At 42.9% G+C, this 70,415-nt stretch overlaps 1 long non-coding RNA gene across 1 annotated transcript; it reads left to right on the top strand.

Moving 5' to 3' along the window:
- Positions 1–9,706: 9,706 nt before the first annotated feature.
- LOC311241860 lies at positions 9,707–50,882 on the top strand. Its single transcript, XR_014620582.1, has 4 exons — positions 9,707–9,816; positions 12,649–12,741; positions 39,784–39,899; positions 50,689–50,882. It is a non-coding gene; the product is annotated as an uncharacterized lncRNA (long non-coding RNA).
- Positions 50,883–70,415: the final 19,533 nt, after the last annotated feature.

Here is a 70,415-nt window from a genome sequence, read left to right as displayed (position 1 = left end):
TCATTGAAATCTACCGGACACTGAGGCCGGCAACAATTTTTTCTAACTGAAACCCTGGTGTATATACATTAAAATTGCGATAATCGATTCTAACATTTTCAAATCGATGCAGTTGAATTTTCCCCTTAGGATCGATGCATTGCGATGCATTGTTACACCCCTACACCAAAGTCACTGGCCCACTGTGTATGTGTGTACAGCTAACTTGGCTAGCGTTATCAACAGCAGAGGTGGGCAATAGGGTCCAGCTGCAGCGCCGGACGGCCGGAGTGCAAGCGGTGTGACGTAATTGGCAGAATCGACTGTCAATCAATGGTCTACCTGAGACGCAAACTCATAAACAATGTTTCTGTACTGGAGGTGTACAGTATTTCAATAGGCAACCCTGAAAGGATTATTTTTCTAGAAGAGCAACACTAGCCAAAACATAGGCATTGTTTGTATGCATAAAAGGGGTAAAAGCTAAAGTTAAGTGACTGTTACTTTTGTAGCAGTAGTTTGATTTGATAGTTTATTTGATAGGGACAGCACATGTTAATGAACATCAAGTACAAAATACAAAATGTAAACATGCAGGGTTGTAGCAAGAGCTAATTTACACCAGGAGACAGCAAAACTCTTTCAATAAATAAATAGCCTGCTTAGGGTAAAAGCTTGGTGACAATCAATGATAAAAACAACAATAAAAACAAGAAACGAGTTACATAAACTAAATCAGATTAAAAATTATCACAGTTCTGGTTTGCCTTAAGATGCAGTTTAAGATGGGTCTTGACCATGGAGTATGTGGGGCACTCTCTAATCACAACTGGTAGGCTATTCCAGTAGTTACCACCTTTAACAGAGAACACAGTTTTAGCAAAGGTAGTATACCGAAAGGGCACCTTACAGTCCCCTCTACTGATGGCCCTGGTGGTAATGCCAGTGTCTCCTTTTTGTTCAGTTTCACTGCCTTTCTTATTAGGCCTAGTTGTTGGCTACAACTTTGCCACAGTAGGCATTAATCACTTAATAGTTCAAATGTCTGTGTCCCATTCCCGTTTGCACATGCAGATACACACACACGCACACAGTGGGCCAGTGACTTTGGTGGTATGTGCTATTGCACAGATGTGTGTCCCGTTCCCGTTTGCACATGCAAACAAATATATGCAGTACAAATATACATTTATTTTTGAAAAAAAAAAAAACTGTTACTTGAAATATTTTCACTGTGCTATATATTGTGCGTGTGAACGTTGACATGAAAATAATGATTTTTTTGTATCTCACTTGAATCGATACTCGGTAGTACCGACGTGCAGGGCACGAAATTAACTTTTTGACTCACCGGCCAGTGGCGGGTAGATGGGAAGAATCTACCCGCCAAGCATATTTCTTACCTGCCAAATCTTTTTTGATTAAAAAAAAATATATATATATATTTTATATATATATTTTTTTAATAAAATATATATTATATAATCATACTTGTAGTTGTATTATCTGCGAGCCATCGCCACCACGCAATAAGTCAAAATGCTTGCTATCTGCAAACAGCTCCACTGTCTGTGTGTATACTCGAGTAGCCTCCAGCTCCAGCAAGGATTCTCCGGCGCTGCAGCTGGACCCTATACTCTGCTTTGGTCAAATCACATTCAGCATGCCCTCATGCGATGGAAGCCAGGGGCTCGAATACGCATCGAATCAATGTTATAAGACATTGATATCAGGAGCTATCTGTAGCTACTGCTAGCCGGCTAGATAACGTTAAGACAACGCCTCAGTGAACTATTTAGTTTACTGGGACATTTCGTAGTGAGCTAACGTGAGCTACCTAGCCAACGGAGGTATCATGCACTACTAGACTATTGCTGGAGCATTTGTTGATATCAGGAGCTAACAGTAGCTAGCCGGCTAGATAACGTTAGACAATGCCTCATGTATTAAACTAAAAGTGAATAGTTGACTGGGTCATTTTGTAACAGTAGCTAACGTTAGCTCACAGAGGTCCCACTAGACGAGCAGTCAGCAGACTGCCCGATGCAATAGGAGCCTCTGTGTTTACACGGGTTTGGGAGGGGCAGGAGGAGGAGGAGGAGCAGTGCGCTGCAGGTCTGTGTGCTTGAGACAGAAGTCAGCGAGTGAGAACTCTGTGATAAATGACTGGTCGCTCCAATATGCCAACCGCCTCGCCGATTTCCCTCGGGGAACCGGCTTCCGTAACGGCTCCCACACCACCTCCAGACAAAGGAGCGCCGCCATCGGCCTATCAATCCGTGGCACGCCCTCCTTCATACTGTCGACCAAACCCGCCACCCGCGTGACTTGCACGTAGGCAGGAGTAAGGCCTATGATGTGGGAGACCACCTGGCCCTGACGGACATAGGCCGCCATTGAGGGGAAAAATGGGTAGACAACGTCCACCCCTCTCACCGGGCGACGTTGCCATAGATGACCTATGAGATCATCAGGGACAGGAACAGGCAGTGGCAGCGGCACGCCGTTTGTGACTGCCGCCGCCGCCATGAGCTCGGGAAACAAAGCATGCAGTTCCCCCTGCAGACTTTCCTCCTCCGAGCCCGCATCCCTCACATACAGCAGGCTACTACTGGTCAAGGAGCCACACTCTGATGTGGCTGATAGCAGGGCATCCCGCCGACCAGTCAGAGGTTCTACCCCAACGTCTTCGAACAAGGCGCCCCAAGGAGACATCTCATCCCCCTCCAGTGTTACCTGGACGGGCGGGAGACATGTCTCCACCGGGCCTTCAAATAAGAACCCGTCCGCCTCTTATCATGTAGTCCTCTGTCTCCATCGGGCATGTAGAGACCGACGCATCCTCACCTGGCTCCAGCAACTCACCAAAACCGGGCCGTTCGCCTCTGCAAGCCACCATCTTGCGACGGGAGCGAGCTGACGCAAAAAGTTTGCGTCTCAAATCCCCCGCAACCAAGGGAACCGGCCGCCCAACAGCGGACGATTCCCCGGAAGCAGAGGAACCAGAGCCGGAAGCAGGCCATCGCACAGGCGACGGCCCCGGTGCACCAGCTCCTTGGAGAGGCAAACTACCCATCGGACGCCTACCGGGCGTGGCTGCCCGACCACGAGAGAGGTCTCAGCCCCGCTCCAAGACGCACGACGGAGGCGGAAATGGAGAACCGCTGGTGAAGAGTAGCGTTGCGAGCGCGACTCCCCGAAGTAGACATTATGACTTAGTTTTTTTCTATCGAAATATATGAGCGAAGAAAAAAACAAGCAACAATGTAAACACGTCTCAACTTTCTTCAGCTAACAACCTCGTCAAGTGTGGGATCTACCGAAGGCACTTCCTTGTGAAAGTGAAGGAGGCGAGTAGGTGACCACACACCTGCTTATGAAGGTAAGCGGATGGGGGTGTGGCCAGACGAATGTTGGGATGTAAAGGTACATGGTGGAATTTTTTATTCAGTGCTCGTGCACGAAGTGAAGTACAGTGCAGATGATGCTGAGCGAAAGCCATAATGAAATAGAACAATAAATAACGCTATTAGGAATACATTTGCCTCCTGCGTGAACTGTGCATAGCTGAATAGACTATTTTAACGTCGGTCATATGGTGGTACTTGCTACGTTCTCAGGTGGTACTTGGTGTAAAAAGGTTGAGAACCACTTGTCTAGAGAGAATGATTTATGACATGATGTCATTTGCGCCTCCAGAACAGTTTCTTCCCCTCTGCAGTGAGCCTCATCAAAAAGGCTCGGGACCCTCACTGACACCCCCACTGTGTTACATTAACTCATTCAGCGCCGGAGTGATATGCCCGATATAGGTCTAGAACGCCACCGCTTTAATCAATGGGGGGACTGCGAGATTTGCGAGTGCTTAAAATATATCTTAAATTATAGCTATGGGTCTAATACACCCGTCGATTATCAGTGAGTTGCTTCCAGTCAACATGTACAAAACGGATTGTTTTTCATCTGTACATTTCCGTTTTATACCGTTTTGAATATGAATATAGTTTTGGTGATTCTGAGTAATTCCAGGAAAAGACGCGATAATAGCCCTTTAGTTGATTACACTAAACACGTTGTCATTTTCCACCTGATTATCGAAACGTCCTGAAATCAACGCTAGATCATCATTATTATCCTTCCTCGTCCAAGAATGAAAAGAGCCCTGGACCGCGGGGCTCCCCCAGTCGCCTCCTGCACTCAACGGCACACAGCCACACACACACACACACACAGAGACAGCGTCGATCGGGGTAGAAATAAATATCAGATCAACGATCAAATTAATGTGTTCTTACCTTGTATCTGATGTAATGCAAAAGAAATAATCCAATTATCTGATGGCCATTCCAAATACTGCTTGTGGAGGTCCGTACCACATTACCGATCATTACCAGTGATGCCACTAACGCGTTACTAAGTAACGCGTTATTGTAATCTGATTACTTTCCCCCGAAAATAGTAATCTAACGCGTTAATCTTTACAAGCCAGTAATCTGATTGCAGTTACTTGTTCAAGTGGCTGTGCGTTACTATTTCGTTACTATCTCATCATAATGCAGGCGGAATGCAGTATTTTCTTTCGTTTTCGACAGTCAAATATACGTTTGGAAAGCTTTTCCTTGTATTGGGGAGTGACGTCACAGCACGCAAACTCGCGTGTTGAGCCATGCTGGTGGGCGCGGCTGTTATTGTTATTATCAGGCTGACCTGCGAGCTACAGTAGCAGGGAGACGCTCGCGCTCGTAACGCTTCCTTGCACTGGAAGTTCACTAGTCTACTTAACGTTTGTGTAAACTAAGCCGGGTGAAAAAAACATTCACTTTGCGGAGGAAACAAAATACTGTCTACCGCATATGGAATATACAGAACAGCACGACCATCGACTTCTACAGGACTCGGAGTCGGAGCTGCACCAACCAAACAGTATGTTCCACCTTTGAGTTAAACATCTTTTGCTTGCACTATTCATGAACATGGAACACCATACTGCAGTATGTAGGTTGTCAGTAGCACACTGACAACACTGCAGTATATATATTCCCTCCCCGCCGTGTGTATATTTCCCTCCCACCCACCCACCCCCTCCTAATGTACAGTCCCCTCCCCATCATATGTATATACTCTGTCAGGATCTAGGGGTAACAGTACTGTATATTTGAATACCGCTTATGTCACAAATGTATCAGTACTAAATACCTATATGTCCCTATGCCATAAATGTCATGTATGTTGTGTATGTCATAAATGTCTATATGAATTGAAAATGGGGGACCCTGATGGAAACAAGACAAACGTCTTTCTCAGGTCTGCATCCCCTTAACAATTGTATGTATTGAGCCGTACTGTATTGTACCCATTCTGCAATCTGTTAAATAAAGTTTTCATTCATTCATTCACACAATAATAAATAATAATAACGTAGAACCATATCTGAATGGGGCAGGCCTCAAAGGTAGGCTACATATCAGCCTACATGTGGTGTTATTGACCATTTATCTTTTGTGAAATCTATAGATCTATAGATAGGCCTACCTGCCCTATTAGTACATTTTACTCAAACTGAGTACATTTTACTCAATTTTTTTTGTCATTATGTTGTGGCAGCAGCAGGGGGGACGACTTCGTAACCTAGTTACTTTCAAAGTAACTAAGTTACTCTGATAATCAAGTAATCAGTAAAGTAACTAAGATTACTTTTTAAAGGAGTAATCAGTAATCAGTAATCAGATTACTTTTACAAGTAATCTGTGGCATCACTGATCATTACACAATGACGGGTGGGCGCGGTTACTGTTCCATGCCATCGTTGTTGACGCCTACTTCGCCTGAGTATTTAAACCTGCCCGCACGGCTTGGATCGTCCCAGAAAAGAAACGACACCATTCCCAGTGGAGTGCAATACCAGCTGGAAGTAGGCGGCAGTTGCCCTTTTGCGAGCTCAGACCCATTCCCAACGATAACATCAGGCTGGATGGATGAAAATGAATGGATATCGCTAATAAAAGAAATGACTATTAAAACCCGACTATACTTGTGATTGGTGCTCAAGCGATGGCGAGTTAACCCGACTATCATCGTGACTGGCGCTGAATGAGTTAACACACCCCTACTGAACTATATACTTGTTTATACAATCAAAACATACTTGTTCATAATTTTTGCACATAACTGCCCAATTCCACAGCCCTGCTAAATATCCCATCCCACTGTATTGTTATTTATATTCTAATTAGTGTATATACTTGACCACATCTTGCACAGTTGTACAGCCCTGGCCTATTTTATATATTTTTTTACTTTCAGTTTCTTGATTTACAAACAAACATCCACATACAACAATACAATTGGCGGTCAAAATGATAAAAGACAGTACAATACAATTCACCAGATAAGAACTAAAAGATATAGCTGATAGTAGAAAATAATATCAAAATCAAATGAAGAGTTGACCTAAAATAAATTAACTAAAGGGAAAAGGGAAAACAAAAAAACAAAAACAAAGAAAAGAGATAAAAGAATAAAGTGACATGGGTTCTTTGGTACCTTCTTAGTTTATTTTCATTTCGATTTCTATTTCTCTTGTCTCCTTTTCACTCTCCTGTGATGTCGTTTCTTTTCTTCCTATACTCTTCCCACTTCTCCCATTTTGATTCAAACTTCTCGTCTTGTACATAGCTGTCAACATTGGCATTTGAAAAAACAGGACATCTCGCCCCTCCCCCCGGCCCCGCCCCCTCCCAATGTAGTCTCCTCCCCCTCGTAAATTAAATTAATCAGATACCTGGTTGAAAGTGAAACGCTGTGAACATCCCTGCATTAAATGAATGGAAGTGTAAGACAAATTCAGTATAAATTCACTTTATGTAGTAGTATAGCATTAACATGTTCATATTTATTGAAATCTTACAATGCATACATAAATGTTATTATGATGAATTGAAAATGGGGGAAGAAGTCCTTCTCTGGTCTGCATCCCCTTAACAATTGTGTATTGCGCCATACTGTATTGTACTAGGGATGCCCCGATCACGTTTTTTGCCACCGATACCGATCACCGATCGTCTTGAGCCATATCGGCCGATACCGATCCGATATCGATCGTTTTTGATAAAAGAAAATATATTTTATATAATATATTTTTTTAATAAAATATATATATTATATAATTATACTTGTGGTTGTATTGTCTGCGAGACATCGCCACCACGCAACAAGTCAAAATGCTCGCTATCTGCAAACAGCTCCACTGTCTGTGTGTATACTCTGCTTTGGTCAAATCACATTCAGCGTGGGGCCTGAGAGTGCTGGGGCTGACGTTCTGCAGATGGATACTATTGAGTCAGAGCGATAGTTCAACAGGGTCTGAAACGTGTTATGAAGCATGATAGCTAATTAGCCAATGTTCAGCTGCAAAAACGAATAATGTCAATTATGTTATAAGACATTGATATCAGGGGCGGCTACGTTTCAGTTGTGAAAAAAGAAATCCAAACTTCAAATAACCACATGCCCACTGCGCGAAGCCTCCTAAATAACTTTTTCCAGTTCGCACATATCTATTATCTATGACTAATTCTATCTATTTTTAGGGGCAAATGCGAGTGAAATAGTCGCGCTGTGGTTACATGACGTCATTGCTATTTTAGAGCTGCCCTACCGGTTACACGGTATAGTCAAAATCCATACCGTAGAGCAAATTCATACCGTTTATACCGTTTATACCGTCCACCCCTAATACCTCGTGTATCTCTGTGCTCCATTCTTCAGTTTGCGCCACTCTTGTCTGTAGCTCGGCTACTCCCCTACCCTGTTCCGCCATCTTATCGTCCACCATTTTGAGTTCTTTATTTATTTCGCCTCTGAAATCTTCCTGTTCCTTCCTCAATTCCTCCCGTAGTTTCTCAATATCCCTCCTTATCGTGTCCGTGTTCGATTGTATGGTCGTCAATATTCCGGCCTGCATCGTGTCCGCGTTCATTTGTATGGTCGCCAATATTCCTGCCTGCATGGCTACGGCCCATCCTGGCATTTCCGTGTCTACCTCGGCCGGTCCTCCCCCCTTTTCCGCCTGCTTTTCTCCGGCCTCGTTTCGGGGATTCTGTTCCATCAAACTCGCCTCTTCTCGTGAGTCCTCTATTTTTCTTTCTTTCACAATTGTTATTTCTTCCTTACTTCTCGTTTGCATCTTCATTTTTAAAAACTTTTCGGGTCTTTATTTATCTGTTTTTCGCTCTTTTGACCAGGAGCACCATGTTACCCGTCTGCTCTCATACCGGAAGTCACTTTTTTCGTTTTCAGATCATGTTATTTCACTTTTGATTTGCGACCGGGAGCTTTTTGCAATGGCTGTTCACTCAGACATTTCAAACCCGAAGTCGCTATCAGCAAAGTTGATTTTTACAAGTAGATTTTTATTTCTACTTGTAATTATATATATATATATTTGTTTTTTGTTTTTTTGTATTTATGTGCAACTTTTGTATTCCCTTGCTGCAGCTTGTCTTGAGCAGGTCTCATTTGAAAAAGAGAATTTTAATCTCAATGTGACTTTCCTAGTTAAATAAATAAAAATAAATAATTATACTATTATTGTGCTTATATTTAATTTAGTTTATATCCCATTTTATTTTATTCCACTTTATTTTACAGCTGTACAGCCCTGGCATATTTTATATTTTAGCTTCTATCTTAATTTAGTTCATATTTCATTTTATTTTATTCCACCTTTATTTTATTATCTGTCCGTCATTGTCTGTCCGTTAACACATTGGGCGCCATGGGTTATATCCATCAATATACCCAGTCTGCCACTGTTGAAAGCCTATGGAGATGTTTACCTTCTTTGCAGGGCTATCACTTTTTAAATTGTATTGCTATATTGACATTACTATTGCCCATTCAACATCGATTATTTATTGTTCAGGATGTGGGAACGTTATATTTTTTCATTCGTCGTTTATAATTCCTTGATCGTCAGTAACGGCTTTATTTAGTATGGGTTGATATATTGATCAGATGGTTTGCAGTGAAATGAATAAACAATCGGGCTGAAAATAACGTTATTGTCCTCTTACCGTTCGCCGATGAGACTGGAGGAGAAAGATCCCAATTATTTGACACCGATCTCCTACATCCATTTCCGGTTTGTATGGCGCAATAAACGCCGAAATCATATCGATTATTAAGTTTAGAAAGCGATCCAAATGCACTATAGTGTTTGTCTGGAGTCCCGTAACAAGATGTTACTGCCGGAGGGATTTCCCCGACACACCGATCGGCACTTCCGGTTTTGGCGAGAGTATAACTCGCCCGACCATCCACCAGGCGGTGGTATTGAGGCATTGCAATCTCATACAAGGTCCCGCTGGAGTCCGGAAGTTGGCTGGATGAATTATGAATGCCATGGCGAAAAAATTAAATATTGATCCCAAAAACGGCGTAAGTCGTTCTTGGCGTTCAACGCATGGCGGGCAAAAACGGCGTAACTCGTTCTTGGCGCAGAACTTGTTAATGTTGCACCGAAAACAACCAAATCAAATTCCTTGTTTGTGAAAACTACTTGGGCAATAAAGACTTCTGATTATATCTCGAATCGCGCGCCAAATTCCCTGAAATCTACCCAAGCGAGGCTTCCAACGCCACTACGTCATCAATACAAGCCTTGATACGCTCGCCACATACATTTTCCTGGATTACTCGACAGACACTTTGTGTGTTTACAGTGTGAAGTCTTTCTGTTGCAGAACTCGACTGGACCAAGACTTTCTACTAAAAACTTCTGGATCAAAACGTTCTTCTTGTGAGAACAAACATCAGATTGTGGACACCACAACATCTGTAAGTACAATTGTGTTTTTGTGGGGGAAATGATTGTAACAATGACCCGCTGGTAGCCGTGAAATAATGATTAGTTGAATCAAGGATATAAGCTGATAGACCACTGCACTTCGGCATTACATGGAGCTTGTGGGAGAGCGCGGGGGACAAAATTAATGAATGTTGATTAGAGCCTTGACTTAAGTGGTTGTAGCTACGGCTGTGTGGGTGCTGGAGACATGATCCAATAAACCTTTTATACGGAGAGACCAACCAAGTTGATCGGCACTTTCCCGGCGGAGCTATAGTCACTTTCCTGCACCTCCCCCTCCCCCAATGTAGGTGCAGGAAGTGACTAGTTCTGACATATAAATTAGTATTGTTACATGTCTCCAGCACCCCCACAGCCGTAGCTACAACCACTTAGTCAAGGCTCTAATCAACATTCATTCATTTTATCCCCCCTGCGCTCTCCCATGAGACACCCAGGGTAAATTTGTTAAAAAAATCAAATAAAAAAAACTGCTCATGTCTTAGCTGAGAGGGAATTCTAAAAAAAAATCCACTTTGTGACACGTTTTTGCTATTTGGTATGGTGTTATGTAATGGGTATGGGCATATGGTTTTACAAAATCACTGCATGCAAGTTGGGGTAGCCGCCTGGTGGCCGGTATGCATAAAATCCAATATGGCCGCCATCTGAAAGAGATAATGTCATATCTAAGCTCCTGTTAGTACTAGATCCTTGTATAATATAACTTTTTCTATTTTCTTTGGTTTGAGGAATCCATTTCCAAAGTAATTTTTCTATTTCAAGGTAACTTTTAGCAAGAAATAGGCCATAACTATGGAACTAAGTCACATAGAAAGATGATCTAGGGCTCTAGACCTATGTTTTCAATGCCAGGGAATTCATTAATCAGTTTATTGCACATCTCACTGTCACTCTTACTGTCAAAAATCAAATATGGTGGTCAAAATGACCATAACTCCACAACTAAGCCACATAGAAAGATAATCTTCAGCTCCACCCCATGTATAAATCATCCATTATCAAAACAGTCTCAGTTAGTTACAGACTGAGGCCCCTCCAGCACCAGTCTCAGTTAGTTGGTACAGACTGAGGCCCCTCCAGCACCAGTCTCAGTTAGTTGGTACAGACTGAGGCCCCTTCAGCACCAGTCTCACAGTTAGTTGGTATAGACTGAGGCCCCTCCAGCACCAGTCTCTCAGTTAGTTCCTGTGCCTCAAGCAACAAGCCGCCACTACCAAGCCAGCAACCATCAGAATCAGAAAGGTGTTTATTGTCAAGTAGTTTTCACATACAAGGAATTTGCGTTGGTCGTTTTCGGTGCGACACTAACGGACAGACAATAACAGACGGGATAATAAAATAAAAAGGTGGAGTAAAATAAAATGAAATATGAACTAAGTTAAGATAGAGGTACAATATAATATAATTCTGAAATAAAGAAATGTTAACTTGTGGGGGGGAGTAGAAGGGTTTACAATTCATGAAAAAGGTTTCCAGGTCAGGAGAACAGTGTTGTAGGATCATGGTCAAATTGTTACACCAGCCACGGTTAAAAACAGGACCCCGGCCTGATTCGGACTATATCCTGTACCTACACTCCTTTACCATCACTTATTTAAGTAATTTTATGAAACTGGATAATTCCTGGTAGGCTATGTTTTAAAATGTCTTACACCTTTTGCATGATGATGGTATAAAAAGCTGAAAAGACGCATATGTTGCAGCTTTTATTTTGAAAGATTCTGATAGAAAGTCACATTGTTGTTGTCGCTAGCTTGACACAGGTCTTTGTTACGAAGCTTGCGTTACTATCTTTTGGAAGATTCAAGCACTTTGATTCCAGCTTTCAATCAAAATTGATGAAGTAAGTGATGATGGACATTACCATTGAGCATTAATTCACAATACGTAAATTAACACTTGTGTCTGTGATCAGTACATAGAACTATCCTACATGTCTGTGATCAATACATATAACTATCCTACATGTCTGTGATCAATACATAAAACTATCCTACATGTATGTGATCAATACATAGAACTATCCTACATGTCTGGTCAGTACATACATACATGTATAACTATCCTACATGTCTGTGATCAATACATAGAACTATCCTACATGTCTGATCAGTACATTTTGGGAGGGTCATCAAAGAGAAGTCTCTGTCCTTGCCCCACAACTGTGGAACGAACTTCCCACCCCAGTTAGGACAGCCGAAACCCGTCCAATCTTTCGCCGTCGACTAAAGACGTACTTCTTCAATCATTATCTAAAAATAATAATAATAATAAATAAAAACTAACTAACCTTACTGTCATGCACTTGTCCTAATATACTAACCAACACTATAGCACTCAGCACTTTGATGAACATTGTTACTCAGCTGATAGAGTTGTACCCTTCCTGCTGTCTTGTTGTACAAAACTTGTAAGTCACTTTGGATAAAAGCGTCAGCTAAATGACTAAATGTAAATGTACATACTTTATGTTGTATGGTTTGGAGCGCTAGGAGGCTACCTTACGCTCTAGCCTAAAGCTAACATTTCCTTTTTCCGTTTCAAACCTTTATTTCAACTTGTTAGGAAGTGGAGGTTTCCCTCATTTAGAGTAGATTAGCTGTCATTATACAGCACAAGTACAATACAACAAAAATAAGTTTGGCAGATGTAGGCCATTGTCGGTACATTATGAACCATGACATGAAGGTATCTTTTTTCTCTTAACCTTCTGTAAGTTAGCCTTTAGTTTTTTTGGCAAATAATCCACTGTGTCCACCATGATTAATTCTTTTTGGCATCTTTGTGTCAACGTCTAGAGAAAACCCTAATGGATTGTCCAGACGTCCACACGCTTCCGATCACCCGTGGCAACAAGGATGGTCTGCTGGACATAGACAAGCTTGCTAGAGGTGATCATTTTACCACTTAATTTACATTTCTTACATTCTTTAAAGTAATTTTGTTCTTAATTTATATCATTCCTAAACACCTCATGGATGTCAATCAATCTACATTTTATTATGGAGTCAGGGTCCATATAAAAGACAATACATAGAATAAATTACATATAAAAGCACCATAAAAAATTTGTTAAAAGATAAGAAAATAAAATCCAGAGTCTTACATAAAGACAACTGTCTCAGTGTTTCCATTGCTGGGATTGAAGGACAAAACCAAGATGATCTCATTTATAGTAATTTACCTGGCAAATTACTGGTGGGGCAGAGCAGCAGGCGCAGCGGACGGCTAATCTCCCTGCACTCACGGACTGAGCGGCATAGGAGGTCCTTTGTCCCCACTGCCATCAGACTGTACAGCGTAATATAGTGCGGGGGACCTTGACCTCTGACCCACACACCTGTTTTTACACCTGTTTTTACACCTGTTTTTATACACTGTTTTCATACACCTGTTTTTACACACTTGTTTTATACACCTGCTTTTATCTCATCACGCTCTTATTGATATTGATAGATATGATTTAATTGAATTTTATCATGTGCTTATTTTTTATTCATGATGCAGACATAATGTGAAACAACTGAATGAGAACTGTCAATGTCTGTATACTGTGAGCTGCGAGATACCCTGAATTTCCCCAAGGGGATTAATAAAGTATCTTATCATCATCATCATCTATCATCAAATACATTTCTACATAAGATTTCTTAAGACGGCTTGGGATGGAAGTCCTGCAGCCACAAACATCTTACTTGCACTACACAATCTAGCCCTCGTAAGTAATATTATCATGACATCATTATAAGCTTTCTGTAAGCTTGCTTTTTGTAGTTTGAGTGCAGTATAGAGTGGTGTACAATATTCTCTGAACAGATATATCTTCACTACATCTGTACACATAGTAAACTAACTGAGAGAACTGAGACATCTTCACTACATCTGTACACATAGTAAACTAACCGTTAGAACAGAGACATCTTCACTACATCTGTACACATAGTCAACTAACTGAGAGAACAGAGACATCTTCACTACATCTGTACACATAGTAAACTGAGAACCGAGACATCTTCACTACATCTCTGTACACATAGTAAACTAACTGAGAGAACAAAGACATCTGTACACATAGTAAACTAACTAAGAGAACAGAGACATCTTCACTACATCTGTACACATACTGTAATCTTACTGAGGGAACATAGAATCAGTATTTCCCTCAACATAGATATAGTATTTTCCCCAACATAGATATTATATTTTCCCCAACATAGATATAGTATTTTCCCCAACATGGATATAGTATTTTCCCCAACATATAGTATTTTCCTCAACATAGATTTAGTATTTTATTTTCCTCAACATAGATATAGTATTTTCCTCAACATAGATTTCCAAGATGTTAGAAGACAAAGGGCGGAGTCCACAGAGAATGGATTGCGCGAAGCAAATTGCATCCGTGGAGCCTGCTCTGCGTCTGCGAGCTATCCACGAAAGCACATTGCTCGATGAGATACCAGCGCAGACACGCCCAATATGTGTGGCTCGCGAGCAGTCTGTACTCTGCACCCCTGACACCGCTCTTGGGAGAAATGTCTGTGTCAAAATGTAGCGCACTGTCAAGTTTAGCGCGCTGTCCAAAAAAAGAAAATAAACGAGAAATCAAGATGGAAAGCAGTAAAAAGAAACCTGCATTTAAAACCAACAACGGCAAATGACACATGCCGTTCCTTCGAATGTGGAGAGATCTAATTCTGTATTTTAATCTGTATTTAACCTTTATCTATTCGGTGAAGACCAGTTATTCTAATTAAAGAATTTACATTATCTATCTGTCCCACCAAAATCTTACTGTTGTCCTGCTTTTGCACTCTATACATTACGAAGTAAACGAAATACAATACAAAATGAACGGAATACTAAAGAAAATAGATCTTATGAGTTATGAACAGTATCTAATAGGGGTGTAAAGGTACACGTATCTGTACCGAACTGTTTCAGTGTGTACCGTACCGTACCGAACGGCTGTGTACCGAACGAATACAACGGTATGTTAACCACTAACGACCGCCCACCGGGGGCTGTTTTTTTCCGCAATCTAATATAATAATAATTTTTTTTTTTTTTAATGTATAAGTCGATTATTCATTTCAATATAGAATATTCGTTGACAGCCCTACAAGTACAATTCGTTACTGCACACTACATCACCCCTGAGTGGAACATGGAAAGCCAAACTTTCCCCCACTGTACCGAAAACCCGTACCGAACCTTGAGTTCAAAACCGAGGTACGTACCGAACCGTGGTTTTTGTGTACCGTTACACCCCTAGTATCTAACTTGTTCAAGAAATATAAAGCTGCGTGCCAATAGCCTTCGCAACGCGTGATTTAGAAATAAGGCTAAGCACTGCACATTCCAAATGCTTGGTTCTGAGATGATCAATACAGTAAACATTTATTTCTGATATAGGTGCTGATCAGCAGTAATGCAATGTCATGATTATTATTATTCTGAAGTTATTATTATTCAATTTAAAGTTAATTAATTAAGAACTCCTCTCCTTCACTATAATCTAATTATGAAATCAGACATAGGCCAGGGCTTTACAGCTTAATAAAGACATTGAATATATATTAAATGGGATAGAAACTAAATAAAATGTATACCATATACAATAGAATATAGTGCTATAATTATATAATGCTATATTTAATTCCGTTTATATCCCATTTAATTGTATTCAATCTCTTTATTAAGTTGTAAAGCCCTGGCCTATATTTGATTTCATAATTAGATTAGATTCTAGTGAAGGAGAGGAGTTATTATTAATTAATTATTAATTTAATAATAATAATTTTTCATTTCATTTTCATTTTATTTTGTTTCGTACATGGGGGTACAGTTAATCTTTGCACAATATCACCAACATATTTTTTTCTTTCTTTTTTTTAACATGATACACCCATGGCCGAAAAGGAGCAGGATGAAGAAAACGTATGTTTCCTGCCCCCTTCCAAACTTCATATTTATTTTAACATAATGGTCAGCTCAAGTGCACCTTACAGCTTCATACCATATAATAATAATCATTACCATAACTATGATAACAATAATAATAATGATAATATGACCATGAATAATAATAACAATAATAACGGTAATAACAATAACACGCCTTCATCACTTCCCGCCTCCTGTAATGGAATCCTTCTTGGTGCTTCCAAGAAGGTTCTGGATCGCTTACAGTACGTCCAAAACTCTGCTGCGAGCGTCCTCACGCGCACCAAACCCTGGCAGCACATCACCCCCACCCTGCAAAAACTCCACTGGCTCCCCATCAACTACCGAATCTCCTACAAGATCCTCCTCCTCACCTACAAATCCCTGCACGGGTTGGCCCCTTCCTACCTGACCAACCTACTCCACCCCTACACTCCAGCATGAGGCCTCCGCTCCTCCAACTCCGACCTCCTCACCATCCCCCGCACCAGGCGTTCCACACTGGGAGACCGAGCTTTTGCTGTAGCTGCCCCCAGGCTGTGGAACTCCCTCTCCCCCTCCATCCGAGGCTCTGACACCATCAACTTCTTCAAAACCAACCTAAAAACCCACCTGTTCACACTTGCCTTCACGCAACATGGCCCCGCTCCCAAGTAGCCCACCCCTGACTCTTTTCTTTTAACACACTGGCGACCGCTGGGACCCGTCTAATATAGTGGTTCAGGACCAGCTTTTGTAAATAGACCGGTGTCTTTTTGTACAGCTATATCTATACTTTATAGTATTGCTATCTGTCCATTCTCATTGTCAATTGAGTTCATAAACCGTCCCTTCAAAATGGCTTAAAGAAAAAAAAATGCATCAATAGGTTCTCATTTTATAGCGTCGTGAATATGAGCATTATAGCGGATTTTGTCTTGTATATTTTCTGGCATTTCCGTTTTACATATGCTAAAGAAATAACTCAAACTGCATATGATCGGGGCTGTCCCAAAGCATGTATGCATGAAAGGGGGGGGGGGGGGGGCGGGGGACGTCGTTTATTATGATTGATTACCAATAACAGTGTCCGTGTAACTAGCCACATTCGCTGATCGGCTGGTTGCGTCTCATAGCAAGCTCTGATCCGACTGTAATTTAGGTGAAAAAGATCTTACCGTGAGCCCGTGGGATACCCCCGAGCATTTCCCCATTATCGATCGGCATCTGGTAGATCGATATGTCCATTGGCTGATGATAAATCCCATTATTCCATGGTGAAATCTGCGATTCGAAACGTAATCCACGGTAGAGGCTGTAGATCCAGAATCCGGGTACTAAAAATCTTCCTTGTAAGGGGGGAAAAAAAGTCATCCGATCGCCCACAGGGCACATTGCAGTAGCGCGATAGCGCCCCTAAGAGGATATCGCCGGTATTGCACCTTCTGGAATTCAGACTAGGGAATATATGCAATGCTGATCCGCGACCTTGTCCGGTTATTAAAAATGCAATAAAAGCAATAACAACTTGCCACATATTTATACGTGATGAAAATTTTCAAAAACTCGGAAAACTCCAAAAAAATTCAAAAACTCGGAAAAGTCAGAACAATTTCAAATGGTCTTCAAATGGTCTATGTTGTCCACTCCCCCGATCCTTAGGCCGTGCCCCCTTTTTATATCCTTTGAATCGTTTGTCTAGAGACTCGCGAGAGACCCTCTCCCGTTGGCCGGCGGTGCACAGGCGTCACCCACACTTTCACAATTTCCCCCGCGCGGAATTTTCTAGTTATTATTATTATTATTTTCTTTTGTTAATTTCAACCACTTCATCAAATTGGACAGCACCTTGCTTCCTTTTTTTATCTTATTTGTTTTTTCCTGTTGTTACTATACACATAGTATTCATAATTTTTATTTGTATCTTTAATTTTTTCAAAATTTTTATTTTTTCACCCTTTCCTTGTACAGTGTCCTTGAGTCTGAGAAAGGCGCTTCTCTCTTAACACTTTCTTCGCCAGGCTTATGTACATCATTATACCCTTCTCTGCCAGCTCTATTTGTCTATGGAGAAGTTCCCCTTCTTTGCAGGGCTATAACTTTTTAAATTGTATTGCTAAATTGACATTACTATGGCCCATTCAACGTCAATTATCTATCGTTCAGGATGTGGGAACGTTATACTTTTTCATTCACATATTCATACTAAAATACGGTCTAAAGTATAAATATGTTTTTATCGTTTTCTGCAGCATTCTCCAGAACGTGATTTATAGCCCTAAATGCATTATATTGATGATCAAATACAGTTTGATAGCGATCTGCGCGAGATAAAAAATGTCAAATGGACGTGCTTCTAGAAGTTACTACTTATCATCTGATGTTGACCGGATGGGGGGGGGGGGGTCGTTTATAATTCCGTGGCCAACGTTAGATGATTCATCTAGTGTGGGTGATATGATCATTAGAGCAGTTTGTATCGAACACGGTAAAAAAAAACGCTGAAACTCACCGCAGCTTCCTCGTAGCGTTGGGCGATGAGCGTGGAGCAAAAATATTCCTATTATGGGATGTTGAAATATGCGATCCATCTCCAGGTTGTATAATAGTATATACGTCCAAATCATGTTGTTTATCGAGTTATTGGTAACTGATCACTATCCATTGTGTCGTGCTTGAGTCCCGGGACCTATAGCGAGTGATCGGACCAAATTTGGATGAGCACCAGTTTCCGTTTCCGGTTTGGGCGATCCGCCGATTGGCCACCAGATGGCGCTCTTGAACCGTTGGAGAGTTGAGAGGGGTTCAACAGTAGATCTCAAGTCTCCGGGGGAGAAATATGATTGCGATCACAGATTTTTGAAATATTGATCTCAATGACGTGTTACGGCATCATTGGCAGAATTAGCATGGCGGGAAATGACGAGTTTAGGCGTCCTTGGCGGTCAAAGTGTTAAAATCCAATTTATTATTATTATTATTATTTATAAACAAACGAAAAAAAAACCTGCGTCACGAACCTCGGATGCATGGAAAAGAGAAAAAGAGAAATAAAATCAGATACAGAGAAATGTATACCTGCTGTTCATATGTTCTCATTGTTCTGTCTTTGAAAGTATTTTTTAGTTGGAAAATATTTGTACAGTACTTCAACTCATTATAAAGAGAATTCCAGAGTTTGACTCCCACCACTGATATACACATCTGTTTCAGGGTTGTCCGTGCACACTGATGTTTAAAATGACCTTCCTGTTATATCTGATCCTGGTAATATAACAAGGAATCATCACAGACACGGAGGTACTCCGTAACAAGGCTTTATACTTGATAGCAGGTAAATACAATAACAACCCCAGGTGCGCAATCACCACGTACATATACAGGGCGAGTACGGCGATCGCCCTGGGACAAACCCAACCCAATACATAACATCTCCTCCCCACTTAGCATAATGGTACCCCTAAGTTGCAACGGCCCACATGGCAATACCACATCATAATAATATATATATATTTTTTTTTCTTTTTTTTTTCAGTATAAGTCTTTCATTTAGGTAAGTCTATAGATCCAAACGAATGGGTGGCCGCCGTTCCCGACTTGGATATCGGCGGTCACCACTGTCCATTTGTGGCGTCGGTGGCATGGACTTTGGTGCCGGGGTGTCGGCGTCATCATCACCCTCCTGGGTGGGTGAGGCCACTGTAGGCTCTTCCAGGGAAGGTAAGTCAATTGACACCGGCTGCATAGTTGGAGTGTCATTCAAAAACAGCTCTGTCATTCCAGCAGTGGATTGGGGTTCCCTAGGGGTCTCTATACTCCCCAATAACTGCTCTGTGTGCCGTTTCCACACCAGATCGCTGTCTGTCTGTACTGTATAGGACAGCGGTCCCGTCTTTCGGACTACAGTGGCGGGCACCCACTTCGGTCCACGATGGTAGTTCCGTGCCAGTACGTGGTCACCAGCACTGAAGGCCCTGGTCTTGGCTCTCAATGCTCTTCTTCTTACTTGCTTATCCTGTTCATGCCACACAATTTCTGCTTCCTCTGGTGGTCTGAGAAGATCCAGGTTGGTGCGCAGCGGTCTCTTAAGGAGCAGTTCTGCTGGGGATGCCTTGGTGGTTGCGTGTGCGGTGTTCCGGTAGGTTAAGAGGAAACCGTGAAGGCGTTGGTGGAGACTACCTTGCCCCTGTGATGCCTTTAGGCTGTGTTTCAGAGTCTGCACAAATCTCTCAGCTAACCCATTAGTTGCTGGGTGGTAGGGTGCAGATCTAATGTGTTTAACTCCGTTGACCTTTAAGAAAGTGTCCATCTCCTGAGAGATAAATTGGGGCCCATTGTCACTCACCAGTTGTTCTGGACACCCGAAACGGCTAAACATTTCCCCCAGTTTCTCAATGGTCCTCTCAGCCGTTGTGGATTTCATTATTGCCACTTCGGGCCATTTGCTGTGGGCGTCTACCGCCACAAGGAACATTTTCTCTTCGTACGGCCCAGCAAAATCAACATGTAGCCGTTTCCATGGCTCACTTGGCCACTCCCAGGGGTGTAGTGGTGCCGGCTAGGGTGCATTACGGACCCGCTGACAGGTGGGGCATGTCTTAGCCTTTTCTTCAATGTTGCTGTCCAGCCCGGGCCACCAAAAATAGCTACGTCCGACCTCTTTCATACGGACCATGCCACAGTGTCCCGTATGAAGTTGTTGTAGCATGGACTTACGCAGCGAAGGAGGGATGACCACTCTTCTTCCCCAGAGCAGGCACCCAGCTTGAGTAGACGGTTCATGTTGTCTAGAGATGAAAGGCTTGAGCTCGGGTGTGTCCTTCATTCTACCCCCCTTTACGATGGAGTCCATTACTTGTGAAAACACTGGGTCATTCCTAGTGGCCCTCCTCACCTGTTGCGCGGTGACTGGTGCATTTTCCACTTGACTGAAATAAAAGATGTCAACCTGACCCAGGCCTGGCTTTGACACGGGTAATGGTAGCCTGGAGAGGCCGTCGGCGTTACCATGCAATTCTGACTTCCGATATTTAATTGCATAGTCATGGGCAGACAAGAGTAATGCCCATCTCTGCATCCTGCTCGCTGTGAGCGGTGGGATGCCCACATGCGGACCCAGTATGGTCGTGAGTGGCTTGTGGTCGGTCAGGAGCGTGAACGTCTCCCGAACAGGTACTGGTGAAATTTTCGTATGCCGAACACGATGCTTAGTGCTTCACGCTCTATTTAAGCGTAATTTGATTCAGCCTTGTTCAGTGTTCTGGACGCAAAAGCAATGGGTTTCTCTACCCCATCCAGCATGATATGGGAGATAACCGCCCCTACTCCGTATGGGGATGCGTCACAGGCCAGCTGTATCGGCAATGCCGGGTCAAAGTACGTTAAGGCCTCTGACCTCAGCAGCGTCTCTTTTGATGCTACGAAAGCCTTCTGACACTCCTCAGTCCAGGCCCATGGCTTCTCCCGACAGAGCAGTTGGTGCAGCGGCTTCAGCGCTGTCGAGAGACCCTTCATGAATCGTCCATAGTTCAGTAGTCCCAAGTATGAACGGAATTGGGCCACATTTTGGGGGGCAGGAGCCTCCACAATGGCCTTAGTCTTTGAAGGAGCCTTGTGCAGCCCTGCAGCGTCAATCACATGGCCGAGGTATTCGATGGAAGACTGAAAAAATTCACATTTCCCTTTGTGGACTCTCAGTCCATAATCCTGCAGCCTCTGCAGGGTCTCATCCAGGTTCTGAAGATGGTCTTTGTCATCCTTCCCAGTCACCAGGATGTCATCTAGGTAGCATTGTACCCCGGGCAACCCACACAAAATCTGATCAATCACCCTTTGGAACAGAGAAGGGGCTGAGGTTATCCCGAATGCCAACCGACAGTACCTGAACAACCCTTTGGGGGTGTTAACCGTCAGAAACTCTCTGGAGTCTTGATCCACGTGCATCTGCAGGTACGCATGGCGGAGGTCAATTTTACTGAATTTCTGGCCGCCAGACAGGCCAGCGAACAAGTCCTCGATAAGAGGCAAGGGGTATTTCTCCACTTCCAGCACTGGGTTCAACGTAGTCTTGAAATCACCACATACCCTTATTTCCCCATCCTTTTTTACAATGGGCACGATGGGGGTACTCCAATCGCTGACGCTAACTGGCTCCAGCACCCCACTTTTCACCAGAGCATCCAGTTCCGCCTCCACCTTGGGCCTGATGGCGTAGGGCACTGGCCGCGCTTTCAAGAACTTAGGTGTGCTGCCTGGTTTAACTCTCAGCTTCACCGTAATGTCCTTCATGCTTCCGAGCTCCTTTTTAAAAACATCAGCATGTTTCTTAAGAACTGCGGATAACCCTGTGTCCCCCTGTGTCACCAGTTGCACCGCGGGCCAGTCCAATTGTATTTTCTCCATCCATGCCCGTCCCAGTAAGGAGGGGTAGTCGCCATGCACTACATAGAGTGGTAGTTTAGCGTGCTGTCCGTTCAACTCCACTTTGACCTCTGTGACCCCTTTTAGGGCCACCGCTTCTCCGGTATATGTCTTCAGCACCACTCGGGCTGGCCGCAGTGGTAGGTGTTTCAGTGTTTTTCGATACACTTTGTCTGACACCAGTGACACCGCCACGCCGGTGTCTATCTCCATACGCACTGGTTTCCCCTCTAGCGAAGGTAACACCCAGTAGCCACTAGACCCACCCGCCACAGTTAGTATGTGTAGTGGATACTCCTCGTCAGAGGAGTCACTAACAGCCTTGTGTTCCACCTGGTATACGCTTTTCTTGGTCCTAGGTTTGAACATGCCCTGTCCTGACATCCGTCTTTGGTTTACATTAAAAACCTGATGCACTTTGGCAGACGCACTCAGTTGTTGTGCCTCTCTGGCTGCCAATTCCATTGACACACTGACATCAATGGCCTTTTGTAGGGTGAGCCCATGTTCTGTTCAGTCTTTTTTGTGCTGCCTCACTTTGCAGTCCACACACAAGTCTATCCCTGATGGTGTCATTTAATACCTCATTAAATTCACAGTGTTCAGATAATTTCCTAAGTGCTGCTACAAACATCGTTACAGTTTCCCCCTCCTCTTGATTCCTCCTATGGAACCGAAACCGTTCCGCTATCAGGAGTGGTTTAGGAGAAAAGTGTCCCGTCAATGCAGTAACAATCTGTGCATATGTCATTTCCCCCGTTTCATCGGTCGTACCAAACTCTGTAGAATGTTGAAAGTCCCTGCCCCAATCACACTCATAAACGTGGGCACAATCTTAATGTTTTTAATGTCATTTGCGAGCACAAAGAAATCAAATCTCTCCGTATATGAACTCCATTGTTCCACGCTCTCATCAAAGGGGCCGATACTCCCCAATATTCCAGCCATTGTTCTTGTTACCACATGCACTTCTTGTTTGTCCGTACTCTTATCACTGTCTGTGTCTAGATCCGACATTCACACACACATCAACGTTACCAGTCCGCCGCAGTGCCGCACACGCATAGCTCCGTTAGCCGCTCAGGGTACACGTATTAGCTCTGTTGCTAATGGCAACCAAATGTCCTCCACTTAGTTCCAAAGTCCAACTTTTCTTTCGATCAAGGATGCCGCGCAGTTCCGTCGTCCACGTCGCCAATTTGTTATATCTGATCCTGGTAATATAACAAGGAATCATCACAGACACGGAGGTACTCAGTAACGAGGCTTTATACTTGATAGCAGGTAAATACACTCTCTCTACACTAAATCACTGGGTAACATTATCACGTCTCATGGCTTCTCCTACCATTGTTATGCCGACGATACTCAACTCTTCCTTTCCTTCCCTCCCTCAGATATCCACGTCTCTGAGCGGATCTCAGCCCGTCTGTCCGACATCTCCGCCTGGATGACGACCAACCACCTCAAACTGAACCTAAGCAAAACAGAATTGCTCCACCTGCCGGCCAAATCCTCCGCCCTGACCGACCTTTCCATCACAGTCGAGAATGCAGCTGTGACCGCGTCCCCGACCGCCAAGAACCTTGGTGTTGTCCTCGACGACCAGTTGAACTTCTCTGCTCACATCGCAGCGACAACCAGAACCTGCCGATTCCTCCTGAGCAACGTCAGAAGGATCCGCCCCCTCCCTGACAAAAGAAGCCACCCAACTCCTCGTCCAATCAACAGTCATCTCCCGCCTCGACTACTGCAACGCACTGCTCGCTGGCCTCCCGGCCACTGCCACTAAGCCTCTTCAACTCATTCAGAACGCAGCGGCCCGCCTGATCTCAAACCTACCGAAGTCGGCCCATGTCACCCCACTTCTTAGGGACCTGCACTGGCTCCCCATTGCTGCACGAATCCGCTTCAAGGCCCTCAACCTAGCATACCGTGCGGCAAAGGGAACCGCTCCCGCCTACCTCCGGTCAATGGTCTCTAACTACACACCCTCAAGACCCCTACGCTCTGCATCTTCTGGCCGCCTCAGACCTACTCCTATCCAAGTTCCGGGAGGGTCATCAAAGAGAAGTCGCCTTTTCTCAGTCCTTGCCCCACAATGGTGGAATGAACTACCCACCCCAGTTAGGACAGCCGAAACACGTCCAATCTTTTGCCGTCGACTAAAGACGCACTTCTTCAACCATTATCTGAATAAAAAAAATAAAAATAAGAAAAACCTACACTGTAGCACTCAACACTTTGATAAACATTGTTGCTCAGCTGATAGAGTTGTGCCCTTCCTGATGGCTTGTCGTACAGAACATGTAAGTCGCTTTGGATAAAAGCGTCAGCTAAATGACTAAATGTAAATGTAAATACAATAACAACCCCAGGTGCGCAATCACCACGTACATATACAGGGCGAGTACGGCGATCGCCCTGGGACAAACCCAACCCAATACATAACACTTCCCTTCTATGCTCTCCATTTTGTGATATGAGGACAAACCTGTTTTGTAGATTGGCTGGTAATGCTTTACTTTTGGCCTTGTACATAACTACTAATGTCTGTAACTTAACTAGCTCTTGCAATTTCAATAATCCAGAATTAATAAATAATATGTTAGTCTGCTTTACAAATAATAATAATAACTTTTTTATATAGCGCCTTTCAGGGTTCGAAATTAACGGGGGCTTGGGGCAAAATGCCCTCGAAAATTGACCAAATGCCCCTGATAATCAGTTAAGCGGGGCAAAAAAAGCCCCCGACAGTTTACTAATTATATATATAATTATATATATGCTCTACAGTGCGTATTTGCCCCTAATAATATGTGTGTGTGCACACCGGAAAAATCATTTACTTGCAGTGCGAGACAGACGAGTGATTGTGAAGATTACAAAACAGCTCCGCTGTTAATAGTTCAGATTGAAACTGGACTGAAATTCAGTTTTTGGGTGGAATGTTTGTTCCAAGGAGGAGGGAGGCGGGGCCCGCTGCGTAGGGAGATGCTTCCAGGCACTTGAGAGGTGCGAACACAGAGAGAGCGCTCTGCTCTCATCAAGCATTACACTGCTATCTTAACGTTAGCAAGCTAAGCATCTGCATAGCGCGACCCGTGTAACGTTAAGTAACTTGTGTTCGGCGGGGAAAGACCGTTCCATTTGTAACACAACTACAAAGAATAACATCCAAATCCGATCCCGATGCGCATTTCCTTCATTCCACAGCTCTGAGCGCGCAACGTATTTCATTGATCGATCTGGCCAGAGCCTATACTCAGAAACGTTGCGTGTGTGGGGTTTTTCATCAATTTGAAACAAGCCTCTTGACTGTTGGAATTAGGGATGTTAAAAATAAAATATCTAATAATATTATTCAATATTAGACATTCATTGATCCAGAGGCAACCGGTTATTCGTCTGCTATTTGTAGATGTATCAAGAAAACAACACAACTTGCCCTCAGGGACAATAATATTTAATCTATTTAGATAGAGTATGTATGTATTATTTACAGATAATTGAAGGTACGTACCTCAAAACATGAAACCAAGCCATGATGTCACACATCGTGTGTGTGTGTTACTTGAACAATTGTCACTGTGCTCCTAAATTTCTGTGTGCTCCTAAATTTGTATTTAGAAAAAAAGCCCTTGAAAAAAAATGTTAATTTCTAACCCTGGCGCCTTTCATAAAACCTAAGGTCGCTTATAGGGGAAGAAATAACAAACAGACTGTAGCTAAGGGGCTACACAACCCTGACTGTATTTAAATAATGAGCTTGGCAAATACTAAATGATATATTAACCAATATTAAATGTACACAAAATGGCAGACACTCTTATTAACTGGAGGGGACGCGTGTAGCTTATTCCCAGCGGAAGAGTACGTTGCGTGCTTCCGCGTTTTCTCTGATTGGCCATGACGCCCATGTGACCACGGCAGCGCGAGAGAGCTGCAGCGCGGAAATAGGCTATCTATTGCCTCGCGCTACAGCGCGGAAATAGGCTGTCTATTGCCATTCTCTAAGACAAACTCTAACCTTAACCAGCTCCTTAACAGCGCCTAAACTTAACCCTTCTAACCATAACCAACTCCGAAACAATGCCTAACCTTAACCTTAACCATGCCTAACCTTAACCTTAACCATAACCAACTCCGAAAGAATATTGCCATTCTCTAAGACAAACTCTAACCTTAACCAGCTCCTTAACAGCGCCTAAACTTAACCCTTCTAACCTTAACCAACTCCGAAACAATGCCTAACCTTAACCTTAACCTTAATGCCTAAACTTAACCGGCGAAAGAATGCACGTTAAAAAAAAAAAAAAAAAATTGAAGGGATTCGAACTTGTTACCAACGGACTGCAGGACCGCAGCGCTGCCAGTTGAGCTAAGCTTCGAATGAAAATCATCTGGGATTACGGCTACATAATGCCGCAAGCTCTGCCGCTCCGCTCTGCGGCTGCCACGCCTGCCGCGGGGCGTGTCGCAGCCAATCAGGGAAAACGCGGAAGCACTCGGGCGTACTCTTTCTCTGGGAATAAGCAATAAGCGGAGGGGACAGGGGTACCAAGTTGAATTATTACATTTAATGCATGTGTAACATAAAAAAACACATGTAACATATCACATTAATATCCTGTGGTCACATTAATATCCTGGGGCTAATCAAATTTACATGCAACCAGTATCCTAATTATTATTATACAATTTATATATCACAATGTTCGAATGAATTATACAATTTATATATCACCATGTCCGAATTAATTATGAGTCCTAAGCTAACCAGGTCGTTGGAGCTCTGAACGGGGGGCGGGGGGGTGGATGATTAATTGTCCAGAGGAGAAAGATGAGGACGGAGACGATGATCTCTGGAGTTCCTCCAGAGGCTGATGTAGAACCGTGGAAGACCGTCGGGTAGTCGCTGGATAGGGGGGTCTCGTACGGACCGGGTTCCTATAGTCCAAAACGCTGGTCTTCGGTGTTGGAGTATGTCACTCCACTTCTCCTGGCTTTGGCGATATTACGTTACCGTTTTTAACTGGTAATTCACTTCACCAACGTTACCATACAGCGTTGTAGCAAAAAACAACTCTCCTCTCTCTCTCACTTTTTCTTTCCCAACTAACTGTATCTTTCTCTCCGTTCCAATACGTAACGTGCAGGTGAGTGGCTCGCAAACTAACGGTAACTCTTCTCCGTCCCAATATGTGCAGGTGTGGGCTGTATACAGCCACTATAGCGATATATCTCTGCATTTGGCTTTATATTTGTCGCTCAAATTAGATTATGTTTATTGTTTAACCTTTATTTACCCAGGGTAGATTCGCTGAGCACAGACGCTCTTTTTCAGCTACACCCTGCTTCACATTCACACAGTTCCATTCATACCTGGGAGCTGCCCAGTACAACCACAGTCTGACACCATTGGCCACTGAGCAACTCCACTGGAGCAGTTGGGGGTTAAGTGCCTTGCTCAAGGGCACTTCAGCGGCAGATTTTTCCTGCCGGTCCCGGGGATCGAACCCCCGGGAGATTATGTTTATACAAGCATTACGCAAAAGCCCACAACGTTAGATAACGATATTTAAATAAGTACGATATATTAAAGTCGTTCGAGATATTCTATATTCTTTCACGGTCATGCCTGTCTGCACAATTACTGCTGCCATGAAGAGGCTCATTTACATAGAAACGGCACATGTTCCGCCCATATTACCTCATTTAAATATACGGCAATTGCACGGATGCAAAGCCGACGTTACGCATGAGCAAACTCGTTTCATTCATTTGAGAGCGAGATGCGCCGGCTTTGCTTCGGAAAAAGCGTGCAAAGCCTTTGAGGATTCCGCCCAAAGTGTATTACAATGGCAGCATGTCTAACTGCAAAGGGCTAGATTGTGGCTTGCCACAGGGCAGCTGTCTTGGACTACTCCTGTATTATATATTCACAAATGACTTACCATCTGCTTTGTGTAAAGCACGTATACAAATGTACATGGACGATTCCACACTGTATTATGCTGCAAACACTAGTGGTGATCTACACAAAGTTTTATCTTCAGAGTTATATGCAGTTACAGTAACTAATTGGATACAACTAAATAAGCTGGCATTAAAAAAATTATAAATAACTAACCCTAACTAACCTTACTGTCATGCACTTGTCCTAATATACTAACATACACTGTAGCACTCAACACAAGAACATTGTTACTCAGCTGATAGAGTTGTACCCTTCCTGCTGTCTTGTTGTACAAAACTTGTAAGTCGCTTTGGATCAGCTAAATGACACAATGTAAATGTAAACATCTCAAAGACCAAATCAATTATCCTAGGAACCAGTCACAAACTATTAGCCAATCCTACACAGTCTGCAGTTTTTGCTCCCGATCCGATCCCGATCATGTGATTTTGAGTATCTACCGATACCGATATTTCCCGATCCGATAAAAAAAAAATATATATATATATATATATTTTTTTTTTATTCAACAAACATGACCATGTTCACGTCTTAAACTCATACTGAGGCCTTAGTTTTGGTTTTAAATTGCATATCATCATTCATTTATTTATTGTCACACAGAGCAGAAGAATTTTGCCAAAACAAACCAATAGTATCCAGCTGCAGAACGGCAGACCAGCCACACTCTCAGACCCAAACGCATTTCCTTTGATTTAATTATACATCAAATGATTTATGAAGTTAACTTTTCACCTGGATAACGTCAACATTCAGGGTGAATGTAATGTGAGAAATTGGGATAAAAAAAAAAAAATGTATTTGGATCTGAGAGTGTGCTGGTCTGCCGTTCTGCAGCTGTATACTATTGGTTTGTTTTGGCAAAATTCTTCTGCTCTGTGTGACAATAAATAAATTAATGATATGCAATTTAAAACCAAAACTAAGGCCTCAGTATGAGTTTAAGTCGATCCCGATCTTCGGAAAATCACGTGATCGTCCCCGATCACGTGATCGGATCGGGACATCCCTAGTCATAATAGATAGTCAACTGACATGGGTAGAGCACATTGACACAGTGGCTAAGAAAATGGGTACTGGCATTTATATGGCAAGAAAATGCCATCATTATGTTCCAGCACATATTCTGGGACAGGTTGTTAAGTCATTCGTTTTAAGCCACCTGGACTACTGCTCACCTGTTTTGTCCTCTGCATCTGACAGTGCACAGAGGAAACTACAAATTACCCAGAACAGAGCTGCCAGACTAGTCCTACATTGCCCCATAACAACGATAGGGATGGGTACCTTTCACATTTGAACCGATACCGGTACCGGTACCTGTGAATCGATACCGGTACCCAACGGTACCTTTTCTCTGTACTTTAGTCTCAAATTTTTTTATCTACCTACCTCAGTTGTAAAAAAAAATAAATAATCCAAACTTAATATTTAATAAATAAATAATGTATTATTATTACTTTATTATTATTTACATCTTACTGATGTAAAGTATTTTACAACTGATTCAACAAACAAACAATCTAGCAGCAATGAACTACTCTGCTGCTGATTGAGTATTCTAGCAGTTATTTTTGCTCCACCCCCGCTTTGGAGAAGACCCGCTCTGCGGTGTGTGTGGCTTGTTTACCGACGTCACATCCTCTACTCTTCTGTCCTGAGTTGTGCCGGCTTGCACTGTAGCCCTAGGAGCTAACGTTATGTCCGACGGTTAGCTTAGCTAACGTCAGCTTAACACTTTGATTGCCTAAGGCTAAATTCATGATATACCATAGGTTGCCAGCTCTATTTGTCTATGGAGAAGTTCCCCTTCTTTGCAGGGCTATAACTTTTTAAATTCTATTGATAAATTGCCATTATTAGGGCCCATTCAATGTCCTATATGTATTGTTCAGGGTGTATGAACGTTAAACTTTTTCATTCACATATTCATACTAAAATATGATCTAAAGTATAAGTATGTTTTCATCTCTTTCTGCAGCTTTCTCCAGAACGTGATTTATAGCCCCAAATGCATTATATTGATGATCAAATACAGTTTGATAGCAATCGGCGCGATATAAAAAAATCCAACTGGAAGGACTTCTGGAAGTTACTACACGTCATCTGATGTTGACCGGATGGGCGAGGGGGCGTTTATAATTCCGTGGGCAGCGTTATACCATTCATCTAATGTGGGTCAAATGTTCATCAGATCAGTTAGTATAAAAGACATTGAAAAATAACGCTGAATCTTACCGTATCTTCCTCGCGCCGTTGGGCGATGAGCGTGGAGTATACATTTTCCTATTATGGGATGTTGGAATACCCTGTCCATTTCCAGGTTGTATAATGGTATATACGTCCAAATCATGTTGTTTATCGAGTTATTGGCAACGGATCGCTATGTATTGTGACGAGCTAGAGTGCCGGGACATATACCGAGTGCCCGGAAGTAATATGGTTGAACAGCACATCGTCCAAGTAACTTCCTGTTTGGCGATTGCGCCGATCGGCCACCAGATGGCGCTCTTGAACCGCTAGAGGGTTCAGTGGGGCTTTTTGGTGGGTCTCAGGCCAGCGGATGGGAAATATGAATCCGATCACAGATTTTTGAAATATTGATATCAAAGACGAGTTACGGCGTCTTCGGCAACTTGAGCATGGCGGGGAAGGACGCCTAAACACGTCTTCCGGCAGTTAAAGTGTTAAGAACGTCAAATGGGTTACAAATATGTCAAACTATGGAAGGAGTAAGCCGACAGCTCAAAATAAAACCCACCGCGGCAGCGCGAGCACATAGCAAAAGAACGTTTCGAGAGGAGTGGAAGTTTGGAGATAGTGGTGTTTCAAGAGTTACATCATATTACTGGCTACAGTAATATGATGCTGGGCTGTAGTGATCAGTTGTTCCGTGTGGCGCAAGTATGTCAAAAAGAAAAACAGAACCAACACGTTTGTCATCTGTAGTAAATAAATGAAGCTGGAATCCATTCGTGACCATGAACAGAGCCAGTGTCCCATTGTCCAGCCATGTCAGACAGAGCAGATGTGGAAACTGAGCTACACTTTCTAACAACCTGCCCACTACCAAGATAGATATCAGACATATACTCCCCAGTCCCCATGAATTGCAAACACCCAAAGAGAGTTTGAAAACATGTATTGTGCCTTAACGTGCGGTTTCGTTTTTGCGGTCAACAAAAAGTGACGTTATCAGACTTTTTTGTTTGTTTGCGCATTGTACCGAAAGTTGGCACCGGCGGATCTCACGTGAATCGATACTCGGTAGTACCGACGTGTTTCGGTAGGTACCTTTTAAAAGTACCGAATTACGTAATCATTGACTACAGGAAGGCTCGTTATCTGGTCAATGTTACATAATAAAGAGACGGCAGCCAAAGTATCTAAATAAAGAATATTTAATTTATAATTACCATGGTTTTGTAATCAAAATGAACATCAAATAATAAACAGACAAACACAGAACTATACAGACAGGATCAGCACCAGACGGAAGGGAAGACAGACTACTTAAGGCCTCTACATGCTACAGCAACTTCAAAGCAACTGCAACAAAACATCAGCGCGATTTCAACGCGGTTGTTGCAGAGGGTCTTGTAGACTGTGTTGCGAGGATGTTGCGTACATCTCTCAAATCTAATCTGAAGAACCTTGCGCTGATGTTGCGTAGCAGTGATTGGTTGGTTAGCGAATGGGGGCGGGGCTGTCATAGAATAATATTGGTCCCGCAGCGAGGAATACCATCCACCATTGTTGTAGCCAGCAAGCTATCAATATTAGCTAAATAATTAGCGTCATAGCTGGCCTTTTTCTGAAAACCCAAGCACATATTGTTCCATAGCATACGCCTTCAGTTGATCATGACAAATCCTCTTACCTTGACGATTAAAAAGCCTCCATAATTTAGTAAATAAAGCTGTAGCCAGCCAGCTAGCATTGATGCTATACAAAATGCTATCCACATTAGCTACATAGCTAACCAACTAAATACAATGGTATCCTGAGGTAACGTTAAATACAACGTTTGCTAGTCGAAATGACTGGACACACACAGGGACAAGTTAAACATCAATCAATTAATTTATTCCAACAGGTAGTTTGAGCTGCATGTGACTCGAGCCGAGGTCTTTCTCCTCTCCATTGGAAACAAATGACGTTACGTTAGCTCAAAAGTTAAGCTGCTAGCAACAGACACTATAATACTTCCGGTCGGGGGATTTCAAAATAAAAGAGCGACGTCTAAAAGCACCGGAAATACGTTTATTTTGTACATTATCTAACGTTAACACAAACCTAAACTAACTTTAGATTAGTTTAGGTTCGTGTAACGTTAGATATTGTAAAAAATAAACGTATTTACGGTGCTTTTAGACGTCTCTCTTATTTTGAAACCCCCCGCCCGGAAGTAAAAATTACGCTTGTTTTTCTGCTTGTTATCAATGGGTTGGTTGAGAAGGGAAGTGTCATCTATCTGGGAACCTAGCTACATACGGGGTCAAATGTTACATCGGCTGTGCGTCGATGTTACAGAAGCATAAAGGCAGAGTGTTTGCAACACCGTTGCTTTGTCGATGTTGTGGTGCAGTTGCTTTGAAGTTGCTGTAGCATGTAGAGGCCTTTATACACAAGGGGATGACGAGACAACACACACCTGGGGTAATGGGGATTGGGTACACCTGGGGGGAAAACAATAGGGACTACACACCATGACAGAGGACTACATCTAGACATGACGACTCACATTAGGAGCGCCTGATCAGGGCACAAACATACCCCCACATAACACCCCCCCCCCTCAAATTTATGGCCATAACCCCAAAGTGAAATGGGGAAATGGACATAAACAAGAAAAACCGTACATAAATAAATAAAGGGGGAAAAAAAACAATAGCGGTCGATAAATGGGGAACCCTGATGTGAACCAGACGAAAGTCGCCCTCCGGTCCGCATCCCCCCAACAACTGTGCATATTGAGCTGCACCGCACTGCACCCTGCAATCTGTCAATAAAGTCCTTGATCAACCAGGTAAGGAGAATGGGCAGCCTCAGCCTTACTCCTCATCACTCCCGACTCCTGGAACACAGAGCAAAATCAACAAAAAACAAAAACAACACCTCTCACCCCCCCCCCCCCCCCCCCCCCCGAAACACAGCACAAACCCCACACCCCACCACTGACTACAGTCGTGACAACGCGTCGGCCAACACATTGTCCTTGCCCTTGACATGTACCACCTCCACATCAAAGGCTTGCAGGAAGAGGCTCCAGCGCATCAGCCGCTGGTTCGAATTCTGCATCCTGCCTATAAAGACCAATGGGTTGTGGTCCGTGTAAATTCTAATAGGTGATTGAGAGGAGCCAACATACACCTCAAAATGGGAGAGGGCCAGAATCAAAGCCAATGCCTCCTTCTCGATGGTCTAGTAGCGCCTCTGGTGTATATTAAAGTTCCTGGAGAAGTACGACACCGGGTGCTCAATACCCCCGTCATCATCCTGCAAGAGCACTGCGCCAGCGCCCAACTCGCTAGCATCCACCGCCAATTTAAAAGGCCTCGTGAACACAGGCGCCGCAAGGACAGGGGCACTGACCAGAATGGACTTCAACTGTTGAAACGCGAAGGAACACCTAGGCATCCACTGAAACGGGATCTTCGGGCTCAGCAGATCTGTAAGGGGAGAGGCTACAGCCGAAAAGTTCCTACAAACCCCCTATAATACCCCGTCATCCCCAGAAAGCACCGGAGATCCCGACGTGTAGCTGGCTCTGGGAAACCAAGTATAGCCTCCACCTTAGAATGGACAGGGCGGACCTCCCCCTGCCCCACTACCTTGCCAAGATAGGTGACGGTCGCCCTGCCAAACTCGCACTTGGCCAGGTTCAGTGTCAAGTTCGCCCCAACAAGCACACCTCCCGCAAACTAGCTATGTGCCCCTCCCAATCGTCAGAGTAAATGACGAGGTCGTCGAGGTAGGCATCACAACAAGCCACACCCGACAGCACCTGATTGACCAACCTCTGGAAGGTCGCAGGTGCGTTGCGCATCCCAAACGGCATCACCGTGTATTGCAGGAAACTGTCAGGTGTCACGAATGCAGAAATGAGTTTAGCCCGGTTCGTAAGTGGCACCTGCCAGTACCCTTTTAGCAAATCCAACTTAGTTACAAGAGACGCACCCCCCACCCTGTCGACACAGTCCTCCATCCTGGGCAACGGGAAACTATCTGGCCTAGTCACATTATTTACCCGATGAAAATCAGTGCAAAATCTATCTGTCTTATCAGATTTATCCACCAATAAGCACGGCGAGCTCCACGGGCTGAAGCTGGGCTCAGCGATGCCATTAGCGAGCATATATTCCACCTCTTTTTGTAACCGTGCGCGTTTGTGTGGATTCACGTGATACGCGTGCTGTTTAATGGGCACTGCCTCCCCCACATCAATGTCATGGTACAAGACACTCGTGCGCGAAGGGATATCAGAGAAAAGTTCGCCATGAGTCCTAACCAGGCCCATGATATCAGCTTGCTGTAGCTCTGACAAATGGCCCAGACTACAGCCAAGAGTGACCAAAGACTCCGTGTTTGTAAGACGGCCCTCCACAACCGCTTTAGACGGGATAATCACGTCATCCTCCAGCCCACCACCGCCGTCTGAAAGAGAGACTGTCATTACTCATATCGACACTAGATGGGGCCAACACACAAGCCGACACCGGCATAGCGGCCACCACAGTACTGGCCACAGGACCCCTTGTATGAAACGGCTTAATCATATTAATATGACACAGGCGGGTCTTCCGCCCACGATCCGGTGTCTCAATAAGGTAATTCAGCTCCCCTACCTTTTCCCTAACCCGATACGGTCCACTAAACCGAGCCTGTAGACTGGACCCTGTTACCGGAAGTAACACCAAGACCCTCTCCCCTGGCACAAACGTCCTATCCCGAGCCTTCCTATCATACCACCCCTTCATCTGTTTTTGTGTGTCGATCAGATTGGTTCTCGCCAGATCACATGCCCTCTTCAGCTTTTCCCTAAATCCACAGACATAGTCCAACAGGTTTTTCGGCTCGCTCTCCCCCAACCACTTCTCCCTCAACAACCTGAGCGGCCCCCTCACAGAATGTGCAAACACCAACTCTGCAGGGCTGAAACCCAAAGATTCCTGTACCACCTCCCTTGCGGCAAACAACATCAAATGAACCCCCTCATCCCAATCATCCTCTGTATCACGACAGAACGCCCGAAGCATAGTCTTTAACATGGAGTGGAATCTTTCTAACGGCCCCTGTGACTCCGGGTGGTATGGACTAGAGAAGCTATGTGATATATCCAGCTGTTTCAAAACCTGCGAGAAGATACGAGATAAGAAATTCGTCCCTTGATCGGATTGGACCACGCAAGGTAAACCGAACACAGAAAAACCTCACCAAGGCCTGTGACACTGTCTTGGCCGTTATCCGCTTCAACGGAATCGCTTCAGGGAAACGTGTGTTGGCACACATAATGGTCAAAAGAAAACTATTACCTGCCTTAGTTCTAGGGAGCGGCTCCACACAATCAATAATAACCCTCTCAAAGGGTTCCCCCACTGCTGGGATAGGATAGAGTGGCGCCCGTGGAATGACGTCATTGGGTTTCCCCACTATTTGACACGTAGAACACCCCCTGCAGTGCTGCGCCACATCTCGCTTTAACCCTGGCCAAAAAAAATTACGCAGCACCCGATCAAATGTCTTGTTGACCCCCAAATGCCCTGCGAGCCTATGATCGTGAGCCAAACAAAGGATATCATGACGGTACTTAAACGGAACCACAACTTGCGTCACCACATTCCAATCATTCCCCAATGACTCATCCGGATCAGCGGACCATTTACGCAGCAACACCCCGTCTCCCAGGACATAACAGCTTTTAAGGCCCTTACTCTCTCCTTCCCTCACAGCGGACGCAAAAAGCCCAGACAGGCTTGAATCCCTACCCTGTTCTGCGATAAGTTCCTCACGAGCGAAAGAGAACCCAGCCGCGCTACTGGCAACTTCAGCCGAGGAAATAGTGGGCAGCAACGAACCGGCTGAAACAGAACAAACAACATCATCGGACTCAAGTTGGTCAACTGTAGGGGCAAGCTGAGACAATGACAACGAGCCAGGCCGCCCCTGGAGCGCCCCCTCCCTCTCAGGCTCCTCGCCGTCAGCCGCTACTATGGTATCGAACATGTCCACATCGCCCTCTTCCTCGGCCCGAGCTCTAACAACCATGGCTCGCGTCACCGCACATGAAGAGAACACCCTCGGATACGCCTCTGCCAGGGTTTCTACAGCACCAGACTGTGCTGGCACACAAGTCACATCTGCCTTCACGAGGACCCTACCCCCTGCCAAATCGTTCCCGAGGATTAGTGACACCCCCGCAACCGGGAAACAACTTTCTACCCCAATGACGACCGGGCCCGACACCAACTCAGATGTCAGGTGGACAATGTGAAGCGGGACTTTCATCACATGCATCCCAAAATACCTAACTGTTATCCCAGCATCCACCTCTGAACTACTGTCGAAGGGCAACACATCCCCCCGAATAAATGACTGGGATGCAGCCGTGTCCCTTAATATGGTCACAGGAACCCTCACCCCATCCCTAGCCAAGGATACAAAACCCCCGCTGATAAACGGTAGGTACGCTTTAATATCCTCACCCCTTTTGTCGTACTCAATCGATGTGCGTGTGGGTTCCATCACCAACGTAATCTGCTTACTGGGGCGAGTAAGGGCAAAACAATTTTCCTTTATATGGCCTCTTTTCCTGCTGTTAAAGCACTCGCGTGTTTCAGATCTCGCGCCCCGCTCAACCGCCTCGCCCCCACTGATACCACCAGTGCCCACAGTCTTGTCGCCGAAACCCCACCTCGGCCTACTCTCCACATTGCGTACAGGGTAACCTGGCCTGTCAAAGAGTGTCTTGTGCGTCAGCACAAACTCGTCCGCCAGGCTCGCAGCCACCGAACACTCAGTCACCTTATGCTCATTCATGTACATAGCAACATTAACGGGCAAACGATACGATTTGAACTCCTCAAGGAGCACAAGCTCCCGCATCTTAAGCAGGGTGTCCACCTTCTCCGACGCGCACCACCGGTCAAACAACAGCTCTTTCTCATATACAAACTCCACATAAGTCTGCGAGCTGCCCTTTCTCAGAGCCCTGAACCGCTGTCTGTACGCCTCAGGCACCAGCTCATACGCCCTGAGAATCGCAGCTTTGACCGCCTCGTAGTTTTGGGTATTCGGGCACAGTGACGCATATACATGTTGGGCTTTTCCCGTAAGAGCACTCTCACCTCAGTGTCGTGGCTACATTTTCAAACATGGAAAAATATTTATCCACATCCTTCTCTAGAAACTGCGGTACGAGACGTAGATATTTGGCCACATCAAACCTATCGTCAAAGTGTGGGCACACCTCTGCCCCAAGCCTCCTGAGTTCGAGCGTGAGTGCGCTCCGCCTCGGCTTGGTCACGGTCAACACGCTCCAACTCGCGCGCATGCACGCGTGCTGCCTCTGCATGCTTTAGCTGTTCAGCAGCCCAGAGAGCCATCAGAGGCTTGGTCTAACTCCTCATCGGCATCGTCATTCAACACCTCTTTGGTGGTCAGAGCCTCTACCAATATCCCCCGCTGCTGTGCCTTCCTACCTGGGGCCAGCTTAACCCCATAATGCTCTGCTATCCCCGCCAGCTCATCTTTCGTGCACACGCCTAACAACCCCACTGTCGGCCTACGCACAAAGTCTGCCACTGCCACTGGCATTTTTGAACAGGGGAGGAACAGGGGAGGAGAAGGAGAGAGATATCTATAACCACCATATATAAAAAAACGAAACAATCAACCCCTAAAGAACAACAACAAAAAAAAGAAAAACGGCTTCACCCTATGTGTCTGTATAGTCCTGGTCCCTACCTACTTCGGCCACCGCTCCACTACCAAAACACTGGTACTGTATAAGAAATATAAGCAAGCACTGGCATGACCGCCTAACGCCTCCACACCTAGAGATATTCGCAAATCAACCACTGTCATGTGTCAAAAAAAAACCAAACCCATCCCCAAACGTTCTCAACCCTCACTATAGCACCCCTATATAAGTAAACACTATACACACGCCGGCCTAGGAGGAGCCTGACAGGGTCCTTCTAATACCCCGACCGCATGTGGTGTGTCCCCAGGCGATGGAAGGCACCATATATAAAATGGTCCGACTGCCCTAGCTGGTTGAGAACGCTCCCTATTGGAGAAGTATTTGCCAAGGGGGTCTAAAACATGGGTCACACACACGACAATGTCAACCATACCTCACAGTGTGGATCAAGCCCAGCGGCCACCACCAAATGCTTGCTCCGAGTCGTTTGGCCGAGCCCCCATATTACGTAACCATTGACTACAGGAAGGCTTGTTATCTGGTCAATGTTACATAATAAAGAGACGGCAGCCAAAGTATCTAAATAAAGAATATTTAATTTATAATTACCATGGTTTTGTAATCAAAATGAACATCAAATAATAAACAGACAAACACAGAACTATACAGACAGGATCAGCACCAGACGGAAGGGATGACCGACTACTTATACACAAGGGGATGCCGAGACAACACACACCTGGGGTAATGGGGATTGGGTACACCTGGGGGGAAAACAATAGGGACTACACACCATGACAGAGGACTACATCTAGACATGACGACTCACATTAGGAGCGCCTGATCAGGGCACAAACATACCCCCACATAACAGGTACCCATCCCTAAACAACGAACATAAACAGTTTGCATAGGGAACTCTTATGGTTATCTGTGAGCTGCCAGACTAGTCCTACATTGCCCCATAATAACGAACATAAACAGTTTGCATAGGGAACTCTTATGGTTATCTGTAGATAAAAGGCTTGTCTTAAATACAGTCACATTCTACAATAACAGCATCCACGCCTCTAAGCCTGAGTTTTTATATAGTCAAATGATCAGACACAGTCACTTACACAATCATTTAACTAGAATGGCAGGAGAAGGTAAAATCATGTTACCTCGCTCAAAATTGAATGCCTTATGAAAATCTGTAATTTATCGAGCCATTACTTATTGGAATAGCTGCCCAGAACACATACGTCAATTAAATAGCAAATCATCATTTAAACATAAATTACGAATGTATTACTTAGCTAGTGAGCAGTAGTCCAGTGGTTATTTATTTTTGTTTTTAATTATTTGTTATTATTATTTTCTTAGCTGTGACAAGCTGAAGATGGTAATGCTGCCCTTTACAGGCAAGCATTAGCTCTTCATCTTTCATGTGCAATATTGTTTTTTTTTGTATGTCTTTTTTTGTATGATTGTAATAAGTTAGGTTGTTATGTTTATATACTGAATGTGCGTGTGTATATGTATGTATATAGTGTGTATGTATGTATACATGTATGTGTGTGCGTATATATGTATATATTGATATGTTGGACTTCGGACCCCAAGAAGACTAGCTGGTGCCATTGGCATCAGCTAATGGGGATCCTTTTTAATAAACAAATAAAAATATGACTGTTCTCTCAGTTTCAGAAAAGGATACAGACTGGTTTGTAATCCAAGGTCATGAGGAGCTTGGAGAGAAAAGTGGAGCTAAACTACAGACAAGACTCTTGGAAATACCGCTCAAGAGATTGTCAGCGGTAAGATGGGGAAGATAATTACATTTGGAGTTGATTTGCATAATCCATTTGCAGATTTTATATATAAACTTTTACATGATAAAAATATAGATATACTGTATTAAAAAAAATGTATAATTGCTTCCCTAGTCTTGTTCCTGGCTGGGTCTTGCTTAATTAGGCTTGCCATGTCTTGTTCAGCTGGGTCTTGCTTAACTAGGCTTGCCTAGTCTTGTTCTTGGCTGGGTCTTGCTTAACTAGGCTTGCCTTGTCTCGTTCTTGGCTGGGTCTTGCTTAACTAGGCTTGCCTAGTCTTGTTTTTGGCTGGGTCTTGCTTAACTAGGCTTGCCTAGTCTCATTCTTGGCTGGGTCTTGTTTAACTAGGCTTGCCTAGTCTTGTTCCTGGCTGAGTTGGGTCTGTCTGTAGCCTACTGGCTCTTAGTGAGAGAGAGCAGTGTGGAGAGAGACACTAACCAAACACACCTGGTTTAGTTTGCACAGCAGATTCAAGTAGATACTTTGATAGTGGGATGTACAATGTACCCCTGTTGTTTACCCTTTTTAACTAATCGCTGACCAAAATCCTGCTCAGAGAGATTGGATTATTCCTGATTCTTGGACGATTAGTCAGTTAGCTAAGATGCATCCAAATAAATCAAGCAAATCAATAAAAAATGTAGATTGTGGTTGAGGCATCATCTAGCCATAATATCTGTTCTAGTGAGTGTAAACACTTCTACTTTTAACAATACAAGTCAGGGTTCTGAAGTGGTGTTTTGACTTTTGTGTCAGAGAGAATTAGAAAATCAGAGCGGTTTTAACTTTAAAGCCCAACGGTCAAATCTGGGTCGGATAAGAGTGTTACTTTATATCTCTGTCTCTTTCTTATGTGTGTTAAATGGTAGTTATACAATGGCATGCAAATTTCTTGATTCTGATTGGCTGAAACAGTCAAGTTACCGGTTGTTATTTTGTATAACACACTCCACGTGACCCCAGATCCCTCCCACAACCGAATTACAATTTTTCTTCTGTCTGAATCAATCCGCCATAGTTAGAAAAATGGAAGTATGAATAGCTTTTGAACGAATCCTCCAAAAAAGATAGTCAACTGGAATATGTTTGTTCGTTACATACACATGGATTATGTAATTAACATGTCATGACCCATTGTGAAACAAAAGAAAAATTGCTGACATAAAAAAAGAAAAAATTGTAGATCTTTAAAAAAAAAAAAATCAGATTTGATTGATTTATTGATTGAAAATGTTTAACAGATTGCAGAATGGGTACAATACAGTACGGCTCAATACACACAATTGTTAAGGGAATGCAGACCAGAGAACGACTTTCGTCTTGTTTACATCAGGGTCCCCCATTTTCAATTCATCATAACATATATTCGCTGCTGGCGGGACAAAACCTCATAACTCCAAAAACCCAACTTTTCAGCAGATGAAAAAAAACGAACACAGATTTGAGGGCGAATAGAGTTACGAGGTTTAGACAGATGATTGGTTTAATGCTTTACCATTGTGTAGACTTTGTAAAACCACACACACATGGAGGATGATCTACTGAGTTGATAAAAAAAAAATGGAGTTACGATGTTTTGTCCCGCCAGCACAGATAGACAGTACTGCTACATCTATACATTTATGACATACCAGATTTACAAATACAGTACTGTTTGTGATACAAAAAGAGTCTAAAAAAGAGAGTATATACATTTGACGAAGAAACTGTACATTGGAGGAGGTTGGGTAGGTGGGGTGGAGGGGGGGGTTGGGTAGGTGGGTTGGGGAAACTACATTGGAGGTGGGGGGGTGGATGGGGGGGGGGGGGTTGGGTAGGTGGGGTGAGGCAGGCATTAAAGCATTCCGTCTTGAGACGGATTTCCGCCAATTTGATTATATTTATATAATATTTTGATTTATATAAAAATTATTAAAAAAATATATATATTTTTTTTAAATATAAAGTTTGCCAATAGGGATGTATCAGTAGTCGTAATAGTAATCCAGTCTATTTTTTTTTCTCTTTCTAAAAAATAAACTAGTTCAACACAGGTAACCACTTTTGCTTAATTTCTTTGATGGCTCAAATGTATGCTCTAGTGTCTACTGTCTAGTCGATTTTGTGTTTTGAGCACAAAGTTCATCATAGATCTAGCTTCTTAATTTTGCTCTCAAAGTGCAAGAGGGGCAGAGGTTCACCCACCACCACAGTCTCACAAAATCCTGTGGGAACCACTGAGGATTCAAATATTTTTACGGCTGTGGGTAGGGCGTTCCACATTGTTGTGGCATAATTGCGAAACGTGTTTAGTCCCTTGTCTTTATGATAACAAGCTTTTTAGTTCATGGTTCAAAGTAATGGGAAAAGGGTGCTAGCTCGCCATCAATCAGAAGCTAGCCACAAGACTTGCACAAGACAATTATTGATGAAACATTACTTGGTCCCAAGAAAAGGGTCTTGTGTATTATTGGGTTAGGACATTTACTGTACATTGGAGGGGGTTGGGTTAGGACATTTACAGGGGCCAGTTTCGAATTGCAGTCTCCCATAGGTGCTCTCTTTTGGTTTTGAAAGTGGGTAGTGATTCACATTCCTTTACAGCTGTGGGTAGGGCGTTTAGTCCCTTGTTTGAGCCGAATCTGGGTTTAACATGGTTTGTGGAGCTCCCTCTGGTGTCTACTAGTGGATCTACTATTGGATCTACTTTCTCTGTGGATGGTTTTGTGAATAAATCTCCATTGTGCTTCAATTACTCTGTGTTTATTGTATAGCAATAAGGTTGGGTGAATTCGGTCATTGTATAAACGCATTACATCACTTGAAGTCATGTGTTATACAAATTAGATCACGCCTATGGGGGTCTAACGACCCTCGGCTGCGCCTCGGGCCTAACAACCACCCATAGGCGTGATCTAATTTGTATAACACACTCCGTCGCGTGATGTAATGCTTAAATGGTGCAGTTATATAGCGCTTTTATCCAAAGCGCTTTACGATTTTGTTCCTCACATTCACCCATTCACTCACACATTCACACACCAACAGTGCAAGGTGCCAACCTGCTCATTGGGAGTAATTAGGGGTTACGTTTTCTTGCTCAAGGACACTTCGACATGCTGCCCGGGAGGAGTGGGAATCGAACCGGGAACCTTCCGATTACCAGGCGACTACTTTACCTCCTGAGCCACTGTTGCCTCATTTTATGAGTTGAGTTAGAATTCAGAATCAATACATGCATGTAATTCACGGTCATGACCTGAAACTATGAATTAATTATCATTGTATTTATATAGTGATTTTCTAGACACTCATATCCTTTTACAGTGTAGGATGTAAATGGCCTCCTTTCCCCACTTGGTAGCACCCAACCTTGGGCTACAGGCTCAATGGCTGCGAGACACTGGCACTAGGCACACATCACACTACACAATGGCTGAAAGGCTCAGGAAACGGGGATTGATACCAGCCAATTAAGGGGAAGTGATGATGGGGTGGCCTTGATGTCAGCACTGGTGGGATCAGGTGCGCTTGCAGGACTGGAGTTTTGAGAGAAACTTTGTGGTCTTGGTTGACCAGGTGGACAATGTCAGTCTGTTTGACACTGTGGTCTTGGTTGACCAGGTGGATAGCATTAGTCTGTTTGACACTCTCAGGACTCGAATTTTAAATTTTTACTTGGTAGCAAAGAAATTAGGAGCAGCCACCAAAATGTAAGGAGCACCAACGATATATATGTAATATATATTTTTTTATTGATAAAAAAAACGACTAACAACTGTAATGCAGTAAAACAGTGAAAGTAGCCTTAAACTATAGTATATTGTAGACCTAGTAGTGTAGCCTATAGTGTTGACTAGGCATGTGCCGATGACATTTTGAGGGTACGATAACCTTGGGCAAAAATACCACGGTTTCACAGTATTCGGTACATACAAAAATCCCCCATTAAACAAAACGTATTACAGTGCACAATAAGCTTTTCTGTAAGTGTTATTTATGAATGTGTGAAGACTGTCTGTATTACACACAGAGGGAACTGTCTGACCACTTTCAAACAAAGTACAGAATATAAAATACTTCCAAATAAACGTTCATGATTATGAATATGTAGGCTACATGTCAAAAGGTCATTTTGCTAATGTAATCTAATATGTATGTTATATAGCCTAGTACTATTCTTACTGGATTAAACTTTGGATTCATCTTTTGTGGTGGCTCAACATAATTCACACACGGAACTATGTGTTTGGGATAAGGGTTCCGCACGGACCATATTGTTTGTTACATTGCTGTCGCCAAACTAGCTCAGTGTCAGCTGCTAGCAGGCTACCCGAATCCACAACAGCCAGGCAGCCAACCGTACAAAATACAGTCTCAGCCAATCACATCGATTTGTACAGTTAGTTAGCTCCACTCCATTGCGAATTAAAAGGTAGCCAGCCAGCACAGCCCGTATTAGCTAGCTACAGTTTCTAGGTAGCTAACGTTAGCCAACCGAAGAACGGTAGCTAGCTAACGTTAGCCACAGCTGCAAAAACTAACTCCAATGATGTTATGAGCTATCAGTAGCTAGCCAGATAACGTTAGACAACGCCTTGTGTATTAAACTAAAGTGAATAGTTTACTGGGCCATTGTTGAATGCTTCAGTGATGTTAAAAGAGGAGCTGCACGCTTGCTATCTTTGGTGCGAATGAGACGGGTCTGTGACAAGACGGGTCTGTGAGGGGGAGGGGCAATGAGGGCACTGCGAGCAGCGTGTGTGTGCGTCAACAATTTGTTGTAGGAGAGAAGACGCAAGCTTGAAGGCTAATCTTAACCAATCTAAAATCAGCATTAAAGGTAAGAACGTCAAGCTCACGTTTGATTGGTTAGAATGGTCACTGTCAAGGCACATACTGAGTGACAAACTAGCGCAGTGTTTCTCAAAGTGGGGGGCATGACAGGGGGGGCCTTGAGACAAAAAAGATTTTTTTTTTTTTTTTTTTTTGGATTACAGAAAATTATCACTAAAGTGCTATCTGTTGCAGCTGCACTGTTCTCCATGAAAATACCATATTTGGATAAGTTTGACCATTTCTCAAAATCTGAAAATCATTATTTAATAAAACACAGAAAAGGATCACCAAGTTACTCTCGATAAAAACAAACTTTACAGACAACATTGAGACAAAGCTTCCTGACACATCTCCATCCAAACTCTTGGAAGAACTAATTGAAATCTCATCTGATACCACCTGGAGAGCTAGTTTCAGAGTGTGGTGCTGAGTACCAAGTATCTCATGATGCAGCAGTTAAGGTGTTGATAGAAAGTAGGTAAAAAAAATAAAAAATGTATTTGCAATTAATCAATCAATTCGCACGATTTTTATTTTGTTACACAATGGCTCATGACCCACTAATTACATAATCCAACATTGTGTAAGAAACTAACACATTCGCCGTGACAGAATCGTTTTTCATTTAGTCGTTATGACGCTGTCTATACATTCGTAACGTTTATTGCCCGCCATCTTGCTTTCACTTCTAAAAACTCGCACGGCGGAGTGATAGTAATTCGGTTGTGGGCGGGTCCTGGGACCAAGAGCGTGGGGTTATAATAATAATAATAATGGATTGGATTTATATAGCGCTCTTCATGACACCCCAGTGACCCCAGAGCGCTTACAGAGTCCATTATTCTTTCATACACAGTCATACCAGTGGTGGTAAGCTACAATTGCAGCCAGAGCTGCCCTGAGGCAGACTCACGGAAGCGTGGCGAATAATCAACGCCTACGGCCCCTCCGACCACCACCAACATTCATTCACATGCATACACATTCATACGAGGCAAGTAGGTTAAGTGTCTTGCCCAAGGACACAACGGCAGTGGGATGGACATGGGCTTGAGCGGGATTCGAACCACCAACCCTTCGATCATTGGACGACCCGCTCTACCCCTGAGCCACGCCGCCCCACGGTTATGACAAATAACCATGTGTAACTTGACTGTTTCAGCCAATCAGAATTGAGAAATTTGCATGCCATTGTATTATGCTCAGTAGTTGCTGATGTCTGCTCAGGAGGTTTGAGTGTTTGCTCAGACCAAAAAAAAATTAGAGGTTACATTGGTTGCATGTACCTGACAAAACTGAACTGTTTGTCATATTCCAACTTAACTGAATGCACGTGCGTGTGTGTGGACTACTGTACTATTACAGGTATTGAAATTAACAATGCAACTTCCTTATACAATTTTTTTTCTTTTTTTGCATAATAAAATATTGATACAGTATTGCAATACTATACTCTATCGATATTTTCCCCCACCACTAATAGCGCATTTAACTTAGCACATTTGCGCATATTGCGTAGCAAACATTGCGGTCAGAAATGTTTTAGTAAAAGCTAGACATACGTAGTACCTACTTACTGGTCACAGGAGTCTTCAATAACGTTAGGATGGTAATCCATTTTGTGAATCCATTTGTTGAAACAACATCTGTGTTGGCAGACGGCTCCTGCTATCTTAACATTAGCAAGCTAAGCATTCATAGCGCTCCCTCCGCTCTGGACACTCAAACACACTCCAACCCATACACAGGACACATCTTTGCACCATGGGTGACCGGGCCTTCTGCTCAGCTGCTCCTCGGTTGTGGAATGCTCTCCCCGACCATCTGAGAGTGCCACAGTCTGTTGAGGTTTTTAAAAGGGGCCTAAAAACATTTCTTTTTAACAAGGCATTTGCCTGAATTATTATTTTACTTTTATTTCTTACTTCTATTCATTTTCTTCTTCTTCTTCTTCTTATTATTATTATTGTAACTGAGGGGTACAATTCCCTGACTGTATTACTAGATATGATACTTACTACCACTACCTTTGTACTTAATATTCGGCCACCCAGTACACGGCATAAATATATTATCATGAACACTCTCACGTAGATGAAACGGATCCAACACAAATGTACGAATTAGAAACGGGTCTTTATTTCTACACAGCGATGGTGTGTAGAATAAGCACTTAATCACTTAATTACATTTATGAATTGAAATAGTATGCACTTTTATGGCAAGGAGTATTCGTCGGTATATCAATAGAGAATGTCCAATCTCTGAAGGCGCAGGTGGTAAATATACGACCTGGAATAGTTAAGGAATAACAGCAATGATACTTTAATGATTATACTAGATACACTAGAGGGGGTTAATCCGGTCGCTTGTAAGCCGACAGGAGTAGGAGGGGGGGGGGGTAGAATCCGGCTGCCTCGTCCGGCCAAGGGTATCCCAGGTGAACCCACTGTAGTGCCGTTCAATGCGCCGGCGATCCTTGGACCACAGATGAAAGCAGGTGGACTCTTTGTGGGCCGGCTCTCTCCGGTCCACGGGGGAGAGACGTGAAGCGACCTCGTCTTGCAGAGCGTCTCCTCACCTTGCGTCCTCTCCAGGGGGGGGGGTTCCAACACACGGCAGTGTCGGGGGTCTTTATCCATGGAATAATCAAAGTATCCAAAGCATAATCCGTGCCTGGGAAGGCGGGCTGTCGTCGGTAGAATAATCCGGTATACAGGTCCACTCGCTCGTCGGCTCTGGGGCTCCTCGGGTGCAGCTTCACATAGGGTCAACCACCCTGGGTAAGCAGCCAGTTCTCTGCCCGAAACGATGGGGTACTGACTACGGTAGTATTCTCACCGCACGAAGCACTATATATTAACAGACTATTATTAGCTTAATAGACTACGTCCAACTCGACGATATAGTGCCAAATATGACTATTCAAATATTAATATACACGATGTCTCAATACCGATGGTAGGCGAACTTGGCCTTACTCCCACACGTGGCGTCGCGGGGAGGCTTTACGTCTGTGACTCTATTGGAGGGTAAGAAACTGGACTGAAAAGAAAGTCCTACTTTAGTAGCGCAGTATATATACGCACTATGAACAAATAGTCCCATTAGTGGTGCGGTAGCCAAATTCCTACGCGGAACTAGGACTTGTTCGTACATGTCGAGCGGTACGTTTGAACTGGGTCTGAGGGGTATGGCAGCCTGGCACCAAGGTCTCGACCAATAGTAGAATGGAGACTATTATGGGATGTTCAGTAGGCTAGAATGGATATTCAATGCATATTGTACAAGGAATATACAAGGGATATCAGGGAATATTAGAGAATATACAAATACAATTAAATATATATATATAAATAAATATATATATTCGGTTTAATCTGGCCCTTCACAACAATTATTATTATTATTATTATTATTATTATTATTATTATTATTATTATTATTATTATTATTATTATTATTATTATTATTATTATTATTATTATTATTATTATTATTATACTTTTTTATTTTTGTTCTTCCATTTCATTGGTTGTTTTATTCATTTTAATTGTTTTTATTCATTTAACTTTTTATCTTTATCTCCTGTAGCACTTTGAGATTTTCACAAATATGGGCGGCTACGTGGCGTAGTGGGCAAGGCGCTCGCCACGGATGACGGAGACGCTGGGCTTGCCTGTTCGAGCCCAGCGCTCCACATTGCTTTCAGTTTAGCTGGTCGTTCATACTAATACACATTGGCCGTATTAGGGGGTGGGAAACTGATGGGTGGGGATCGGGCGTTGTGGACAGCGACTCCTACAGGTCGGTTGGTGCGCCTCGGGCGTTGTGGACAGCGACTCCTACAGGTCGGTTGGTGCGCCTGCGCAGTAGAATCAGGAAGTGTTGGGGGCAGCGTGAGCCTCCCACGCGTTACTCCTCGCCACTGAGAGATCGAGCTGCGCAGGTGAAAAGATGCGACTGCTGTTACCTCAAGTACCGGAGGGGACTTGTGCTATGTATGACTTAGTCCACATTGCAGCCGGCTTGTGGGAGGCAAGAAACGGCGTTCGTGACAGGGGAGGGTTGAATTGGATGATACGAAATTGGGATGGGAGAAAATATAGAAAATGGGAGAAAAAGTGGATAAAAAAAAGAGATTTTCACAAATATAAAGTGCGGTACAAATTTAATTTATTATTATTATTAAGTAATTTGTGTTCTGCTGGGAAAGACTGTTCATCACTGCATACAACTTGGTTTAATCCAAACGTCCATTCAGAAACGTATTATGAAATAAGACATTCAGCGATATCTGACTTACTATTTTCCATTTGCTCAGTCGACACTGTTGACTTGCCCACTACGCAAAGCTCCGGTCATGCATCCACTCAACCCATGGTAAATACAGCATCAGTCTATTGTTCTAAAAGTATCGATACTAATCAAGTGTTTGAACCGTTTTTAACAGCTGGGTATCGTGATAAGGATGTGTGAAAATGTTTTCCTCCTTACAGTTATCGAGCCAGGTGAGCTAATAATAAGCATTATACAACGGCATGCAAATTTCTCGATTCTGATTGGCTGAAACAGTCCATTTACACGTCTTTATTGGCAACAATCCACGGTCCTGGGCTCAGGACCCGCCCACAACCGAATCACATATCACTCCCCGGCTCACTCCGGGAGAATGTTGATAGCGCCAGAATGTTGATAGCGCCATAACGACTAAATATGAAGCGATTCTGTCAAGGGGAATGTGTTAGTCCTTTAAACAATGTTGGATGATGTAATTGATGGGTCTTGAGTCAATCTAGAACAAAAGAAAAATCGCGGATTGATTGATTGATTAATTGATTGATTTAAATTTCTACTTCCTTCCCACTGACTGCAGCGTTCACTCTCACACTGTCCGACGCTGGCGTACCCACAAACACACACACACACACACACACACACACACACACACATACACACACACACACACACACTGTGACACACACACACACGCACACACACACACACACACACACTCCTGTCTGCAACAGCGGGGGAGTCAGACTGAGAGAGAAGCAGCGCTGTTTTAAGTGAGCATGGTCTATTGAATTGATTGATTGGTTGATTGCTAATTTTATTACTGTACCCCTGGTTAAGTTTAGGCTAAAAGAAATAAATAAAAAAATAGGGCGAAGAAAACGTTTTTTTCCTATAGGGCAAAGAAAACTTTTTAATTTGTTTTACCTACTTTATATAGAAGCATCTAAGAATGAAGTTCTATGGAAAGTAGGTCTGCATTCCCTTAACAATTGTGTGTATTGAGCCGTACTGTATTGTACCCATTCTGCATCTGGTAATAACATTTTCAATCAATCATTCCAATAATACACAGTTGGATGTGTTAGTTGGTTGGATGCACTTCAAGCTGCTTCCACATGAGGCAACTTCTCTCAATCATTCCAATAATACACAGTTGGATGTGTTAGTTTGGTTGGATGCACTTCAAGCTGCTTCCACATGGAGGCAACTTGTCTTTTTTGTAGTTGTGGGAACTACTTTTTCTGGCGGATGGTTTTTTCAATAAATCTTCGATTAATGTGTGTTTATTGTATAGAAATAAGGTTGGATGAATCTGGCAGTTGTATAAAAGCTTTACACCACTTGCAGTCGTGATTTGTGAACAATAAACCATGCCTAGGGGGGTCTAACAACCCTCTGCTGCGCCTCGGGCCTAACGACCACCCCTAGGCATGGTTTATTGTTCACAAACCACTCCTGCGCGTGATGTAATGCTTAAATAACTGGACCTGGGGGTGTGATTAACTGTTATGAGAAAGTTGGTGGTTAGGGGTTGTTTCAGACAAAACATGATCAAGGCTGCAATGCCAACAGTTGTCTGAACGAATGCAAAACACACACAAAATCTCAACTCTTCATTAATCTCAACTCTTCATTGGTGTACTTCTCTCTTCTCCAGGTACAATTGCTGCATTGCTCCCCAACAACAAGCAGAGATATGAATGAGTCAAAGCTTCACTGCTGTGACCAGTGTGAGAAGAGCTTCAGTGAGTCTGGCAGTTTAAAGAAACACCAGCGCATTCATACAGGAGAGAAGCCCTTCCACTGTGACCAGTGTGAGAAGAGCTTCAATAGATATTACAGCTTAAAGACTCACCAACGCATTCATACTGGTGAGAAGCCTTACCACTGTGACCAGTGTGAGAAGAGCTTCCGTCAGTCTGGAGACTTAAAGACTCACCAGCGCATTCATACAGGAGAGAAGCCCTACCACTGTGACCAGTGTGAGAAGAGCTTTAGTCTACTTAAACGCTTAAAGCAACACCAGCGCAGTCATACAGGAGAGAAGCCCTACCACTGTGACCAGTGTGAGAAGAGCTTCAGTAACACTGGAGGCTTAAAGCAACACCAGCGCAGTCATACAGGAGAGAAGCCCTACCACTGTGACCAGTGTGAGAAGAGCTTCAATAACACTGGACGCTTAAAAATACACCAGCGTAGTCATACAGGAGAGAAGCCTCTTCTCCAGGTACAATTGCTGCATTGCTCCCCAACAACAAGCATAGATATGAATGAGTCAAGCCTTCACTGCTGTGACCAGTGTGAGAAGAGCTTCAGTGAGTCTGGCAGCTTAAAGAAACACCAGCGCATTCATACAGGAGAGAAGCCCTTCCACTGTGACCAGTGTGAGAAGAGCTTCAATAGATATTACAGCTTAAAGACTCACCAGCGCATTCATACTGGTGAGAAGCCTTACCACTGTGACCAGTGTGAGAAGAGCTTCCGTCAGTCTGGAGACTTAAAGACACACCAGCGCATTCATACAGGAGAGAAGCCCTACCACTGTGACCAGTGTGAGAAGAGCTTTAGTCTACTTAAACGCTTAAAGCAACACCAGCGCAGTCATACAGGAGAGAAGCCCTACCACTGTGACCAGTGTGAGAAGAGCTTCAGTAACACTGGAGGCTTAAAGCAACACCAGCGCAGTCATACAGGAGAGAAGCCCTACCACTGTGACCAGTGTGAGAAGAGCTTCAGTAACACTGGACGCTTAAAAATACACCAGCGCAGTCATACAGGAGAGAAGCCCTACCACTGTGACCAGTGTGAGAAGACCTTCACTGAGTCTGATAAATTAACGAAACACCAGCGCATTCATACAGGAGATAAGCCCTACCACTGTGACCAGTGTGAGAAGAGATTCATTACCTCTGGACACTTAAAGGTACACCAGCGCATTCATACAGGAGAGAAGCCCTACCATTGTGACCAGTGTGAGAAGAGCTTCAGTCAGTCTGGACTCTTAAAAATACACAAGCGCATTCATACTGGTGAGAAGCCTTACCACTGTGACCAGTGTGAAAAGAGCTTCCGGCAGTCTGGAGACCTAAAGAAACACCAGCGCATTCATACAGGAGAGAAGCCCTACCACTGTGACCAGTGTGAGAAGAGCTTCAGTCTACTTAAACGCTTAAAGCAACACCAGCGCAGTCATACAGGAGAGAAGCCCTACCACTGTGACCAGTGTGAGAAGAGCTTCAGCAACACTGGAGGCTTAAAGACACACCAGCGCAGTCATACAGGAGAGAAGCCCTACCACTGTGACCAGTGTGAGAAGAGCTTCAGTAACACTGGACGCTTAAAGGTACACCAGCGCAGTCATACAGGAGAGAAGCCCTACCACTGTGACCAGTGTGAGAAGAGTTTCACTGACACTGGAGGCTTAAAGCAACACCAGCGCAGTCATACAGGAGAGAAGCCCTACCACTGTGACCAGTGTGAGAAGAGCTTCAGTAACACTGGAGGCTTAAAGATACACCTGCGCAGTCATACAGGAGAGAAGCCCTACCACTGTAACCAGTGTGAGAAGAGCTTCCGTGCGTCAGCAAAATTAAAAATACACCAGCGAATTCATACTGGTCAGAAGCCTTAACACATTCTGTGCCAAAAACTACTTATTACGTTTCTGGGTCCTATGATATCAATCTTGCGTTGATCCAAGCATAGATTTGATTTGAGAATAATAGCAGGTCCAGGCAAGAAACGGCAATAGTTATAGTGTAATACACGCGGGAATTACCCCAGAACGATCTAAAAACACTTATATTCACCACGGTATAATGCGCGAATGTATGCATGGAAAATGTTTCTCTTTTTTGCATCTTGACTGGAAGAAAGTCACTGTCAAATGACCATAGTATTGTATCATAGCTATAATATAGAATATAGTTATAGCTCTACAAACAAGGTGACAGACTCCTATCTTTTAAAGCGTGGCAGTGCATAGATTGGGCCCAAAAACAGTGTGGCAGTCAATGTGTTAACCTCTTCTACCCGTGCAGTCCGGTACCAGACCGCTGTATGACATAATGTAATATTTTTTTTAATGTATCCAACAGTAAACATCCTAACCATGTCACAACAGCAGTCATAGTGTATATTTTCAGCAATATGTTTGTTTACCAATAGGTTAAAGTGTTATTAACACTTTGGGCGCCAGCCATTATCCACGTCCCGTTCTCACTGTGCCATGCTAAAAGAGTCACTCACTGTGCGTCACAATGTTTGCCGAGCTATATCATAGCTATGGGGTCAATACTATGGTCATTTGACATTAATGATCTCCCGTCCAACTTGCAAAAAATAGTAAATTTTGCTTGTTTTGCCGGAGTGTTTAGAACCCGCCCCCACGCCGCAGCTCGGCCGAGAAAACAAACCACATCGTTTCAAATGGAGTGCAATAGCGGCCGCAAGGCAGCGGTATTGGCCGTCTGCGATCTCAGACACATTCAGGACAGCGAATAAAAGAAATAACGAAACAGAAACGTAGATCTACGTTTTTTGGCAATCAACGGTCGGGCCACAGAAACGTAGATCTACGTGAACGGCAGTCAATGTGTTAAAGGGGGGGGGGGGTTTGATGCTCTGATCGCCAGTAACGGCATTCGTTTTGAACACCACACGCTGATCAGCTGAATCGATATGAAATCATTGTAGGATCAAGGTGGAATTGACGTCAGATAGTCCTTACCTTTGATCTGGGTTATTCCAAAAATAATATTCCAATTGTCTGATCGCGATTTCCAGTATTGATGTCCATCTGGTCCCGGACATAATTTGGCACAACTTATGGATCGAGTGTGCTAGAAGCGTTTCAAGTTGCTTGGGTGAAGTGTTAGACTTGCCTGGACCAGAATTCTCTGCCCGGAGGACATTAGATGCGACACAATCTTGAACAGGGTTTCAAAGAGTGGGCGATACTGCCACCTAGCAGGATCTGGCCGGTACTGCACTCTCGGCATCTCAGTATGGCTTTCAGCAGTAACATATAGGTCTGTGAGTGTAATATTGATATTAAAATCAAATAAAAGAAAAAACAATCTAAACACGAGTTAACTCGTCTTTGGCGCTCAACGCATGGCGGCCAATAACGACTTAACTAGTTTTTGGTGCCCAATGTGTTAATGAAATATGAGTTTAGGAATTGAATTCAAAAGATTGCGAATTTCGACCAGAAATAAATCCGAGCGGCCATTTTGCTGTGGTCATTATGATGAAGGAAAGACAGGGCTTTCAATGAGCGTTGACATTTCTAAAAACTACATCTCCTAGGGTGCTCCAGCCTTCTGGAAGCAAATTACTTCCTGATTATTATTTTTCATTTCTATTATTTCTCGGGATTATATACCACAAAACTGAACGTTATTGGCATAGTTGGAGCACAGTTAGTTTGTCTCCCTTCTGTGAACATTTAGCAACCATCCATGTTTAATTTTGTTTCAAAAATGGCGGAGCTGTCTCAAAAATAAAAAGCTGTAAATACAGTAGATTTCATTCTCTGTTCTTCATGCACGCCTGGTGATACTAAATACTAGTGCTGTCAAGCGATTAAAAAAATGTATCTAATTAATTACAGGATTTGTAATTAATTAATCTAATTAATCGCATTTTAATCGCATTACCATTTTATGCCTCATATTCTATATTCTATAATCATATTTCAAATTACATGTGTCCGGATGGCAGAATTCAGTACTGTATCTACAAAACCTTCTGTTTAATCATCTTCCATCTATTAATTTGCTTAGATTTTTCAGGTCTGGTCAATTTGAGCATGGTGTTATTCACAGTCAAAGATAAAATAAATTTATTGATATTCTCATTTGGTTCATTAAAATGTACTCAAAATAAAATGTTCATTCAATCAATCACCGCGCAGATTGATTGATTGAATGAAAATGTTATTAACAGATTGCAGAATGGGTACAATACAGTACGGCTCAATACACACAATTGTTAAGGGGATGCAGACCAGAGAAAGACTTTCGTCTTGTTTACATCAGGGTCCCCCATTTTCAATTCATAATGAATTGTAAGTAAGGGTGCAACGTGCAATCCATTCTTTGTGGATCTAGCCCACAGTATTTCTGACACTGGGAATACATTCCCTGAGATTCATAGATGTCCCTAGAATCAGATACCAAGAACATGCAAATGGACAATATAAAAAAAAAATGTAAATGTGTATTCTACATGCTTATGGGATGAATGAGATACAAAAAAAATATTATTATTAAAAAAAAAAAAAAATTGTAATTAATTTTGAGTAAATTTTCATAACGCGATTATTTGCTGTGTAATTAATTAATCTAATTAACGCGATAAACTGACAGCCCTACTAAATACAAATTGAACTCTGCCATTGGAACGAGTAGATTTGGCCCGATCCATAGATGTGCAACATAGCTATAATAAGGTCATTTATAGGCCTCATATTCTATATTCTATAATAATATTTCAAATTGCATGGGTCCGGATGGCAGAATTCAGTACTGTATCTACAAAACCTTCTGTTTAATCATCTTCCCTTTATTCATTTCCTTCGATTTTTTTTGTACACGTGATCTCAAGAAGCTACTGTCTGTTCATTTTTAGCATGGTGTTATTCACTGTCAAAGATGCAAAGAAAAATCATAATTCATATTCTCCTTTTTCATCACAATTTAAGCAAGCCTAGTAATAGACGCAATATTGACACTGGGAATACATTCATTGAGATCCATAGATGTCCCTAGATACCAAGAACATACAAATGGACCTTGTAGAAGCGGAGCAATCTTCCATTTACTTAGGTATGTATTTTAGGTGGATTTTCAAAAAAAGAAAATAGGGCTCCGGGCTTTAGAGGTTAAAGACGGTGGGGGAAACATTTAATTTGACATTCAATTTAAAGACACCAGCACATTGCTGAGAGATTGCGCTGTGCAGGTGAAAAGATGCGACTGCTGCTTCCTCGAGTACCGGAGGGGACACGTGATGTAAGGCTTAGTCCACATTGCAGCCGGCTTGTGGGAGGCATGGCCTAACAGCGTTCGAGACAGGGGAGGGTAGAATTGGATGATACGAAATTGGGATGGGAGAAAAATAGAAAAATGGGAGAAAAAGTAGATAAAAAAAAAAAAAAAAAAGACAATCTCAAGACTTATACCAATATATTCCAGTATATTCATTCAGGTGTCAAACCCTAACATTTAGTAGAAATCTGCTTAAAAACTCAACATACTTAACATACTTAACATCATCCTGGACAGCAATCCAACTAATGTGATCTGCATCAGAACGTCTGATGATCTGGGTGGCGCAGCGGACATTGCGCTCGTCACCAACGCACGAGACACTGGTATCGACTCCGGCTGTCAGCGTTGCCTCCGGCTTGGGCCAGACGTCATACTAACTCAATTGTTAGAGTTAACGGGAGGGAAGTCGATGGGGTGGTAATCTGGACGTTGTGGACAGCGACTCCTACAGGTCGGACAGGGCGCCTGCACTGCAAAAGACAGGAGAGGCAGTGTGATCCACATGCGCGCAATGACCAGGTAGGGGAGGGGGGAATTGGCATAACGACTAAATTGGGATGGGGAGGAAAAACACAGAAAAATCAGGAGGAGAAAAAGGGGATAAAAAAATAAAGAACTTCTGATGATCATCTTCAAACACCAGTTTCATGGTTTGAATAGAGGCCTTGCTCTCTAGTCCTCTCTTCCAACATGGCTGCCTGTAACCAGACACACATGGGGCCCAAGGGGTGCTTGAGCACCTGCCCTTTTTCCTGAAGAGTCAAAGAAATGCTTCTCTATATTATAGTAAGAGAAGATGGGCTGTGCCCAGGTGAAAGGTGTAGGGTATATCTGCAGAGCCCAATGTCTGGGCGGGGCGTCAGGGCCTGTACTGTGAGTGGGCGGGGCGTCAGGGCCTGTACTGTGCGGTGCACTACTGTGCATGTGATGTTGGGCGGGGCTTCATAGTGCGCATGCGTGTGGAGCAAATATGTTTGTATGATTTTCTAGCTCTGGTTTAACATTCATTCTTCGTTGAAAAATAACCAAATATGTCTTTCAGTGAAAATGTAAGTACCTTAGGCCGTGCACCTTTGCTATTTTGGACATTAGGGCCTATTTTCCGTCTAATTTGCTTTAGTGGTGAGCTAACGCACGCTCCGGGATTGCAGCTGGGGGCTAGTTCTGCACTAACCTAACGTTAGCTAATATTCCCTGTAAACACCCAACTAACGCTATGTGAATGTGAAGTTGCTATTATTTTGGCCCACGTTTTGACTACTTTATTCATGTTAAAGCTATGTTAAACATGAACCATTCTCACAAGGTGTTAAACTTCACATTCTCTGTTATTGTCCACCGCAATACACATTGTCAACGTCATTGTAAAAAACACGTGTTGCTTATTCAATCAAATCCCGGTTCATAGTGCGTTTTATAACCTTGAGCAACGTTCCTCTATTTTAGTCCAAAATGATAAACATGACTTGATGATTTTTTCTTACATAGTACTGTATATTTGTATGTCTCTAAATGTCTTGATGAATTGAACATTAATTTAAGTACCTGTATTATTCAGTACATTAAAATTAAACTTCTTCAACTTGAACCTGTGTGGAATGTGTATCTGGTCATTTGTGTGTGATGGAGGAGATATGGTCAGCTGCCCGACAGAGCCTTTATCCTCTCCTCTGACGGAAGCTGTGTATGTTTGAACTGTAAAACCCCACAGTCAGAGCTACTGTACCAGATCGGTCTGAACTGTAAAACACCACAGTCGGTTGCGGGGAGGAAACTGGAGGAAACCCACAAAGACGGGGAGAACATACCAACTCCACACAGAAAGTACCTGGATTTTAATACAATATTTGCATCTGTGGGGTCCTTATCAAAACAATCGCTTATCAAACCCATTGTGTTTACTGATATATACCATATAAACCATTAAGAGTGGGTGTCAGACAAGAGGGAAGACTGTCAGGTTTTAAACTGGATACCAAACAGGAGAAGGTAAAGATGACTGAACTGTACAGAACTATTTCATTGCACTGTAAAGAAGAGCACTGATTTTATATTATGTCACATCATTCATGTCTTCACATTCTACTAAAACTGAAACAAACCATAAACAAGGTGGGATGTTAGATCCTAATGTGAAAAACTGATTTTATATGTGAGGTACTCATCATCAGGTCCACAGACGGGCCACCCATCTTCGTCTCCACAAAGTACTGGGGGGGGTCTACTGTATGTGAGACATATTCCCTTTAGGCGGCGGTTACACCTTTCGTATCATCTTCGTATTGTTTTCATATGCGTTTCGCCGCAACGTCGTGCGCCTCGAGTCACACTTTCGTTTTTTTTTTCGTTTTTGTCACCCGAGCACACTGATGTAGTACACTGCCAAAGCAGTAGGTGGCAGTAGGTGGCAAACATGAAGGCAATTTCAACCAATCAGAACGAATGTGCCAATACACTTCCTGGAAGCTCCAGCAAAGAAAATGTCAATAAGGCAGGCGCCTATGCCGCGCCACCATCTTGCCTATTTACTCAATGCAGCAATTCTTTTTCAGCAAAGCTTAATAAAAGTGCAATAAACAAAACGGATACATTCACTGTGTGTTCTGCCTGTCATTTGTTGATGAAACAAAACTAACATCAACACAAGTGACCACCAAGAGCGGATAGTTTAGTCTAAAAAACGATCAGTAGCATTGTTAGCTGCATGCTAACGTCAATGGAGTATGCCATTATAACAATATAGCATTGTGGCTAGAAGCTAACGTTAGCTCACGCTACTTAGCCAGCACCAAACTGATGATATCGCGAGCTATCAGTAGTTAGATAACATTAGAGACAACGCTGTGTGTATTAAACAAAGGTGAATAGATGACTGGGCCATTTTGTTTAATGCTTGTTAAGTTGTGAGCTCTGAGCTAACAGGGTCTGAATCCTGATAGCTCACGTTAGCCAGCTGCTCATGCAATCGGTAATGCTAGCAGAATGAATGGATGTAAACTTTATTTAACATATTGCATATGGGTACAATACAATACGGCTCAATACAAACAATTGTTAAGGGAATGCAGACTGTTGTAGCTTGGACTGGGGTCCTTATAACAATAACTTGACAACACATGGTAGCTGAAGCTATTTGGGACACGGAGCTATGTCCCAAACACACACACTGTTGTCACCGGAAGGGCACGCAGATGGTATCTACTGCGCATGGGCGTTTTCGCAACAGCGGCTCCGTGCTGACTACACGCTGTTGTCGAAGCGTTTTTTTTGCGTATCTCCAAACGCAAACACAATTTTGCGTTTCAGCCGTATCCACAAAAAAACGCCAAAAAACGCATTTCTGTGTAATAGGGACATGAAACGTCGTCAAAAACGTATAAAAAAACGCCAGGAATACACTAGTCTAACCATGGCCTTAGAGTGAAAGAAAAATGATATATGTGAACAAGTATGTTGTGTGCCAGGTTTATGTGCAGTCATGGTAAAGTGAGAGGTGACGGGTGGACCACCACTGATGTCATGTGTCCAGGCAGGCCTCGGGTCATTTTAACTCCAGCAGCCCATTACGTACCAACCCATTTCCTTTCCCATGAATCCCTGCACAGACACTAAACCGAAAGAAGGTTTAGCTGTCATGACATAAAGATGCCAGACATCCATACATCTGGTTATAGATCTGTTTGATAATGTCTAGCTCAGGAAAGGCTAAAGTAATCTTGTGTCTTGCTATCCTCAAATTTACAATTTATATTACATTTGGTTTCCTTGAGGTAAATTTCACCCCAACAATTTAAACCTCTAGAAAATTATTAAAATTGTAACCAAAGTTTGTGTCTGGGGTGCACAGGGTAAAACAATTAGATTTTAGAATATTTCAGATAAGGAAATTTAATGTTTATCATCAACTATCTAGTATTTATAGGTACATTGAGTCCATCCTCACCTCCATCACACTGGTACGCTGCAGCCAAGGACAAAGGCGGGCTGCAGCGTGTCATCCACTCTGCTGATAAGGTAATCGGCTGCAATCTGCCATCTTTCCAGGACCTGTACGCCTCTCCAGAACTCTGAAGTGTGCAGGTAAGATTGTGGCCGACCCCTACCACCCCGGTCACAAACTGTTTAAGTCACTCCCCTCTGGAAGGAGGCTGTGGTCCATCAGGGCCAAAACCTCACGCCACAAGAAAATGTTCTTCCCCTCTGCAGTGAGCCTCATCAACAAGGCTTGACCCTCACACCCTATTGGACTATATACTTGCCCACCGCATTGTTACTCATTCTAATTAGTGTATATAATTGACCACATCTGCCCAGTTGTACAGCCCTGGCCTATTCCTATTTTATTTTTATATATGTGCTATATTTAATTTAGTTTATATCTCATATAATTGTATTCAACCTCTTATTTACTGATTCTGATGTAACTAACCAGTTAATTAATTAGTCTCTCCATCTATGTAACTCTAACCATATTTGCATATCTTGTATGTCACAAACTTAAATGTCCAAACCCAACCCCTCCAATGTACAGCCCCCCCCCCCCCCCTATCCAACCACCTCCAATGTACAGTTTTCCCCACCTACCCAACCTCCTCCAATGTACAGTTTCTTCCCCCTCAAATGTATATACTCTCTTTTTAGACTCTTTTTGTACTCTTAAACAGTACTGTATATTTGTAGATCTGGTATGTCATAAATGTCTAGATGTAACAGTACTGTCTATCTGTATGTCATATATGTTATGATGAATTTAAAATGGGGGACCCTGATGTAAACAAGACGAAAGTCTTTCTCTGGTCTGCATCCCCTTAATTAACAATTGTGTGTATTGAGCTGTACTGTATTCAATCACAAATGTAACGGTACTGTATATCTGTATGTCATAAATGTCATGATTAGATTAGATGAGTAGATTATATTCTTATATCTATATCCGTATGTTGTGTATGTCATAAATGTCATGAATTGAAAATGGGGGACCCTGATGTAAACAAGACGAAAGTAGTGCTTTATTTTACTCCATCGGCTAATGTCACGCCAAAATGGGGGACCCTGATGTAAACAAGACGAAAGTAACACGTGTCTGGTTGCTAATGTCGCACCAGAGAGAGCGAGAGCCTCCCCCCTCATCCGCATGCGTAGTACTGCACTGCACGGTACAGCCCCCGATGGCCCGCCCACGCACAGTACAGGCCCAGATGCCCCGCCCAGACATTGGGCTCTGCGGCTCTGCAGATATACCCTGGCCTATTGGGTGAAAGGGCTGATTGGATTGGGGGACTCAAGGAGGGGGGGGTGAGTTAGGAGGAGGGGGAGAGCATGGGCTGATGAAGAGGGTTGAAGGTGGGGGGCGGGGGGTGAGAGACAAAGGTGAGCTAGGTTTGATCAGGGGAGACAAAAGGGTTGAGCGAGGAGGGGGTAGACATGGTGGGGGGGGGGTAGAGAATGGGAAACGTGTATTTGAGGGAAGAGCCAGACAGGCCTTCCGCCACAGCGCCCACTCACACACACATACATCAAACATTTCCCATTCTCTTCTGTTATCGTACTGAGAACGTCAAACCCCCCCCTTTACCATTTCTGTAGCGCGACCTAGGGTGCACACCTGGGAGTGCTACGTTCATTCATACTATTGAAGGAAATTGATGTTTTTCAAAGTGTATAAGATGTATAAATATTGGGGGATGACAGCATCTACTTATAGCCATCTCAGAGGAGGAGGACGGCAGAGAGAGTCAGTGTGTTAGCAGCAGACTAAGATAGAGCCCAGGGCCCTCATTTATCAACAATTCTTAGAAAGTGTTCTATTTTCGTTCTTAAGCACAGAATTTAGAATGTGTGTACGTACAGAAAAATCGGGATTTATCACACGTGCGTACACGGGTCATACGCACACTCGGTGTTGATAAATACCATTTGTTCTTACTGTCAATGCTCGTGCATGATTATCCATATATGGTAATGACTTCACGAGCGAGATTGTTCACGGAGGTCTAAGCAACTAATTTAACGCGCTGTCGAACCAAGAAGACACAACGCGTGTTATGGGATAAATACGCGACAGGCTGGCGGACTTGTACACGGTGATGTCAGATATCAACGACTCCCTAAGACCATTGCTGCAATTCTGCCTGGACAGCTCAAAATACTAATAAGTAAGGGATAATGTATAGCTACGAGGTCATTGTCGCAAAATAATTGACCGACATAGAGTTTAAAATACCGAGCCGCCTCGGCGAGGTGTTTTAAACGTCAGTGAAGGTAAATTATTTTGCGACAATGATCGAGTATAGCTATACATTATCCCGCTTATTACATGGCTAACTTACTAACAATATACCTAATTCATTTTACATCGACTCGCAACAGTAACACTGGTTCTGGCTCCGCTGAGTGCTCGTCGCTCCGCCCCCCAGCAGCTTCCCCGGCAGCCGGCAGTTTGCACTGATGTCAGTGGGCTTGATTGCGAACAGCTGCGCACAGCGGTCATTATTGTGGGCTTGATTGCGAACAGCTGCGCACAGCGGTCATTATTGTCCCACAGCGGTCATTATTGTCTGATAACTGACCTCTGACGCGCGCTATTGACCAATCACAAGCAAGCATTTCGGCGAATGTGAAAACGCCATGTAATAAAGACCGTTAACCACTGTTTGGCATTGGTGTGTCATAAACCATGCTGGAATATTGATGCCTTTATTCGTTTCGTTCGATTGGCTACCGGGTATAATATGATTTGTAGAGGCATACAATCTATTTTGTTGTCGGTATTAGGTAGCCTATATAAATTAGATATAATAGCAGCCATAGCCTACATTATGCAACAGTAACTTGCGCATATATAATAACACATGGCACAGCCCTGCGAAGCCTGCATACAGTAAACTAACTTGATCGTTAATCTAGCTGTTATATCTTTACGCTTATGAAAACATTAAATAATATGTATAGGCTATAGGCCGTCGTTTTGCATTAATAGCCTATATTCTCAAATGGCATTTAATGGCTATCCCCTGTGGGCTATCTCCTCGCTGACTGACCAGTATACCTTATATCATATCATATTCCTATGTCTCCAAGGAATCGTGGGGCTCTGGGGAATAAAGATTGGGAACCCCTGCTAGTATAGCCCATATCCTTTATAATGTTATAGGCTATTTTATTTACAGTTTACTCTATCAGCCTACCCAGCATGTAATACGTTCTTTGTTAGAACTCAACTCGTATTTTGCACATAGATTGCAGAAATACGGGAACGTTTTGATTATATTTAAAATGCTTTTACATTGTAAAACGAAATAAGTGGAATTCTGTAAGCAGAATACAAGTCATATCACCCACACGGTATATGCTACCAGAGCATGTATGCTTTTCATTCATTTAAGACACATTTATTGCAAGGGTTTTGTAATACACATAAACTCAACAAATAACCTCTGTTCTCGTTGCAATGCGTTTTTAATTCTTTCTCATACAGTAGGAAGGGGGAAGAACACTATATCGTGGGTGTTCATATGACTTGTATTCTGCTTACGGCTTCGAAATTCCACTTATTTAGTTTAACAATGGCAAAGCCTTTTAAATATAATCAAAACGTTCCCGTATTTCTGCAATCTATGCGCAAAATAATAACGAGTTGAGTTACGCGGAGCGCAGTCAGTACACCCCGTAGTATTCCGATAACGCTATATATAAACCATGCTGCATTCATTCGGAAAGAAAGACCTATTCCAAATGCTATTTATAGGGTTTTGACAATAATTACACTACTGTCGCTATTTTACAATTAACACTTTGATCGCCATGGTTAAATTCATAATTTACCATCCCTCGCCATCTCTATTTGTCTATGGAGAAGTTCCCCTTCTTTGCAGGGCTATAACTTTTTAAATTGTATTGCTAAATTGACATTATTATGGCCCATTCAATGTCCTATATCTATTGTTCAGGGTGTAGCAACGTTATACTTTTTCATTCACATATTCATACTAAAATACGGTCTAAAGTATAAGTATGTTTTTATCGTTTTCTGCAGCTTTCTCCAGAACTTGATTTATAGCCCAATGCATTATATTGATGATCAAATACAGTTTGGTAGGAATCTGTGAGAGATAAAAAATGTCAACTGGATGTGCTTCTAGGAGTTACTACGTATGATCTGATGTTGACCGGATGGGCGGGGGGTCGTTTATAATTCCGTGGGCAACGTTATATCATTCATCTAGTGTGGGTGATATGATCATCAGAGCAGTTAGTAAAGAACACGTTGGAAAATAACGCTGGATCTTACCGTATCTTCCTCGCGCCGTTGGGCGATGAGCGTGGAGCAGAGATATTCCTATTATGGGATGTATAAATACCCGATCCATTTCCAGGTTGTATAATAGTATATACGTCCAAATCATGTTGTTTGTCGAGTTATTTGCACCGATCGGTGTTCACTGTGTCAAGATGGAGTCCTGCTAATGATAGCGAGTGCCCGGACGAAATATGGGTGAGCACCACTTCATCCACATGACTTCCTGTCGGGCGATCTGCCGATCGGCCACCAGATGGCGCTCTTGAACCGTTAGAGAGTTGAGTGGAGCTCAGCAGTATATCTCAGGTCCCCGGGGGAGAAATATGATTTCGATCACAGATTTTTGAAATATTGATATCAAAGACATGTTACGGCGTCTTCGGCAGAATGAGCATGGCGGGGAATGACGAGTTTCGGCGTTTCCGGCGATTAAAGTGTTAACTATAATGAATAAAAAAAAATATATAATGAATTACGGGGGGTCATACCGAACACGTCAGTCAAACTAATGCACAAAAGCTTATTTCCGCGTTTGCAGTCTCCATATTCTACCGCTGGGCGCCAGGTACGCATGGTCCGACTCGAGCTATGTGACTGCAAAATACAAATTAAGGGCTGCAATAAGGAAAGCAAAATCCAATGTCGTGGAATATATTATCATGTCCTTATAGATCTGTGTTGAGATATCATGTTATACAGCGTGACTTTCAGTGTGACCAGCTTGACTGGTTAATGTGTTTATGTCTCTTTAAGAAGACTCCCCAGCCATAACAAAATTGTTGTTGCTTCCAGTGACTGAGAACCATTTTTGTTTACCTTCATCATCATATCTGATATTAAGTTACGTCTGACAACTGTGTATTTAACATACGTCTGAACAGAACTCTGGGTCAGTCTATGGCCAGACGCTAATGTGTTAACATGTTGTCTCTGACTATAAACTGTCCTTTCATTGTGGCCACTGTGAAATAAACGTTCCTATTATTATTAATAATGACTCAGAATGATTTGTAAACGGCTCATCGTTTATAATAATAATAATAACTTTATTTGTATAGCACTTTTCATACAGAGGTTGCAGTTCAAAGTGCTTCACAACAGTAAAAAATACAGGCATAAGCGAGCATAAAAAGATAGACGGGTAGAATCACAGTGTTTCACATTAGGATCTAGCATCCCAATAGGCTCTCCGCTTACAGTTTTCAGTAACACAAATAGTAAAAATAGTTTAAAATGATTCAGTTTAAAAATAGTCAAAAAATTATAAAATAGAACGGACATAAAAAATACAGGCATGAGCGAGCATAGCAAGATATGGCAAATCACAGTGTTTCACATTAGGATCTAGCATCCTAATAGGCTCTCTATTCAGTAATACTCCTGTAGTTCATGAACAAATAATCACAGTGTTTCACATTTGGATCTAGCAAATAATAAGAATAAAATGATTCAGTTTAAAAATAGTCATAAATAATCCTGTATGCATCGTTGTTTAGTGTGTATGTGTGTTTATTGTGTTGTGTGTGTGTGTGTGTGGTTGTACTTCAGCTACTACTACTCTACAACTACCACTCCAGGACACAGTTAACCTAGATCTACTCCAGGACACAGTTTACCTAGATCTACAACTACAACGCTACTCTACAACTACCACTCCAGGACACAGTTAACCTAGATCTACTACTACTACAGCTACTACTACTCTACAACTACTACTCCAGGACACAGTTAACCTAGATCTACTACTACTCTACAACTACTACTCCAGGACACAGTTAACCTAGATCTACCAGGACACAGTTAACCTAGATCTACAACTACTACTACTCTACTCTACAACTACCACTCCAGGACACAGTTAACCTAGATCTACTACTACTCTACCCCAGGACACAGTTAACCTAGATCTACCAGGACACAGTTAACCTAGATCTACAACTACAACGCTACTACAACTCGGTGTGTGTGTGTCTGTGTGTGACTGTGTGTGTGTGTGTGTGTGTGTGTGTGTATGTCGGTGTGTGTGTCTGTGTGTGTGTGTGTGTGTATGTGTGTATGTCGGTGTGTGTGTGTGTTTGTGTGTGATTGTGTGTGTGTGTGTGTGTGACTGTGTGTGTGTGACTGTGTGTGTGTGCGTCACAACCCGCAGTGTTTCACATTTGGATCTAGCAATAAATAAGAATAGTTTAAAATGATTCAGTTTAAAAATAGTCATCAGTAAGAAGTAAAAAGTGCAATAACCGACACATGAATTTGATAGGCAGTGTAAAAGAGTAGGCAGGGTAAGAATAAATACAAGTTGTGTCAGGATATCCCTGATGTTTCCTCTTGCCACTAGGTGGTAGCAGATATCTATCAGTGAAATGCCTGAGCAAAGAGATAGGTTTTAAGCTGTCTTTTAAAGATGTCTAGCGAGTTGGCTTCCCTGATGTTTTGGGGTAGTTTGTTCCATAGTTTTGGGGCATAGTTGATAAAGGCTGCATTACCGATCCTCTTTTGACTGCTTCTGGGAGCCTCTAGTAGTCCAGCAGCTGATGATCGCAGTGTTCTTGCTGGTGTGTAATTTATTAGAGTGTTGGCGATGTAGCTAGGTCCCTGTCCATTTAGAGCTTTGTATGTAAGGAGAAGGACCTTAAAGTCAATTCTAAATGTTACAGGAAGCCAGTGTAAAGCGGCTAGGACTGGACTAATGTGCTCTCTCCTTTTGGTTCTAGTTAGCAGTCGGGCTGCAGAGTTTTGGATTAGCTGAAGCCTCTCTGTGGTTTTCTTAGGGAGACCTGTGAAAAGTGCATTACAGTAGTCTAACCGGCTAGATATGAATGCATGAATTAGCTTCTCAGCATCGTTCTGATTAATAAATGGTCGTACTTTTGCTATATTTCTGAGATGGAAGAACGATGTTTTCGTCACTTTGCTAATATGAGAATTGAAGTTCAGTTCTGAATCTATGATAACCCCAAGACTAGTGACCTCAGATTTGATCCAAGGGGTTAGTCCCCCCAGGTTCTTTATTAATGTTTCTTTTTTAGTTTTGGAGCCGATAATTAGAATTTCAGTTTTGTTCTCGTTTAGTTTCAGGAAGTTCTTACTCATCCATTTATTTATTGACAGTAAGCAGTCTGTAATGGAGCTAATCGCTGTATCATTTGGTTCAGCAGATATGTACAGTTGTGTATCATCCGCATAGCTATGGAAATCTACATTATGTTCTCTGATGATATCACCCAGCGGTAACATGTAAAGGGAGAAGAGTAAAGGACCTAAGCAACTCCCTTGTGCAACTCCATAGTTGTTGTCGTATATATCAGACATGTGATCTCCTAGTTTAACATAGAATTTCCTCCCTCTGATGTATGTTTTAAACCAGCCCAGTACATGGTCTGAGAAACCGACATGGTTTTCAAGACGATCGATTAGAATATCGTGATCGATTGTATCAAATGCTGCACTGAGATCCAACAGGATAAGGATGGAGATCTTATTCTCGTCAGAGTTTAGTCTGAGGTCACTGATTATTTTGGTGAGGGCAGTTTCAGTGCTGTGATATTTTCTGAATCCTGACTGAAATTCTTCTAAGATGTTGTTTTCTTCAAGAAAGGAATTTATTTGAACTGAAACTATCTTTTCAAGTACTTTACTAATGAATGGTAGGTTGGATATTGGACGATAATTTGCCATTTCATTACTATCCAAGTTAGGTTTTTTTAGTAATGGCTTTACAACTGCTGTTTTAAAGGCATCCGGGAAAATACCAGTCCTAAGGGAAGTGTTTATGATATCTAGCACAGGGCTTGAAACACTATTAAATACCCGTTTGAAGAAAGCTGTAGGTATAGGGTCAATGTCTGAGGTGGAGGAGTTACATTCTGAGACAGTTTTGCAGAGTACATCTAATGTGATGCATGTGAAACTTCTCATGGTTACATTGCACGGTTTGCCGCAATCAACTTTATTTCCATCATGAGTAATGCTGGCCCTGATCAAGGTTATTTTGTTGTTAAAGAATAGTGCAAGTTCTTCACACTTAACCGTTGATGACTGAGGAGGTGTAGGGGCAGTGTTGAGTAGTACATTAATAGTGGAAAAGAGGATTCTGGAGTTTCCAGCATTTTCTGTAATGATTTTAGAGAAGTAATCTTTCCTTGCTAAGCGGATGGTTTTATTATAAGCAGTTAAAGCATCTTTGTATATATCACAGCATATGGTGGTTTTTGTTTTTCTCCATTTTCGCTCCGCTGCACGACATTTCCTTTTTTCTTTGTTGACCGTATTATAGTTTAACCAGGGCGAGGCTCTAGTTTTCTTCTTTTTCATTTTTAATGGGGCGACAGAATTTAATATAGATGACATTGCATCATTGAGATTTTCTACCATTTCATTTAGAGAGCTGTCATGATTGTGTGGTTCATGTAGTCTGATAAGATCAATGAACTTTGATTCAGCTTTGTCGTTTAGGAGCCTCTTTTTAACTATGATTTCTTTTTTTGTTTTAGTAAGGGTTATTTGAGTATCAAAAAATATACAGTGATGGTCGGAGAGAGGTAATTCAGTTATTGAGATATTTGTTATGCTTAGCCCAGTTGTTGTTATAACTAAGTCTAGTGTATTCCCAAGCCGGTGAGTTGCATTTGTTATATGCTGTATTAGGTCAAAGCTATCCAGTAGATTTTTTAGTTCCATAGTTTTGGAGTCTGTTTTCTTATTAAAATGGATGTTCAGGTCTCCATTTAGGATCACCTTATCATATCCGGTAACACATAGTGAGATCAGTTCAGAGAGCTCCTGTATAAATATTGGTGAGTGTCTAGGCGGGCGGTATATTGTGACAATAATAGTTGATTCTGTTTTTAGTTCAATGGCAAGATATTCCATTGACATGAACTCGCCTAGTTCTGTGATTCTAAACAAGAGTTTTGAGGAGAAGATTGCTGCAACTCCTCCGCCCCTTTTATTTTTTCTGGGTATTTGAAAAAAGTTATAGTCTGGTGGACAAGCTTCTATCATTATTGATGTAGCTGTGTCATTATTTAGCCATGTCTCTACTAGGCAGATGCAATCTAAGTTATTTTCTTTAATCAGATCATTTACTAAGAATGTTTTATTATTCAGTGATCTGACATTTAGGAAAGCTAATTTTATTTGTTGGACTTCTTTAGAGGAGGTCTGCTTTGGTTTGACCGTGATGGCCCTGAGGTTAATAGCAGGTAAACGCATTGGTGGCGTATATTTTTCACCATGCCATTGGCTAGTTATGATTACTTGTATGTTTTTAGAGATGGCATGGTAATTGTGCTATACTGTACCGTACTGACTGTACTGTGCTTTCGGGGACATTTGATCAGACGAGATGGCCTTGTGTGATATGGGGGGGGGGACGGGGATGGGACGTCTTGTGCTGTACTTCGTGGTGAGATTGTGTCCTTCATGACTATCTCTCGTGCTGGTGTGAGCTTAATATTCTTGGAGGCCATCAAGGCATGACGCATGTTTGCTGATAGGAGCTTTGAACCTAAGCGATTTGGGAAGAAGCCATTTCTTTGAAAACGTTCTGGGTTATTCCAGAAAACATTGAAGTTGTCAATGAATTTCAGGCCGTGTACGAGACATGCAGCCCCTAACCATGAATTAAAATTTAGGAGTCGACTGAATGCTTCCTGTCCTCTGCGAAAGCATGCAATTGGTCCACTGATGGACACATCAGTGTTTGTGTACACAGACTGATGTTTGTCTAGTGTGTTCATTAAACGTGTGAAATCGTCTTTCAAAGTCTCTGTGCCAGTCTTCTTTCGCAGGATGTCAAACGATCCAGAGTGAATGACAATTTTTGTTATTCCTGGTCTGATTAGTGTTGGACGTTTTTCGGCTAGCTCTTTCACAGTTGTATTGTCTAGACAGATATTTTCTGTGTTTGCCATCTCCACATACCTTGTTATGGAATCTCCAATCAGTATGCAGTCTATTTTCTGTGTGAGGTTAGCATTTTTCTTTCCAACAGTTTTGGGGCCGTTTGTTTTTGGGCTAGGCCTAGTC

The sequence above is a fragment of the Notolepis coatsorum genome, assembly GCF_963971535.1.
Source record: "Notolepis coatsorum genome assembly, chromosome: 15".
Classification (NCBI taxonomy): Eukaryota; Metazoa; Chordata; class Actinopteri; order Aulopiformes; family Paralepididae; genus Notolepis; species Notolepis coatsorum.
Note: the sequence above shows the minus strand (reverse complement) of the source record. Positions and strands in the feature narration are given on the sequence as shown.